Source organism: Cylas formicarius, unplaced genomic scaffold (genome assembly GCF_029955315.1).
Source record: "Cylas formicarius isolate icCylForm1 unplaced genomic scaffold, icCylForm1.1 PGA_scaffold_5__7_contigs__length_24384050, whole genome shotgun sequence".
NCBI lineage: Eukaryota > Metazoa > Arthropoda > Insecta > Coleoptera > Brentidae > Cylas > Cylas formicarius.
The window spans coordinates 483,707-544,654 of record NW_026844341.1 but is presented as its reverse complement, the minus strand read 5'-3'; the positions used below and the strand labels follow the sequence as shown (position 1 = coordinate 544,654).

At 34.6% G+C, this 60,948-nt stretch overlaps 1 protein-coding gene across 1 annotated transcript; it reads right to left on the bottom strand.

Moving 5' to 3' along the window:
- Window positions 1–2,027: 2,027 nt before the first annotated feature.
- On the bottom strand, window positions 2,028–21,478 carry LOC132701868 (cytochrome P450 6a2-like). The gene is made up of 5 exons (XM_060670120.1): window positions 21,405–21,478; window positions 13,741–14,435; window positions 6,413–6,849; window positions 4,383–4,634; window positions 2,028–2,313 (listed from the first exon to the last, which is right to left on the bottom strand). The coding sequence occupies exons 2-5, from the start codon at window positions 14,415–14,417 to the stop codon at window positions 2,150–2,152; spliced, it is 1,530 nt and encodes a 509-aa protein (XP_060526103.1). The 5' UTR covers window positions 14,418–14,435; window positions 21,405–21,478; the 3' UTR covers window positions 2,028–2,149.
- Between the last annotated feature and the right edge of the window lie 39,470 nt (window positions 21,479–60,948).

Here is a 60,948-nt window from a genome sequence, read left to right as displayed (position 1 = left end):
AGACGAAGAAGACAATACCGTACTACAAATACAATCCAGAAAGTGTAGTTGAAACGGAAAACTACAAAATGTACTGGAACAGAGAAATAATAACCGATCTACCTCTGCAACATAATAGACCAGACATGGTGTTTATCGAAAAAAAAAACAAACATACTTATCTGATTGACTTCTCCGTTCCACTCGCAACAAACCTACAAAAAAAGCAAGACGAGAAAATTAGTAAGTACTTACCTGTTGCCAATGAAATAAAAGATATGTGGAACCAAGAAAGAGTCATTGTAGTACCATTTATTACAGGTGCAACCGGAGAAATACCACATACATTGATCGATGTGCCACCAACTACAAAAAACTGAAACCAGCGGAATTCTCAGACGCGTACTTAACGACCCCCACAACTAAACATCTAAACATATTCATAATAACCTAAAACTTACCCACCTGTCTTCTTGCAGCCAATGCCGAAACAGGGAAGGAGCCACATCCAGCGATGACTGAGGAATCCATTAAATAATAATAATAAAAATAAAAATAATAATAATAATAATAATAATAATAATAATAATAATAAGTTGTCAGCACGAGTTTACACGCACACGCACACGCACACAATATAAAATTCAGAAGGCATGTAGTTATACTGGAATTCTTCTGTAAAAATGTGTTTAATAAGTTTTTTTAAATTCATTCGGGGAACAGTTGTTTTTGAGAGTTGCTGGTATTTTGTTACAAAATTTAATAGGAACTAAGTTAATGGACGAATTAGTTTTGTGCCCATGGCGATAAGGAACACGTCATTTTTATGTCTGGTATCATACATGTGAAATTCAGAATTCTTAATTTTTTTGTTTTCATGTACATATATTTTGCACTGATAGATGAAAATTGAAGGGAGAATTAATATTTTCATTTTTTTGGTGGCGTACAGTGATCCTAACTTTGTGCGCAGCACAATGTTTGAACAATCTTTTTTAATTTTTAAAAAATCTATCTGTCTCGGAAGAGTCTCGCCACAACCCTATGTTATGAGATATAACGTAAATGAAGTTACTAAAATAAAACGCTAAAGCCGTTTCGTGCCAGTTAAGTCTACTATTTATAAACACACCCAAAAGTTTAGCATTGTGAGAGCTAACGTCAGATGCACCTGAAAAAAGATACCCTCCGACATCAGTTCATTCAATTTTAGACGATTCGAACGAAACCACGCTTCTGCAATCGCCTGAATACTACGTCACTTGAGGTTCTACCCAAATTAAGTATTGTGTTGTTGTTAATAAATATTAGGAAAGAATTTAACCCAGTATCCAAGCGAAATAAATTGTGGTTCAGAAACAGCATCGTTAGGTAACTTAACGATTTATTTTCTGTTGTTAAAGCAAGATTTTAAAAAGTTCAAACTTGACCCCTTGTACCATAAAATTCAAGTTTGTTTACAAGAAAGTCATGGCTAACGCAAGCCTTCGAAAGATCTAACATGGTCATATAGGAAATAAACTTACCATCAATAGCTTCCAGAACCTTTTCCAGAATGGCTATAATTGCTTTCAATGTACCTAAGCGTACCCAGAATGACTCTCCACAAAAACTGTATTTTCATCAAAATACGATAAAATTCTTTCCTTTACGAAAGCCTCAAAGATTTTGGAAAATACGGGCAGTACAGCAATAGAACTAAATTTGTCTGTAGTCGCCATTACAAATTCCTGACTATGGCAATTTGTGGTATTATTATGTAGGTCTTAGGCCCAAATTTTGTTTTAATTGAAGTGTCCGAATTTAGAAGGTTTTTTTGTGTAGAATGTGAGTATGCTTTATCCCCATATAGGATAAGCCTGTCACAGTGATACAAATATATAACTAAAGAAACCGACTTCCCATAAATGTAAAAACAACTTTCTCCATTTTGGCTTTTTTCCATATTTCGTTTAAGACCATTTAGGTGTCTTTGTTTATATTTGTGGTATGGTTTTTGGGAGGAGTGCTTAAAGGTAAATACATAAAAATATCGATAGCTACACGTATTTGCTACAGATTTAATTACAATTAAGACAAGAGAAAATTGTAAAATAAAAAGCAATTCTTAAAATTAAAGACAATTATAAACATGTTTTCATAAATTTTATACACTTTACAGTTTAGAAGGCTACACTCTTTCGACATCCAACCAGACATCTCCCTTCACTGATGTAATAAACGAACCCGTTTCGTACCTCAGAGGATGCTCCGTCTTACTGTTCAAAGTGAGACGGAAATTCCTGATTATCGTGGCCACGCCCACCTTACTTTGAAGCATTCCGAATCGTAAACCTAAAACATCACAGGATAATTCTTGGTTTAGTTCCTTATTTACAGGGCCGTATCTTCTGAACGGGCATCTTTTAGACACACGGATTTTAGCCTAACTGAAGATGAAGATATTAGTAAAAGTTTGCATGAGTTAAATTTATAGCAGGAGAAAGAATCTATGCAAATTCAAGATCTTTTTAGATTCGGTTTTTCATGTATCTCTGATAGTAAAATTTTCTCTTGATGCATATGGCCCTAACCAATTGGAGTGAAATGAGAAGGAAGATAAGAAAAGAAAACAACTTGCAATTTGCTAGATTATGTGCTGTTGAATAGGAGAAAGTACTACATTGTCTTTTAACCAATATTAGTTCCATTTTATTCCGACGATTTGAAGCACCAAATTTTTCCACATTATCAGATATAAAAACGCAAATCTCTTGTACTAGATGCGATCTGAAGTCGAAATAGCGCACGAGCTTTGTTAAAATAGCAGATATCAGAAAATAATTAAATTTAAAGTCCCCCAATATCTCTATAAAAAATATGTTTCTAGTCAATGTCGAATTTACTTACCACACTGAAATATAAAAATTAGCAAATAAAAAAAAAGTTGTGCCCCTAATAACCAGATACAAAATATCTATAACTTCAACATATTTTTATGAAAAAGTCTTTACTCCCTGTGTAGGAAAAAAAGCTATGCAACGTGTAATTTGTGAAGAGTCTCCTTTCTCTTTTCTTCTTCTTTTATTTTATGTTGTCCTGTTCATCTTGTTTTAAAAATTGAAATTAGTTTTAGGTATAAGGGACTGGAGAAGTTTAATTCAGAAGTACCCAACCGCGACCCAACAACTATTCTATATAAAAAAAAGGATAAATGAGAAAATTAGAAAGGCAACTGCGCTTGGTCAATTGGAACTCAAAAGCCCTAAGAACGAAAACGATTAGTGGAACTCAGATATAGAGGCTAGTCACCGAGAAGAAAAGAGAATCAATGGTTCATGTCGTCGACATGAAATGTTGCATTGAATTAAGAAAAGCTGTAAATCAAGCCAAAAACTAAACTTGGAAGCGCAGATGTTAGCGAATTCACCAGTTTGTAGATCAGAGTAGCTGCAACTTGTGGTTCGCATAAACCAATGAAGAAAATACCACAAAGAGAAAAGTTTTTAGCAATAAACCAGTAAAAACAGGCGACCATCAGCATCCACATAGGACTGTTCAAAGAGTTATTTAATTGTTTTTCGAACGAAGAGAAACTTCCAGAAGAGTGGAGGACCGCATATATTTCCAATCTGTCTCTAGGCTCTACAGTAAAATTATCATATGGAGAGTAGAATGTCAAATTGAAGGCCTGCAAGAACACAGGGGTTTGATGAGAGGAAAATCTTGCGTGTGTGCCTAAAACAACGAAAAGCACAACGTTGTGAAAGAACTCAGGGGAATGTTATTTATTGATCTTTAAAAGGCATATGACAGTGTGCCCCTCGTAAAACTATGGCCGGCACTAAGCCAAAATGGAGTTGATTACAGCCAGAATAAAAGTTGGCAATGAGTTTTCTACTGACTTTCATGTATCCAAAGCTGTTCGACAGCATTACTTCAATCTGCTCGTAAATGTAGAAATATTGAATTCTCAGTAGGCAACGACAGGCTCACCCTAAAGCATTTGGCCGAAGAATTAGGCGTCATGAATAATGAACAAAAAATAGCACTGAGGAGGAAATTAAAAAGTCAAAGACGAGACATTATTAAACAACCAAATAGAGCTTTCTGGAGTCAACCGTGAAGTATATATAAATGAAACGCAATGGAAATGGGCTACTAGAGGCAATGGTGCAGAATAACTTTGCGAGAGCACCACTACGTCCATCACGAACACAGTTAAAGCTAAAGGCCTAAGATTTTGTGATCGCATTCATCGAATTAGAGATGAAAGGTGGTCTAAAGGATGCTAAACAGGGTGCCGCTTCGAAAGAGAAAAAGAGTACAATCGAGGAAGACCTGGAATTGCAACGCAACAAAGAAGCCTATAAGAGAGACAGGAGGAGAGTGTAAAAATTGTCTAAATCCTGGTTCCTATTTACCAATACAATTTCTCGGACCTCCTCCGAACGGTAAGTACGCGTAATGGGGCCTCGTCGCTTTAATTTCTTCTGTAAAACGATCCGGGTCGAACTTTTCTGAATCCGGAAAGTAGTCCGGGTCCCAGTGAAGCCCTGCTATGGGAATATTAACCATTTTGCCTTTTTCGATGACCACGTTTGAATTGGGTACCCTGTACGTTTTCGTACACGTCCTGGGAACTGCCGGAACTGGAGGGAATTTACGCATCGACTCTGAAATAAGAAATCTTAGCGGACATCCGCAGTACAAGGGTGATCCATTACAAATGTTACCCCCTCTAACTTTTACATACATACATATTAGGAAAAAAAATAATGCAAATGTTGTTGAATTGATGGGTAAATTTATTACTAGATACTTATTTTTGCACAGGGTGTTATAGAGTTTATTTGTCGTTGCCTGGATGGTCTGCCATAAATGCCCCTGGTATGGTCTGTTCATAGATATAAGAAAGTGACCAATTGCTTTTGAATGGGATTATCCAAGGGTGGTCATTAACATACAATGCAACAAGATTATTACCTAAAGTTTCGGAATTTCAATTCAGGTAAAATTGTGGACCGTAATAGAAAATAATTTTATACCTGTTTAATGTTCTTTGGTTTGGTATACTACTTAGTTTAAGTTTATTAGTTATCATTCTTCGTGTGTAATACAACGTGTGTTGAATCGTGTTCGAATTATGCAAAATATGTGCGAGTCTAGTGTATGTCAGGGGATGCTCCTGCCCAAATGTAGAAAACACTATTCTATTGAGACCAAGGAAGTTATAAACAATGTTTATTTGACTCTCATTGAACGTGGTGCCAGCAAGCAAGCATCTTTAGAAGAAACGGCCACATTGACGAAAATTCCAACATCAACTGTATGTGAATTGTGAATAATCCCATTTCAGAGAGGAAAAAAAAGAAGCGATGCTGACATTTTCTCGAGTGTAGATGAAAGTGATCGAGATATAATACAGCTTAAAATTTACCAGTTATACGATTACCAAAACGTGCCTCAATTAAATATCTTAAGGAGGCTTGAAAAAGATGAAGCCGGCGTTAAATGTGGCAGAACTACCGTATGGAAGTGTATTCAACAGATAGGTTTTAGATTTAAAAAAAATTGACGAAAGGCAAGTTTTAATCCTATTAGATCGTAGACATCATGTTAAATACGAGGGATTTAGCTCTTTAGTATTTCATCCCACGTAGGGGGTGGCACCATAAGGGTCAAATTCTTTTTGTCATCTTTATCGATGATCTAATTGGTAAGTTAAATTGTAATAAATTAGTATATGAATGAAGATTGGCTGTTGCCTCAGGATCACTTCAATGTTATCTCAGACTGGTGTCTGGTTAATCGATTAGATTATTTCACATTATTTCTTTAAAATTTCTGTATGGGCTTTTGCATAATACGGTGAACTCTGAGTGTCTATTGAGCAAATTAAAAATATACGATTCCTGAATTGAAGGTTTAATCCTACATTTTATCTCCCTACGCCTAGGACAAATGATTTAAATCAATTGCCAATTTCGTTTATGCGTGGTAACTGCATATTCCCATTATTTCTCTTCCCATCCCATTATTTCTCTTTTTATATATTTTCTGTAATTACTTGTAAATAAATTTGCTTATTAAAATTATAATATTTCCGGAAATAAATGTCGGTAACCCCTGGATTGCACCAGGCTTCATTAAAAAGGGATTTTTCAAGGCTATTAAACGTGTTATGAGTGAGACGATAGGAAGTAGTTTTTTTGTCGGTATATCAGAAAAAAGTCCTGAAAGCTTATTAAACCTGGAGCGTCCTCCACCATTTTCCTTTTGGAGATACCGTAAAAAGCACCTAATAAAAAAGATATTAATTTTTCTCAGTTTTGAAATAGAGTTCATTTATATAAGAAGACTTTTCCAAAAAATTGAACACATTAAAATCCTGCTACTTTTGTGGTAAACTTTTTCTTCTACAATGCAAAAGAAAACGCTAATATTTAGTTACCATAGATGACGTTTTCCAAGTACGTCATCTCTTGAACAGCCTCGTAAGTTATTTCTCCGTCGTGTTTTCGTAGAACCCTATTTATTTCCTGTCTGAGTTTGTCTTGGACGACTTGATTCCGGGAAAGCTCGTACAAAGCAAACGTCATCGCCGTAGAAGAGGTCTCGAAACCGGCAAGAAAGAACACGAAACATTGGGCAGCGATTTGATTGAGGGTAAGAGAACCATCGACGCCGGTTTGTTCGAACACTCCGTCGTCATTCTTCAGTTGTCCGTGGTTCTTGAGCTGCAGCAGCATGTCCAGGAAGTCCCTGCGTGCGATGTTGTTCTTTTCCCGGTACTCGATCGTGGACGTTATCATCCTGGTGAAAAATTGGGCCACCTCCTGGTTCGTTACGTAAATTCCCAAAGCATTTATGACCGATTTCGGGACGAATCTAAAACAAAATATGGACCAAAATTGTTTTCCTCTGACGTCTATACCTCGCGGGGCAAATAATTTAAATATATATACCCTGTGTCCAGGGTAAGGATGTCTAGGATGGGGTAAATGGCAATACAGCTTGTTGGAAGTATCAAATGCTTATCAGGTATGTCGCTTTTTATAATCCGTTTTCATTTATTTAGTAAATTAGGTACCACTAAAACCTCTTTGCTCTGATGTTAATTGTTTATTTTAGTTGAATTTCGCAAACATTTTTTACTGTACTGAATACATACGTTTTGCGGACCTAGTCTACCAGTCTAAAGTTCGGTAGTTTGGATTTTAGTTTTCGTGCCTGTACATAACGTCTAATTTTGGGTTGGTACTATCCTGTCAATGTAATCGTATTCTCGATATTGATAGCCTACTATGATTAGACACAGAGCGAGTTCGCCGGACGCAGCTGAAGAGAATATGGAGGAGTTAATGGATAAGGTATGTGCGATATGTACCAAGCAATTAGAATCTAGTTTTGCAGTAGCTTTGTATTTAGAAAAGAAACCGCTTCGCAGTTTCTTGACCTAGAGGGAGACATTGTTTTTCTATCGTGTTCCTGCGGACCACTATGAAACTTTCACAAAATTGATGTAATTGTATTGTGCATATACCCTGTATAAAGTGCTTTCAAGTCTGGTCGAAGTTCGAAGTTAAGACGCTTTGTTACAAATTTGTACAAATAATAGCGTTGTCTAATGATATTTTTTCAAATATCTCGCGCGCCCTGTATAATTGACCAAATCTGAAACTCTCTCTCAACACAGTTTACGATACCGTTCAAATCAAATTATCGCATCTTTAGCAGTTTTTCATTTATCCCCAATAATTTACACACAAAAACGGAAATTTTTAGGATGTTTTAGATTTTTTTGCCCATAAACGACACACCCTTTATTTAAATCAAACAATTTTCGAAATAGAGGTTATAGCCTTGGATCTCTCGTATTTCCTGGTATATAGAGTAAATGGTTTTCAAGAAAGTACTTGTTTTCTGAAACCATGCAGTACGTGGTAATGGCAAATGAACTTAACGCATCTAGATTGAGGACGAGAAATGGTGATTTTCATTTGGATTTTTTCAAATATCGCGAACAGCGTAAATGATAGATGGTAATTGTAAATACAAAAATTGTAGCATTCAATGTGGCCTATAACACTTCTTCAACCAATTGAGCATACTTTTTTTGAATATTTATTTACGGCTAATAATTTAATAGCGAAAAGAACGATTTTCAAGGTCTTTTAGATTTTTGTCTATAATTGAAAAACCCTGTATATAATGGCAAAAATGCCTGAAATAAAAGTTATAGTACCGGATCTTCCGCATTTCTCGGTTCACAAATTTTGCCGATCTGGTTAATAGTTTTCGAGATTTTTTTTTCTGTAAGTGAAAATATACCAAAAAAAATTAAAAAATATATATTTTGTGAAATTTTAGTTAGTCCTTTTTCAGCAGATGAAATGCGGGTGTGGACTTCTACCCTATTGCCAAATCTGAAGTCGATAGCTGGAAATTTAAGACAACTGTGAATTTTTGAATATTGCACTTAATATCTTGAACACACAACAAGGAAAAACTTTAATTACAGAAGTTTTAACTGTTTACGCGCTGTAAATCTAACTGACATCGGAAGTTATACCAATTTTAAATAATAGGGGGGGTTCATTTTTCAGTTTTTTGAATTTGCGGCGCACCCGGTACATTTTTGAAAAATTTTCAAGAATAAAATTTTATGGCGCCGAATCTTCTGCGTCCCCATGTTCAAGAATTTTTTCGACCACGTAAATCGTTTTCGAGAAATTAATTTTTTCTTAAACCCTTACAAACACAGTTTTTAATGTTTAAAAAATACTGCTCGACCCCCCAGCCCCCCCAATTTCAACAGTTTCCGGCACGGAACCAAGCTTAATATGTTTGCCAAATTTAAAGTCGATATCTTCAAATTTCGCACACTTATCGTGTTTCATAGCAAGTTCCAAAAAACGGTAGAAAAAAAAAGATGGCCGCCCATGTCCGATAGCCGCCGTCTTCAATATCTTATGTCTCTAGTGGACTGTCAAAAAGCAATAAAATTTGAAGCGTCTAGCTCAAACCGTTGGGAAATTATCGTCGACAAATCCTGGAACAGAGAACGGAGAAAAAATGAAAACTTTTTTTTTTGACGCTGTGTTTAGTTAGGAGTTTACTATCGAAAAGAATCCATTTCATCGATTTATCGAAAGTAACAAGCAGTTCAATAAGATTGATGCGAAACTAGGTCAAATTTCTGACTCGTGCAAACCACTTAAAAGTGAAGTTCCGAACAATTCTAAATCAATTGAGAAGTCAGAACTTGAGTGTGGCTTACTTGACCAGTCACTTCGGAGAAATGCTCTTCGCCTCATAGGTATTCCGGAATAACACAACGAAACTCTAACTCTTAAAACTGCTTCGTTCGTTAATGACAGTTTAAAAATACCTTGTCACTTTCAAGACAACCAGGCTTTTCGTGTTGGCGAGTCTAGTGAAAATGTATATCGCTCTATAATAGTGAATTTGTGTATAATGTCAAGCGTAATGAAGTATCATGAACTAATCATACGATACATGAAGATCTCAAGCAGGTCTTTCTGAAATTTAGTTAAGAGCGGAGGAGTATCGATAAATGGTTTTGATCTTGTTCGAAGAGATCGAACAGGTAGGGCGGGGGCGTTCCCTTTTATATTATGCCTTACAAGGTTTTGGATACGGACGATAGAGATAGTAATAATTCAGAACAGTTGTGGGTAAGTATAAATCACGCTGGTAAGAGAATTCGTCTTGGTTCCCTTTATAGATCGATAAATTTGTATCACAGTCTGGATGTACTTGGTGTGATGCTGCTATACTGCCCGGATTTAATTATGTTGTATTATTCGGTGACTTTAGTAGTTTCTTCTATGTCTAACATAGTGTCTGACTCCAAAGTTTTAGATAGGAAAACAAATCGAAAAAGACCATTTTACAAAACAGGGATTTCCCACATTTTGCCCATAGGGTTTTTCTATTCGACCTGCACTTTACAAACTGAGACTGTACCTGTTTTTTTCCTGCACCTGTTAGCAGAAAATTTCAAATTAAGATGAAGCTGAGAAATGAAGCTTTGATCAAGTTCAAAGTGCAAAGTAAGAAAAGAAAATCTGAAATATTTAAATGTATGCCGTGCATACATGCGTGCGCTTCAACTTAATAATAATTGTCATAATATATATATATATATATATATATATATATATATATATATATATATATATATATATATATATATATATATATATATATATATATATATATATATATATATATATATATATATATATATATATATATATATATATATATATATATATATATATATATATATATATATATATATGTGTTCGAAGTGTTTTCGGAGCGCGAGCATTGAAGATGCCAAGTGAGATTTTGGCGAAACGTCTGCAGGATTTGCAGGATTCCAGTCGGAGTTCAACGAGCGAACGGATTATATCCCGGAATATAGTGTCATCATATATATATATATATATATATATATATATATATATATATATATATATATATATATATATATATATATATATATATATATATATATATATTCCTAGATCATGTGAATTCCATTCACCCAAGGATTCAATTTACAATAGAACTTGAAGAGGATAACAGTCTGCCCTTTTTAGATGTGCACATCACAAGGACCGAAGATGGACACTTGGAACACACTGTCTATAGAAAACCAACACACTAATAGATATCTGAACGCTAAATCTCATATATATATATATATATATATATATATATATATATATATATATATATATATATATATATGTATGTATGTATATATATGTATATATATGTATATATATATATATATATATATATATATATATATATATATATATATATATATATATATATATATATATATATATATATATATATATATATATATATATATATATATATATATATATATATATATATATATATATATATAAACTATTTTGGCACTTAAAACGTAGACATAAAAAATAAATAAAATCATCCTCGCTGCGAAAGTGGTTGTACAAGCCCACGTCGGAACCGCAAAGTCTATTGCCTGACCGCCCTCGCAAGTCAATCTGACCCTTCCTCGCTGCTTCGCTGGCTTCCGTGATATTCACGACATGGTTTCACATTTTGCTAATTAAAAACAAAAACTATCCATCAGATTGGGGTTTTTAAAAAAATAACGGATTCGTGAGACCTTCAATGCATATCGTTTATAGGAAACACTTTTTTGACAAACCAATTAGTTTTCAAGTTACAGCGAGGTAAACGATAACATAAAAATGAGATTTCAGAGCAAGCTTTTATTCATTAGATACTCCCATATAAAAGTATTGTGCGGTGTTTTTAAAATGAAAAAATAAAGTATTTCAAATAAAAATATTGAAAAGCGGTTTTGTCAATTTAAGAGCAGTAGGGTGTAGATGACAAAAAAATAATAATTTCTTGACAATTTTTAGAAAATTCACCCCCACCACCCCCTGCACCGCACGATTTTTATACGACCAATTGATGATGCATTCTTAGTGTACAAGAAATGATAAAAAGTGATTAGTACATTTTAGCAAGAAAGTGCAAACGAAAATACAGAACTGCAAAACTATTGACTATAACTAACTGCGACCTTATTTTTCATAATTACAAAAAACTATATTCCAAAGTATTTCCAGCAAAGACTGCATTTTAGCATAGATGTACGTCAAACCGTTGTTTTCGGGCTATATTATAACACTATTTTAAACTATTCAAAAATAGTTCATAAATTTCCGGCTAAAATGCTACAATCAAAAAATGAATTAATTTAAAAATAAATTATTTAATTAAATAAAAAGAGCAGTAATATATTTAAACTCTAGTATAAATTAAGAACTGAAAATGAACCAACACAAATAAACAATGTCTGAAAATCACCTTTATCAGCATTTACCTATTTAATTGATCTCGCGAAATCTACGATATTTCAGGCTTCTTACTTTTTATTTTATATTTTCCTTTTAATTCATTTACTTTATTGAAGTTAATGTGCCTAAGCAGCTTTTGTGTATAAATAAACTTGTCAAGGCGAACAAGCGGAAGAAAATTTTTCCAAATTATATTTGTTTATTTTGTATAATAAAAGTCTTTTATTATTATTAAAGACAGAAAAATAATTAAACTGCCAATATTCAAATTGTGTTTATCATATCTTCATCATATCTTTTTGAACATTTTCTTGTTTTTATCCAAAACCAGAGAAGGCACTAATTTAGTACTCCATTCATTTTTAAGGGAAGACAGGTTGTAGATGAAGTCACATCGTTAATTGAGTATGTATTTTGGAAGTTGTAGAGTACGTTTATCAATATATATACATTATATATATATATATATATATATATATATATATATATATATATATATATATATATATATATATATATATATATATATATATATATATATATATATATATATATATATATATATATATATATATATATATTATTTTTGGATCGGATAGAGCTTGCCAATCTCGCTAATTTCAAAATAAAACCCAATGAGAATGATGTCAGTCCTATTAAAGTCGGTAAAAATTAAGGGTTCAGCATTAAGCTATTAAGCCATGTTTGTACATAAAGATGTGGTAGATTTGATTGAACTAGTTTGAGATTTGCATACAATTTACAGAAACATGATCATATAAGCAGATACAAAATGTTCCAAAATCTATGAGAGGTTTATTTATAACTCGTGCAAATATGCATGAAAGGCGACCTAGCCATTGCGAGCTACTCAGAATTCTTAAACTTCGCACTACTTGTTTCAACTTGGTCCCTAAACTTTTTTATAAGGTCCCAGTTGATGTGAGAGGTGCTTTAACCATTTCCGCTTTCATTAAAAGATTAACTAACTTTTATTTATCTCAGACTGCTTTTTTTGTTCAGTTGTTCATTTTTTTTTTCAAAACACCGCCACCATTGATAATTGTTCTTGTGACTGTTCTCTCAGCTAAATAAAAATAAAAAACCAGTTAAGTTAAGGGAGATTATTAAAAATTAACGAAATAGTAAAATTAAAAATAAAATAAAAATTAAAATTTCAATTCTGTGGGTATTATGTATATTTAGAAATTATATGTCTTTTATTCTTTTGCTCATTAAAAGAGAGAGATAGGTACTGCGAAAAGTGCCCAAGAATAAATTATGATGGACGTCTGGGAGAACTTTTCTTGAAATCCAGGTATTCACTATTCAAATAAACCAATAAAATATAAAAGAACTTTTCTTGAAATCCAGGTATTCACTATTCAAATAAACCAGTAAAATATAAAGGAACTATTCGTATTATTTTAAGTTTACCTACGCCCGTGGATAGCTGCAGAGAGATTGCTGCTACAGTATACATTTTGATGTGCAGATGATTCATCATATTCACTGAGCCTAAGCAATTTTGCATTGCTTCCTTTTGAATATAGTGGATAAATTTCCATTCCAGAGACAGAAAAATCTGTGGACTGCACAAATAACAATAACAATAATCACCATTCAATTTTTACGGAACTCGTCAATTAAAAATTTTTGCACAAACACTCGCCTTTTTTAATTAAATTGAATACGAAAAACAAGTTAACAACAACGGAGAAAAAATATAGTCATGCTGGCGACTTTCTCGAAGCGCTATCTAGAAAATGTGTACCCACAAGTTCCACAGCCTGCAGAAGTTTCTTTGAAGAAACAAATATGTCTCTCTAATATATTATACAATTTAGAGCCCAACTTTTTATATTGTGTCACTCACCTGGTCATCGTAATCTTCGCGTTCTGCCAGAAGTTTCTGTCGAACACTTTTTTCCCGTAGACCCTGAACTCCGAGCTGGGATCTTTCATGGAATTACATTCTATGCCAAATGCGCAATTTCCAATTATGTCGGTGGTGAATCTCGCCAGTACGTCCTTAATATCAACGCTCTCCTTATTCCTAGCGTATCCCTCGATCATCCCCTTAAGTCCGGATATGCAGTATACGAAGGTCTGGAACATCATCTTCATTTTTCCAGAGGTGAATGTTGGCGTCAACCTGTGCCGCATCGACTTCCACTTGGCCCCCTTGAGGTTGACCAAGTGAGCGGTGAGAGGCTCCCTTTCCTCGTTGATGTATCCAGCTCGATCTTCGAAGTGATCAAAGCTCGTCTGCATGATGTCCTTGATCAGTTCGGGATCTATGATAACAAGGGCGCGCGCTGTGAATGTGTAGATTCCGCCGTATCTGACTCGTTTGGCTTTAAATATGGAATAAATTCGCAAGAAGAACTCGTATATCGACTCATTGCAAAGGAAGGTCTCTCTAGCGTTGCCAAATATTGGATGGATTGGATATATTTCTGTCACACCATGGCGCCTCCAATAAGTGTGGGAACGTCTGACGTAATAAATTATGAGGCCTACCAGGAGGATTAGAAGAGCCGGAACAAACATGGCAGGTTATGACTAGATCTGAAAAATATAATGTTGTTAGCAAAAAACGTTTCGTTCTAGTCTTAAAATGCAAGAAACGGAGGCAATTTGACAAAACTGTGGTTGCCCATTTCTATTGCGGATATATGTGCTTCGTACGAGTAATGGGTAATACTATCAAAGCTTTCTTGTGATAAACACCTTAAAAGGCCATTTAGATAAATGAACTTTGTTAACCAATTAGTCTGGTATTGTTTGTTTCGTAATGTCTTCCGACATTGAATATACAATTCGCAATTTACTGGCTTCAAACTTGAACAATATTTTTGTAAAAAATAGAGATATCCTCTACCATCGAGTTAATCTCTAAATTCCAGCTTTTGCTTAACAAGTTTAATATTTGTTTATTTTGTTTGATTCAATTCAATTCAAGATGCTTGAAAAAACTGAAATAAAATAAAAACACGGGAGATATTAATAATAATAATAATAATAATAATAATAATAATAATAATACCAATAAAAATAATAATAATAATAATAATAATAATAATAATAACACAACAACAGAACGAATATAAATTATTAAACTAATTAAAGGTTAAAAGCAAAACCCAAGCCGCACTTTCTTCATGTAACAATATAAATTGTGCTTTTTGACGTGAAGGCAAAAGATAGACATTTCTTTTATTAAAAAAAATCCATGCTATAGGTAAATCGCCGCTCGTAAAGAGCAGTTCTGTGTTGTGACACACTAATATTTACATTCGCTAAACCATTTCTTTAACATGAGGAAGGATAGAAGTCTTTAAGGCCTTATACAGGATGTCCAAATAGTTTATCAAAGTAAAATATATCACCTTTATTATCAGTTTTAGAGAAAAATGTTAACTACAAAAGTTATAGACGAGACTAAAAGAAAAAATTTAAAATTATTTTTAAATAATCGGGGTTATTAATAAATATGTGGGAAACCAAATTTATACTTTTCAAACGGAATATATATTGTAGGGTTATTATAGTCTATACCGACTGTTTTCGCATTTATGGCTATGTTTTCGTCAAAAATGATTTGTGTTTAACATTCACCTATACTTTTAACCCCTTCCTACAGCTGCAATTTTATTATGCCAACAATTTTAAACAGCAGTGCAGACACTTGTGCTATACTTTTCTTGAAGTTAGTTAGTTAATATAATACAAATACAGCTGTCGGAAATGGCTTCAAAAGTATAGAGTATTAGGCGCATGGCATTTTTGACTAGAAAATAGCGATAGATCCGAAATAACTAAGCATAAACCGTAACAATCCTACATTGGGTTGGGGTCATACAAATAAAAATATGTAACTTCGGTGTTCCACATATTTATCAATCACACTGTATATTTGAAAATATTTTTAAATTGTTTGTCCTAGTCTTATCTTTTAGTGTTTGTATTTAACATTTTTTGCTAAATTTTGTCATACTATTTGGACACAATATATTAACCCTGAACTATGAACATTTGTTTAACAATTCTAGGCAATATGACAACGCGTATATAACAACAACTTGGCAAATCACATTTTCCTAGGTAAACGACTTTTAAATAGAAATTATTTTCATGAGGTCATTTCCTCAGATAACATTTGTCTAGGCAAAAGCCATTTGGACAAAACTATCATTTGCCTGCTACATGCGATATTTAAAGTGATGATAGTAAATATATTGCTTTATTTTGAAGACGCATATCAGTAATCTACTTTGAAAAACAGTGACGCTATCGTAATTTGTTTGCAAGAAAAATTAAAATATTTGAAAAATTATTATCTTTAGGTATGTGTAATTATTAATAAGAAATTTGAAAAATTTCAAAACGATTTTAACCAATACTTCAAAATAGGGCGATCCATTTAAAAAAATCTATGTTTTATTCGTCACCATTTAAGCCATCCTGTATACTTTAAAATAATTTTAAATTGTGCGTCCGAAAAATGAAACTAATAAGATAATGAACTTTATAATTGATTCAGCCTGTACAAGAACATTTTCCTGACAAAGACAAGACCATTGCGGCACACACACGTATTTGTAGTGTTTGCTTTTCGATTTCATAGCCTCCTTTAACAGCTCGCATGTTGTTTTGCACAACTCTGCGTTGATAAAAATTTTATGGTTTTAGGTTATAAACGCCACACATTGTTGTGTCCAAAGGACCCTTTGCTTTTCTGAGGAGCGGCATTTCTGTAGCCATTTCTTCTCTATATAGCTAATAGCAGTCTTAGGCCTGATAATTACATGTTTATAGAGACTATGATTCTCCTGTTTCATCCGGTCCATCATCTATCTTTATTCTTCCGTTTTTGGGACTCATGCATACAATTGGAGAAATCGAAAGGTTTTTTTATAGATAAAAATTCCTGTTTTAGGCTTGCTATTTCAGTCTTCAGAACAAGTATTAATAGATTCATCATTATCACCACTGGCGATACCAAAAAAGGTTACGAATTGCAATGAAATACAGGATAACTCGAAGTGTTGCTTTCATTTTTTTACCAGTTGTTTTAGAAATTTTGGAACTAATTGAACACAATGGCCTTTAAGAAATAAAACAAGAAACGAAATTTGATAAAAATCCATTAACAAGACGATAGAAATTGCATCACAACGTAAGATAGATAATTTCAATTCAAAATGTTATGAATAATTCGACGTTGCCAGTTGTTTGAGAAAGTTGTAGCGTCATCCATATTTTTCATCCAAATGATCAATTATCAATCAAGGTACCACCTACTAATAAAATACTAATAATTCACTAAGTTGAGGGCGTTTTATTTTTATAAAGGCACAATATGTGAGATTTTTCACGCGGAAGGAAAAACGGAAATACGGATGCAAAAATTAAAGATGAGGCAGATATATTTAAGGAGTTATTGATTTCAGTGACGTTACAGGGTTGAGGTGGGATAATTGATTTTTTTCTTTGTGCTGATGATATTTAGATTTTTTATACACTTTGCATATATTCGTAAAATTTCCGAGGCTTTTGTATTGTTTACAATTTTTATATTTATATATTTATACTTGATTTTATCGACGGTTTATTTGGTTTTTAAAAGGGCCAAAAGCATGAGAATTACATTCTTTAGATCTCTAAATGTACAGGGTCGCCGGTTTCACAGGGGCCTTATATCTTATCTAGAAATGTGAGTTTTATAAAAAAAGGTTTGAATATGAAAATAAAATGATTTTTAATTTTTGTTGAATTATTTCAATTGTCACTCAGTTACACACAGGAAGGTCAAATAAAGTTACATTTTCATAGTCGTGGAATGGTATCTGTGATCATAGTTGCTACCTTAGTGTTAAAAATTAAAATTCTGGTTTTGTATGACCGGCAGTTGTTGGCAAGGTTCGTTCTTGTTTATGGCTAGTAGTCCTAAATTTGTAGTAAAAAATTGACATCAGTAATTGGGTTACATTCAACGAGTTACTGAAGATTGTCAATTAAAAATCATGTATAAGGGTTTAACTAAAACTTGAGACAGGTGTCAGTGTACTGAGAAAGTTAACTATTGGAAAATTGTCTTTTGATAAACTCTCCTGAACAGAATGGGATTTTTATAGGCACGTGAATGAATATACTTCATTTTAAGTGACCTATTGCTTTAAATAAAAAGCAATTTCAGAGAGATATTCTGGAAAAAGAACATACGGGAGATTGTAAATTTGGATATGGATACGAACGGTAATAGGTATTTCATTAAATCCCAAGTAAAATGCTTTGTTGCAAGATATAATATGACTTTTGGCACCATGCATTTCCAAAACATCTTGCAAGAGGAAATAAAGACCATGATGTATGAAATATTAAGTAAGTGCGTTGAAAATGTGATTAAAATCAGAGAAAGAATGGGGGAAGCAGGGACCACAAAACAAAACTACTGTAGAGCCCTTTATAACTTCTCTGGACTCGAAAGACTATAGTTATACTGGGAACATAATGACTAGCATTTAAATATAAAGCGTATTTTCCTATTATTCTTACTGTTATGTAAGTTTTTATTTACTTGATGCAGAATCTAGAATATTTAATATCTCAATTATCGGTCCAAGTCTGTAATAAACATCCTGCATAATTACTATTATATTTATTATTTTAGTAAACTCCCTACAGTAGCACAGCTGCCACTTTAGTTTCGTTCATCTAAAACTCGCCTTTCTTCTGTATGTTAATTAGTGTAGCCCTTGTTGGCATTCCTGTTTAGCAGCGATCCCTGAGATTGCATTGATATTGCTCTTCTCCACCCCCCCCCCCTCTCACTCTCTTTCTCACGTTCTAATTTTTACATGAGCAGTATTGCCAAAAAATGAAAAAATGTTGGCTCTTACTTATAGGTTTTATTAAGTTTCTATAAAAAGAAGGAAAATGGCAAAGTTAATATGTTATTTAATTTATTCAGTCGGTTCAGTATGAACCCTATAACTTTAGTATTTTCGATTTCTTGATATAACCGAAAATAAATTCAACAAGTGGTTGTCAGAATATAATTTTTCTAATCCCGTCTCTAAAATACCTAATTACCCACCGATCTAGCGTACGGAAAGCCTCACTTTACTATGTCAGTTTCGTTTCCCACGAATCCGAGCCGCTTCGGACATTTCCGGAATTTTACCGCACGGGTTTGGCGGCAATCGGATGTTTTCGGAGATATTTCCCACGCTTTGAATTTTGACGTTTATCAATTCTGACAGTCATGTCAGTGAATGCATTCGTGTTTTGCGAAAATGTATGCAAAAACTAACGGTCGTAGAAAAAGTATAGTATGCAACAAGTTCCGTAAAGTTTTAACTCACTCAAATGCCGTTTACCGCACTTGTTATGCATATAGTTATGTAAATGTTAATTGTAGCACAGAAAAGACAAATGTTTAAGGATATGTTATTTTTAATGAAATGTCAATAATGTCATTAATTTTTTTAATATAAACCTTATTAAATTTTAAATCTGTTTGTCACATGGTATAGAAAAAAAGTAGTTAAGAGCGTTTTTTATTTTTTTTTTTATGATTTTAATTTTTATTGTAGTTGCATCTCATACGGCCGACTTTCGTGTTCTTATGGCTGTTATTTTTAAAGAAATACTATAATACTAATAATAATGGGGCAACTTTATTTTCTTCCAGTTTGTGTAAAAATCGCATAATATTGACAAATTTGCCTCAGTTTTGCGTTTTGGCTTTTCTTTTGTATGCTTATTCATATGTTAATAATTTAGGAATCATATAAGGTGTGGAACTTTAAAATAAGTAATTTATCGGAGACTATCATTGCAATTTATCACGATCGAGGTAGTGAAAAAAGAAAAAATGTATTCCCTTGCCCACAGGTTTTATTATAACTCCTATAAAATAATGGCAAATGCTAATAATAATAATACTAATAATGAGTATTATTATTATTATTATTATTATTATTATTAATATTATTATTATTATTATTATTATCAAATAAAAAACTTTACAATAACAAGTACAAGTAAAAGGTTATGTAAAAAAAACTGTTTATAGTGTATAAAGATTTTTGCAGTAGATACTGCTTTAATCTTATTTTAATAGTTTCTAAACAGTGACCTTTTATTTCATCAGGAACACCAATGAAGACTTGCAGGCCCAGTATACAGGGTGATCTAGACGAAATTTTATACTTGGAAAAAGATATATGAATTTTGTTTCGGTGTCTTGTGTTAAAAGAATGAATAGCTTCATTTTGAGTGAGGTGGCTTTTATTTTTGGATTCATATATACTGCACTCAAATGTAAACAAACTCGGTAAGGTCAGTGTATCGTATTTATTAAATAAACTTCTAAAAGAATGCGAGCAATACAACGAATCGCTCTTTTCTGTGCTAAAAACACTTCTGTCGATTGCGTAGACCAACCCCCTGGTATTATTTCAATTCAATGTGAGAATAATATATTTGGAATAATCGTGACTCCGTCAGTACATTCCTCAGAATGGAAATATTCCAGTTCAACCGAGAAATCAAGAACTCGCAGTGATTTTCGTAGTTAAGATTCTCATCGATCTTAATACCTAAAAATTTAACACTCTTAGACTGAGCTGCTGGACAATCATCTACTCTGGAAATGAAACTAGAACATATAACTCACGTTGGTGGAATTTTAAAAATCTTATCTAGATTTAAAAGCAAACTATTACTGTTAAACCAGTTATTTACATTGCTCAACATATCGTTGTATCTATTCTGCAATAAAATATGGGAATTTTCTGAAGCGACAATGAAAGTGTTATCAGCATATAGGGTGCATCATCATTGATGTGGAGTGTAAATAGGACAGGACTCAAAAACGATCCCTGTGGAACACCTATTTCAATACCAACTATAGAGGAGGAGCTTATCGGGTTAAGAACTATATCTGCAATCCTATACGAATGCAATTTCTCCAATAGAGTCAAACCGTTAGTAAAGTCCCGTTAATCTGTTATTTTATTCATTGAATTGGAACAGAAGATTGAGGAGGTTCAATATGAACTCTATAATTTTAGTATTTACAATTTTTGATCTAACCCACGATAAAGTTTGCAACTTTAAATGGGCAAAGAATTCAGTTTTTTAAGGTTTACTCAAAACCATGTGTGATGTTTCAATATTTGACAATTGTCAATAGATAATTAAAACGAAATTGAAAAATGCAAAAATTTCAGGAAATTTTATCCTTAATAGAACGACCAAAAAAGTTTTTTTTCGCACTTCAGTTTTTTTTTTGCAATGGAGACCTAATTAAGTGTTATCTTTATTAAATAGAGAATTTTATTACCTTTCTAATGATATAGCACGCGATAGAATTGGTTAGAAGCATAAAAAAATATAATTTTCTAATAATAATTTTATAACCATTAATTTTAAACAAATGGCGAGCGGTCTTACCAGCATTTGATAATGAGGTTTTAAATCGTAGATAGCTGATATTTCAATCACAATTATTCCTATAATAATACTTACCAGTAACAATATGACGAACTCTAATGGCGGCGCCTGATTTAAAATTAAGTTATATACACAACATTGCGCTGGGTCGGATCTTAATGATAGAGATGAGATAATGCACGTTTCTCAGTAGGACAAATAGATAAGTGAATCAGATATGGACTGGCCTCTTCATCGTACATGCGTAAATGTGTATTTCGTTCGAGTATTTTGTTGTAGCGCTATCAATATAATGAGACTTTGAATCAAATTTTTCACTCAAAATTTTTGTTGCTTAATGTTCATTACAAATCTTCTGCATTCAGCCGTGTGCTAAAGGTATTATGGAAGGGATTCCGGTGAACTGGTAAAAAACACTCTATCGTGTCATTAAATAGGACAAAATGTGTGATCTGGACTTTTTCAATCACTAGACGGTTGACACTTTAACTGTAATCAACATCATATTGCCCGTTTTCAAAATGGACTAGAAAATCAATCGGAATTACAGTAACCTGTGTAAGTTCCTTTGAAAAAACTTGACTGTACTAGTTTGACAGATTCTTAAAGAACACAAGGCGTCAGTCAAGGCCCATTGGAAGGATTTAAAAGGATTAAAAAGTCACCCAAAAATTTTAACATTCGAAACTAAAATGAACAACAGTTTATCAAAAACCCGATTACAAAATACTTGGAAATCCTTATTGACGGAAGAAGAAAGAAGAAGAAGAAGAAGAAGAAGAAATCACTTGACCATAACAATTACAACTTGTTGGGATTGTCTAAGTAACATTTACAATCATCCTTGGAATTGATTACTTCGGCTCTGGAAGTGAATCACCTGATAATGCTATAATTATTCACATTTGGCTGTTTCAATGAACGAATACCCTGCTCGTTGTCTCGTAGGTATCAGTTCCAAATCTCCGATTAATAATTTTTCGAAAATAACCTGGGTGTTTGAAATGATATCCTGTTTTAATGTGACAAGGTGTTTATAATTTTTTTGTTGCTATTTTTTGTTTGAATAACGACCTAAATAAATAATATTGCACGTCTTATGTTTTACATTTAACTTTTATTTTTATCGCGCCCCATAAATATTAAGAATTACTGGAGTAAACATAACATTGATGAAATCATACAGTTATTTTTAAGCTAATAACATTTTTATACAGGGTTATTTACGGTGAGTTTTCTGTTAGACGTCTATGGATAATGACTTACGGTAAATGCCTGAAATGTTGGTTACCTATGTAAGTAAATATGAGCTATCTATGTAAAATATTTTTGGCCATACGATGTTAGCAGATATATTGGTAACCTATATGAACTTTCTTTTTTAAACACCCTGTATATTATTACATTTTTAGACTCTTCGAAACATTTTGGAACTTTTTTATGTATCATTCCCATCTTGTACTCACATTTTATCTAGGTAGCAGGCTCTGGCCGGCCATGGTGGCGTTTTTTGTTATCAAATTTGTGTTCGACATAATCACATTTCATCTGGGTAGCAGACTCCAACTGGCAATGATAACGTTTCTTGTACAAAAATATTTGGATTTCTCATTTTATCGAATTTTCATAGTTAAAAGTTGCATTTAAGGTGGTGCAAGCAAGATGGTACATAATTCAAGAACGTGCAGAAGGTTTATTGAACAATATCCGCATTTGTCACCAGTGCATTAGAAAAAGTTTAAAAGAATTGAAGTAAATTTTCGAAATCTACGAAGAAAGGAACGTCCAAAACCTGTTACCAACTCAGAAGAAAATGAAACCAACGTTTTATCATATTTTCACGCTTTCCACATGCGTCCATTGCGAACGCTAAAGATGACTTTAGCATATTTTATTCGTCCATTCAAGAGATACTGAAGAAACATAATATGGCAATAGCGCCCTTAACGAAATCTGGTCCATTTAATGCTAGACTGTACCTACATAAAGTCAGTAGTTTTAAAGCAGGGTGTGGGATTCTTGTTCTTATAATATTGACTACCTATCAGTTTCCATTATTATACATTGGTCTATACAAAAAGCCGTATTTCTTATCTTGGAATATGGCTTAATCGCAAAAGCAAAAACCTTGCTCCAGGCAAGCTTGAAATAAGGAAGCAATGACAGATGCTATTCTTGTCGTTAAAGAGAACAGAATGGGGGGTATCTAAAAGCTGCCAGATCCTTTAGCGTTCTAAAAACGACACTCACATGTTTATCTAAAAAAATAGAATTACCTCTAGGGCTAATTACAAATATTAATTCAATATTAAATTTAGAAGCAGAGTTGGTAAATTATATCCTTACCCTGGAGCAAACTCGGTTTGGTTTGAGCAGACGCAACATTAAGTCAATTGCTTATCAAGTGACAGTACGTAACAATTAAAGTAACCTGTTTTCAAGACGAAGTAATTCTACAGGCAAAATGCGGTTGAAACTGTTTCTGACTTGCAATCGCCATCCAACAGGAATAAATAAATGGAAGAGTTTAAATATCCTGCCACAATTTAGATATCGGTTTTGTTTTATCTCTAAAGGGGAAAAGCAAATAGCTGCAATCACTTCAGTGGAACGAGTTTCAACAATAACGTGAATAATTTAAAGGAATGCAGCCGGAAAGCGAGATCATTCACTTCTAATGAATGGTGCTCCAGCTGGATCAATGCACGCTTGTCATCCCTCAGGTTGGATACAGACAGAGCTTTTCACTAAATGATTTAACCACTTGGAAAATGTCAAACCTTCCGCTGCTTTTCTCGTGCTTCTGATATTAGATGTGTATACAAGTCAGACAAGTAATATCGAAGTACCTTACGGAGAAGACGTTTATCAGACCAATCACTCATTATGAAATAGCAAGTATTTTTGATCTTGCCTATTAGGCAGTGTTCGGAACTGGCTATCCGTGACTTTTCAACAACCTAGATTTATCCGCTTAATCCATGTGTTTTTTATGATAGTGGTTTCATTGAAACAACCCTAAACGATAAGCCAGATAACGATCATTCCACACATGATAACGGAAATGCTACAGTAGTACCAACTAAAAATGAGACAAATCAAGAAGTTCAATCGTTCATTCTAAATCTGCTTCCAGATCATTAAGCTGCTCCCGCTCTTATTATTCCAGAAAATATTAGTCCAACGCGTCAACAAGGAAGCAAATTATAACATCTATCCATACACACTGGAATTAGGAAAATACTTTAAGGCGAAAAAAGAAATATATCCCAAGACAAGAGAGTAAAAGAAATTTTCATCTGACCAAAACTAGCTGGCAGAAAAATTATAAGTAAAGACTTGCAAATAAAGATTCTAGTGATTTTTTACTCAAAGATAGCTTACATGAAGATCCTTATCTTACATGACAAGAAAATGCAGCGTGTGTTTCATTTATTGTTATTACACTGACTTTTATTGAAACAGTATGTCGTAAGAAACATTTTTGGTTTTATTAAATACTAGGTTAGTATTATGATACTTTCTTTAAAATTTTAAATGTTTTAATGTTTTTCAGAAACTTAGCTTTTATATATTTCGGGATGTGTGCCTCACTAACCCTAGGACGTTTTTTCTTTAATTTTATTTTGAAAAATCCTTACAGTGGCCATGTTTAGAGGATCTGCTTCACTGACGTAATTGCAATACCCAAATTTTTGTGTGTTTTGTTGCAAATGCAGCGGCAGTTTAATTGTCAACTACTTGTCATTAACATCGAGTAACTAAATTTGTTGCATTACATTTGGTTTTTATTTATGCTATTTTAGAAGTTCTGCTATCATTTCGTAAGGTTTTTTGCTTGGTTTAATATGTTTTAGAACTGCTGTTGACAATACTTTCACCGTCAGTGTCATTGTGGTCTCAAGTGAAGTTTCGCCAAAATTTCATCTGGCATCTTCAGATGCTGTGCGGTTGCGTTTCAGTTCTCCCTTTTTTAAATTTTTCATCGGTGTTTTGTGTTGTTTTATGTCCATTTTAAATTTTCTAAAATGCCCCTACTGACTGCTAGCCAAGCTATTCATTTCTTACAAAATAATCTCTAACAAATCTAATATTAAATCCATTACTAATTAAAACACATAACTGTTACCTTCTTGGAATGCAATTGTTTTTCATGCTTTTCTTTGGGTTGTCGGGGCTCCAAAAGCGACAGTTTTGTTTGTTAACAATACCCCTCTAGATGGAAGTGAGCCTCATCACTGAATAAAATGTTGTCCAATCCTCCTTCGTTCCAAAACATATTCATCATTGCCTCACAATAATTTTTTCGTAATTCGTAGTCTGTGGGCTTTAGAAACTGCACCAATTGAATTTTGTAGGGATGGAACCGTAAGTCTTTGCTTAAAATCCGTTGCACACTTGAGCGATGAATATTCAGGGTCTGGCCATGTTTTCGAATTGAGCGCCTCGGATGTTCAGTCGCAGCACGTCGCACAATCTCAATATTCTCTGGCGTTCTGATGGACCTCTGTTGACCGGGACGCTTCTGATTTGCCACTGTACCACTTTGTCTAAATCTTTTAACCTACGATTTCAATAAATTGTTTGACGGAGCATCACGTAAACGCCGATTATTGTAACGGTTACAAAAACGTCGCCGTGCCGCAACATACGAATCGTTCGATTTAAAGAACGCTTCGACCATAAACGCTCGTTGCTCATTTGACCACTGCTCCATGTTGACTGATAACCAGCGCTAACCCCCCCCCCTCCCCCCAAATATTAAGTTGGATGTACAAGGCGCGTTTAAATAGTGAAATTTACTCTGAGTCACCCGTTTATATATATATATATATATATATATATATATATATATATATATATATATATATATATATATATATATATATATATATATATATAACGGGTGACTCAGAGTAAATTTCACTATTTAAACGCGCCTTGTACATCCAACTTAATATTTGGGATATCATCCGTTCGAGTGTTCGAAGTGTTTTCGGAGCGCGAGCATTGAAGATGCCAAGTGAGATTTTGGCGAAACGTCTGCAGGATTCCAGTCGGATGCAAGATTTGCAGGATTCCAGTCGGATGCAGGATTCCAGTCGGAGTTCAACGAGCGAACGGATGATATCCCGGAATATAGTGTCATCATATATATATATATATATATATATATATATATATATATATATATATATATATATATATATATATATATATATATATACACTTTGAACACTCGGAGAGCGAGCATTGAAGATGCCAAGTGAGATTTTGGCGAAACGTCTGCAGGATTCCAGTCGGATGCAGGATTTGCAGGATTCCAGTCGGAGTTCAATGAGCGAACGGATGATATCCCGGAATATAGTGTCATCACATTTTTCCATCCGTGAATCAATACGTGAGAATATATATATATATATATATATATATATATATATATATATATATATATATATATATATATATATATATATATATATATATATATATATATATATATATATATATATATATATATATATATATATATATATATATATATATTCTCACGTATTGATTCACGGATGGAAAAATATGATGACACTATATTCCGGGATATCATCCGTTCGCTCGTTGAACTCCGACTGGAATCCTGCATCCGACTGGAATCCTGCAAATCCTGCATCCGACTGGAATCCTGCAGACGTTTCGCCAAAATCTCACTTGGCATCTTCAATGCTCGCGCTCCGAAAACAGTGTTCGAAGTGTTTTCGGAGCGCGAGCATTGAAGATGCCAAGTGAGATTTTGGCGAAACGTCTGCAGGATTCCAGTCGGATGCAGGATTTGCAGGATTCCAGTCGGATGCAGGATTCCAGTCGGAGTTCAACGAGCGAACGGATGATATCCCGGAATATAGTGTCATCATATATATATATATATATATATATATAATATATCGTTGCAATTTATTATTTTCTTTGTAATATAAATTTTATTAGTAGCTGATAAGTATAACAGAAGTTTAGTTCGCTTGTTGTAGAGTCCATTGTATTAGTTATTTGTGTTATACTAGTTTCAAGAAGATTTAAGCTGGTGTAAACTTGTTTTTTACCTTAAATTTATACTAAAAGAAAACCTACAGAAAATACATTATTAGGTACCTAAGCAACAGTAGAGGTTTCAAGATTATACAATTTTCCATGATTTTTTTTATTTCAGGTTATTGCAAGGGGTTTGATTAACTTGGTATTGTCATTTTATTTGCAGAACAAAAATATTAAAAACAAATGGATATAAAGATCTTTTTCTTTTACTTCTATTGGGCAAATCGACCAGAGTCACTCGGCCGCTTACACAAATAGTTTGACACTTTCTTTATGATCCTGGAGGGTGCCTTAATTAAAAGGGACTGGATAGATCCATCTCCTTCGAGGAGAGCAGAAACAACAATTAAACTTTATTCAAAAATCTTCGACCGATCATGAAAAACGGCTTCCTTCGCTTCCCCCGTGGACCATTCGGACCTATCCGGCCACCATACGGGCGTGGACAGGAAAAAACAGCGGGACCGACAATGAATAAACACTTATAACGTTCACTAGACACTTAGAACACTTAATCCATACAATGGAACCAATTTCTAGTATGTTGTGTGGTTATTTTTCTTTGTTTTTATTTATTGTATTATTTTGCTTATAGTGATATTACTTATGGAGCTTGTTTGTTGTTAGACTTCGCTTTTCTAACAATTCTTTTGAAAATTTTATGTCGAAGGCGCCGATCAAAGGACCACAGGTGTGAGTGATATGAATGTGATTGGGTAAGGTTCATTAGCGAAAAATTAATTTGATTTGTTTTTTGGTGCACGTGAGGAAATAAATTAGTAGAAATTCATTTTTGTTAATGTTTGCTTATTTGTTATATGCTATGTTATATCAGATAAATTGACAGTTGTACTAACTACTTGTTGATTTCAAAACCTGACAAGTTCGATTAAGATAAGAGGCAATATATTATTTAATGTGTTGTTAATTTTAATTAAAAATTGTAAATAATTGTTAAGAAAAGTTAAGTTTTTTTTGGCATTTGCAATAAATTTTTAATTTCAGTGTTATTAAATTGTTTTTTTTTTACTTCATTTTATTAAGATTATTTCATAGATATAAAATAATTTTCTGAAATGTAATAAATTAATTATTACTTATTGTTTAATTATGCATTAATTTCTAATGATGTAAAAATGTAATATAAATAAAAAAGTCTTCCACCCCTTCCGGCTCTTCTTCCACCTCTTCCGGCTCTTGTTCCACCTCTTCCATTCCGGCCACCACTTCGTTGTCCTCTTTCCCCTCTCTTATACCAAATTCCTCCCTCTACTTTTTCGTTTTCTTTTTTTTTTAATTGTTCAATTTCTACTTGTTGGATATTTGGATATTTTTTTTTAAATCTTCAATTTTATCTAGACGTTAAATAAAAAACAGTATATATAGTAAATAGAATATTGTCATTATATCTGGGCTTATTTCGCATAAAAAATTGTTATGCAGAAGTAAAAAGTTTCTTGCCATATCTCTTATTTATCTCGAAAAGTAATGGGAAGAATTTTATTAGTAGTTATTTAAAGTAATTGTTATTGTATATATATTTTAGTAATAATAAACTCTTAATTTTTGCAATTTTTTGATTTTACTACTAATTAAATCTAAAAAATTAATTATTGGTTTCTTAATTAAACTTACCATTCATTTCCCTGTCTTTATTTTTTTCTTGTACATCAATAGGTGGAAGATCTGTAATATTATTTTTATGAATTTTTTATTATTTAGAAATTTTTGAAAAAATATGTGTGTCTATATTAATTGAATTTACATTTAAATGAAAATTTAGAAAAGTGCTATAGTAGGTTATTTAATTTTCAATTAATATGATATTTACTTATTGTTTAATCATGAGGTTATTATTTTTCAATATTTTTTAAATGAATTAAGTTGACGTTTTTTAAAACTATTTTGTTGAATTATTTTTTTGTTGATAAGATATTTTTATTAAAATTGTAATACTTTAGCAATTTTCTTTTGAGTAATTTATCCAAGTGTTTAAGAAAATAAATAAAAAATAATACGGTAAATACGGTATTTTTATAATAAAATAATATATACTTATCATTTAAATTATCTTCTATTTCAATGGTCGGAATTGTCATGTTTTTGGATTGTTTAAATCTGTAGATAGCGATATTAATATGTTAAGATTCAAAATTCTGTTGTCTCAATATTTTAATAACAAATTTTACGAATAACACATTACAAAAATTTGTATATTATAATATATATATATATATATATATATATATATATATATATATATATATATATATATATATATATATATATATATATATATATATATATATATATATATATATATATATATATATATATATTATAATATAACTTTTAGAATTTAAATCAAATAAGCTGCCGCCAGTGAAAGTTTTATTAACCATTTTCTCTTCTCTGTTTAATAAATTTATTCATGGACCATATGCAATTGGGTGGTATTTTTTTAGAAGACATGACCTTTTAGAAATAAGATTAAGGATTTTATACCAATTATATTTGCAGCAATTTATTTTGAATTAGGTGAAAAAGTATTCGGGAGGTTGCAAGAATAATTCTAAGAAAATGATTTTGTTTTTGGGGAGGTGCAATAAATCGGAAAACATTATGATTTTAATGTGTTATTTAAAGCAAATTAAAAGAAATGGAAAATAATTTCGAAAAGTTTTATTTCGAACAATTATGAAAAAGACATGTCTATCGTTTGTTATGTTTTCATGTATGTTATTAATAATCTATGAAATTGGACCGATCCGAATTGGAGGAAGAACATTAATTAGATCTATGGATTGACAATTTAGGTTGAAGGTTATATGAATCATGTTCGTATTCTTTTGGGTTTTATTTTAAAAGCTTTTAAATGAAACTTCCGGAATTGGAATGTGCTGTTATATTTGTTAAAATCACAACCGTACTTTAGAAATCGGATACTTAGTAGTCCTTAAGTTACCTTTTAGTTTTCAGTATTGTATTAGGTCAAGGTGAAATTCAAACCTTATTGGCAACTTTTGCGGAGGTAATTTGCATGTTTTAGTTTCGTTTTATGGAAAAATTTTACAATATTTATATTTTAGAGTCAGTACTTAATTTATGGTACATTCATCCCTTTTAAGTATAGATTGTGTTTAGCTCTTTGGTAAGATAGTGTTTTAATGGATTTTATTGTGTGTTAATTTATTTTTGTTTTTTATTGTTTAGGTTATAGTATTATCACTTGTGGAGCGTGTTTGTTGTTAGACTTCGCTTTTCTAACAATTCTTTCGAAAAATTATATGTGGAAGGCGAGGATAAAAGAAAGACAAATGTAAGGGAAATTCGGGATATCAGGATAAGGCTATTTAGTTTAAGGGATATGAATGTGGTAGGGAGGAAAGATTCATTAGCGAATATTTAATTTGATTTTTTTTGGTGCACGTAAATTAGTAGAAATTCATTGTTGTTAATGTTTGTTTATTTATTATATTCTTTTTGTTGAGGCTAAAATTCAATTTATTGTATGAGATTAGTTGACAGTTATATTGCTTGTTGATTTCAAAACCAGACAAGATCAATTAAGATAAAAGCCAATGTCTTGTTATTTAATAAAATAATTTGTTTATTATGAAGATTGTGAATTAATAAAAATTTATTGGTAAATTTGTTTTAAGTGTTTCTGATAATGTACCGTCAATTTTAATTAAAAGTTGTAAAGTATAATTAAAATAAGTCAATTGTTTTTGGTATTTGGAATATCTTTTTAATTTCCGTTTTATTAAATTGATTTTTTTTTACTTTATTAGTTTGTTAAAATTATTTCATAGATATGAAATAATTTTCTGAAAAGGAATGAATTAATTATTGCTTATTGATTAATTTAATATAAATAAAAGATATTTACTGTTATTTAATTAATGTTCTAATTAATGTTCTTCCTCCAATTCGGATCGGTCCAATTTCATAGATTATTAATAACATACATGAAAACATAACAAACGTTAGACATGTCTTTTTCATTATTGTTCGAAATAAAACTTTTCGAAATTATTTTCCATTTCTTTTAATTTGCTTTAAATAACACATTAAAATCATAATGTTTTCCGATTTATTGCACCTCCCCAAAAACAAAATCATTTTCTTAGAATTATTCTTGCAACCTCCCGAATACTTTTTCACCTAATTCAAAATAAATTGCTGCAAATATAATTGGTATAAAATCCTTAATCTTATTTCTAAAAGGTCATGTCTTCTAAAAAAATACCACCCAATTGCATATGGTCCATGAATAAATTTATTAAACAGAGAAGAGAAAATGGTTAATAAAACTTTCACTGGCGGCAGCTTATTTGATTTAAATTCTAAAAGTTGGTCATGATATCAAAGCACTCTTCGAAACCGAAATTGGCTACATTTATAAAAATCGTGTCAAAGAGGTAAGAATTTTTTTATTGTTTATGAAACATTTCCTTAGAAATTATTACAAATTTGTGAAATTGAATATACCTAATAACATCGAGCATTTACGACTACTTATGCCATCATAATTTACTTCGGTATTTTAAAATGTTTTTTATAAATAGCTAGTTTTCACGTTTAATAATCAATAATCGACAAATTCTGCCTGAACAAATCTAATATACAAATTTTTGTAATGTGTTATTCGTAAAATTTGTTATTAAAATATTGAGACAACAGAATTTTGAATCTTAACATATTAATATCGCTATCTACAGATTTAAACAATCCAAAAACATGACAATTCCGACCATTGAAATAGAAGATAATTTAAATGATAAGTATATATTATTTTATTATAAAAATACCGTATTTACCGTATTATTTTTTATTTATTTTCTTAAACACTTGGATAAATTACTCAAAAGAAAATTGCTAAAGTATTACAATTTTAATAAAAATATCTTATCAACAAAAAAATAATTCAACAAAATAGTTTTAAAAAACGTCAACTTAATTCATTTAAAAAATATTGAAAAATAATAACCTCATGATTAAACAATAAGTAAATATCATATTAATTGAAAATTAAATAACCTACTATAGCACTTTTCTAAATTTTCATTTAAATGTAAATTCAATTAATATAGACACACATATTTTTTCAAAAATTTCTAAATAATAAAAAATTCATAAAAATAATATTACAGATCTTCCACCTATTGATGTACAAGAAAAAAATAAAGACAGGGAAATGAATGGTAAGTTTAATTAAGAAACCAATAATTAATTTTTTAGATTTAATTAGTAGTAAAATCAAAAAATTGCAAAAATTAAGAGTTTATTATTACTAAAATATATATACAATAACAATTACTTTAAATAACTACTAATAAAATTCTTCCCATTACTTTTCGAGATAAATAAGAGATATGGCAAGAAACTTTTTACTTCTGCATAACAATTTTTTATGCGAAATAAGCCCAGATATAATGACAATATTCTATTTACTATATATACTGTTTTTTATTTAACGTCTAGATAAAATTGAAGATTTAAAAAAAAATATCCAAATATCCAACAAGTAGAAATTGAACAATTAAAAAAAAAAGAAAACGAAAAAGTAGAGGGAGGAATTTGGTATAAGAGAGGGGAAAGAGGACAACGAAGTGGTGGCCGGAATGGAAGAGGTGGAACAAGAGCCGGAAGAGGTGGAAGAAGAGCCGGAAGGGGTGGAAGACTTTTTTATTTATATTACATTTTTACATCATTAGAAATTAATGCATAATTAAACAATAAGTAATAATTAATTTATTACATTTCAGAAAATTATTTTATATCTATGAAATAATCTTAATAAAATGAAGTAAAAAAAAAACAATTTAATAACACTGAAATTAAAAATTTATTGCAAATGCCAAAAAAAACTTAACTTTTCTTAACAATTATTTACAATTTTTAATTAAAATTAACAACACATTAAATAATATATTGCCTCTTATCTTAATCGAACTTGTCAGGTTTTGAAATCAACAAGTAGTTAGTACAACTGTCAATTTATCTGATATAACATAGCATATAACAAATAAGCAAACATTAACAAAAATGAATTTCTACTAATTTATTTCCTCACGTGCACCAAAAAACAAATCAAATTAATTTTTCGCTAATGAACCTTACCCAATCACATTCATATCACTCACACCTGTGGTCCTTTGATCGGCGCCTTCGACATAAAATTTTCAAAAGAATTGTTAGAAAAGCGAAGTCTAACAACAAACAAGCTCCATAAGTAATATCACTATAAGCAAAATAATACAATAAATAAAAACAAAGAAAAATAACCACACAACATACTAGAAATTGGTTCCATTGTATGGATTAAGTGTTCTAAGTGTCTAGTGAACGTTATAAGTGTTTATTCATTGTCGGTCCCGCTGTTTTTTCCTGTCCACGCCCGTATGGTGGCCGGATAGGTCCGAATGGTCCACGGGGGAAGCGAGGGAAGCCGTTTTTGATGATCGGTCGAAGATTTTTGAATAAAGTTTAATTGTTGTTTCTGCTCTCCTCGAAGGAGATGGATCTATCCAGTCCCTTTTAATTAAGGCACCCTCCAGGATCATAAAGAAAGTGTCAAACTATTTGTGTAAGTGGCCGAGTGACTCTGGTCGATTTGCCCAATAGAAGTAAAAGAAAAAGATCTTTATATCCATTTGTTTTTAATATTTTTGTTCTGCAAATAAAATGACAATACCAAGTTAATCAAACCCCTTGCAATAACCTGAAATAAAAAAAATCATGGAAAATAGTATAATCTTGAAACCTCTACTGTTGCTTAGGTACCTAATAATGTATTTTCTGTAGGTTTTCTTTTAGTATAAATTTAAGGTAAAAAACAAGTTTACACCAGCTTAAATGTTCTTGAAACTAGTATAACACAAATAACTAATACAATGGACTCTACAACAAGCGAACTAAACTTATTATTAACAAAATTTATATTACAAAGAAAATAATAAATTGCAACGATATATTTATATATATATATATATATATATATATATATATATATATATATATATATATATATATATATATATATATATATATATATATATATATATATATATATATATATATATATGTATATATATATATATATATATATATATATATATATATATATATATATATATATATATATATATATATATATATATATATATATATATATATATATATATATATATATATATATATATATATATATATATATATATATATATATATATATATATATATATATATATATATATATATATATATATATATATTCTCACGTATTGATTCACGGATGGAAAAATGTGATGACACTATATTCCGGGATATCATCCGTTCGCTCGTTGAACTCCGACTGGAATCCTGCAAATCCTGCATCCGACTGGAATCCTGCAGACGTTTCGCCAAAATCTCACTTGGCATCTTCAATGCTCGCTCTCCGAGTGTTCGAAGTGTATATATATATATATATATATATATATATATATATATATATATATATATATATATATATATATATAACGGGTGACTCAGAGTAAATTTCACTATTTAAACGCGCCTTGTACATCCAACTTAATATTTGGGGGGGGGGGGGGGTTAGCGCTGGTTATCAGTCAACATGGAGCAGTGGTCAAATGAGCAACGAGCGTTTATGGTCGAAGCGTTCTTTAAATCGAACGATTCGTATGTTGCGGCACGGCGACGTTTTTGTAACCGTTACAATAATCGGCGTTTACGTGATGCTCCGTCAAACAATTTATTGAAATCGTAGGTTCAAAGATTTAGACAAAGTGGTACAGTGGCAAATCAGAAGCGTCCCGGTCAACAGAGGTCCATCAGAACGCCAGAGAATATTGAGATTGTGCGACGTGCTGCGACTGAACATCCGAGGCGCTCAATTCGAAAACATGGCCAGGCCCTGAATATTCATCGCTCAAGTGTGCAACGGATTTTAAGCAAAGACTTACGGTTCCATCCCTACAAAATTCAATTGGTGCAGTTTCTAAAGCCCACAGACTACGAATTACGAAAAAATTATTGTGAGGCAATGATGAATATGTTTTGGAACGAAGGAGGATTGGACAACATTTTATTCAGTGATGAGGCTCACTTCCATCTAGAGGGGTATTGTTAATAAAACAAAACTGTCGCTTTTGGAGCCCCGACAACCCAAAGAAAAGCATGAAAAACAATTGCATTCCAAGAAGGTAACAGTTTGGTGTGCCATGTCAGCTACTGGAATAATTGGGCCCCCTAAATAAAAAGGATCAGTATATTTAAAACACTCTTTTTTATTAATCGAGGTATTAGTTACAAGATGTCAAAATCAATGTAAACTTTTACTGTTTTCTTGACTTCAGCAAATGTTGTATTTTGGATTTTATGACGGATACACTTCTCTTAGAGTTAAAGGTTGTAATAAATTCTCTTATTTTAGCTGACGGTGGGTAAGTGTTTGTTTGGAGGTATTGTGCAAACTCCTTCTGGATGCAATTCACTTCATTCTCGCTCCATACTAAAATAAAAAATATTTTTCATAAAACGTGTTCGAAAAATTAGTTAAGGTGTGTTTGTCGTTATTTTATAAATTAGTATTTGTCACTTACATCGTTTATTTACAACTTTGGAGACTTTTGGCTTATCTGAAAGAAACAGTGTTTTGTCAAAAACACACAACTGTTTTACTTACATTCGCACTAGTATTATTAGTTTTTTAACACCACAGTAACAAAATAAATTTATTAAAAACAAATCTGACCTAAATTTTCGTTAACTCGCATCGGTTTATTTTTACCTCTTATTCTAATGAACCATGCCTATGGCAGTATAACTGAGTAAAAGTAATAAAAACATAGAGAATTACCTATATCAGCAGTTTCTTGATCTTCGTTCTTCTTAATGTTTTCAGGAATTGGTTGGTCAAAAATATTATTATATTTATTCGCTTCAATATTTTCTTTTTTCCACACAAACAATATTTCATTGTCTTGTGTGGGCGCATTTGGTGACGAGGACTCTGAAACCATTTAGATTTAAAATGGCAAACTAGTAGTAAACAGAAAACTTTTTGCATGACTACCTTTAGGTTCATTTTCTTCGGGATAGTCAATATCAATGTCCATTTCGTTTATCGATTTGCCTTTATATTCGACAGGAAGGGTTCCTTTTTCCATCATCAATGTTATTTTTGAAACCTTTGCGGTCTGGTAAATATCTACAGGCAGCCTGGAATAACAAGTATGAAATTCATACACAAATAAGACTACCTAATTAGCAAACAAAAAAAGAAGACAAGAGAAGAAAAGTGCCTCAACTATGCAAGTTCACACAAGTTATTTTTCTTCAATGGCCTTGTTTTTGTGCAATATTAACATGCGAAAGACAATACCTTTTGGACAGATCGCACGTCTGTCCTTGTATATATATATATATATATATAATTTTTTTTATTATTTTATTTTTTGGTAATTTGCAAAGAGAGAAAGTTTTCTTATGTTTAGTCGGGTTTTTGGGACAAATAATTTTGTGCGTACTCAAATAAAAATTTAAGTTGCTGGAACATTTTTTACCGCGGTATTGCCGTTAAAGTTTTTTTTTGGCCGATCGGGAGTTCATTAACATTCCGTGTGCGGCAGCACCGAGATCTGTTGCGCGTTTTTCGCGAAGGGATGGAAAATTCGCTTATTTTTCGCCTCCGACGCACCCTTACCGAGATACGGCCCTTTTTCGAAATTTTTTTTTCGATTTTAAAATGGCTATATCTCGAAAACGGTTCGTTTTTTGAGAAAACCGAGCAATTTTTTGCCCCATCGGGGACGCTTTACCACCCCATTTCACGGGAATCCGGTATCGGTTTCCCCATTTTCTTGATTTTGGTACCCCCGCCGGCATCGTATAGAGTATTGCGAGCCTACCTCGATTTAAAATTTAAAACTTGAATGGATAGGAGGAACGTCGGAAACCTACCAGGCTATAGTGGTTACGAATCCGCACCACTCTACGCGCGTTATAATGAGCTCGGTACGAAAATTCGCTTATTTTTCGCCTCCGACGCACCCTTACCGAGATACGGCCCTTTTTCGTATTTTTTTTTTCGATTTTAAAATGGCCATAACTCGAAAACGGTTTGTCCAATCAAAAAAAGGACAAAATTTTCACCCCAAAGGGGTCGCTTCTCACCCCCCTTTACCCTTAGAAGACATTTTCTCCGATTTTTTTTTCAAAAATTACAAAATTCGAGGGGGTAAAATTTGGAGGGGGGGGGTTGAGACTTTGTCAGTCGATTCCCCACGCCGAGTCCGCCGGTCCGCCTAATTAAAAAAGCCGAGGCCGGTACGAAAATTCGCTTATTTTTCGCCTCCGACGCACCGTTTTCGAGATACGACGATTTGAAAATTTTGAAAATTTTTCCAAAAAACCGCCGTATCTCGGAAACGGTTCGTCATATCGAGAAACGGAGCGAATTTCCGTCCTAAAGGGGACGGTTTCCGACCCCGTTTTACCCGGATCCGACATCGTTTCCGCCATTTTCCGGAAAAAAGTTCTTTCGGGGGCGGTAACTCCGCCCCCCGAGGTCGGGGGCGGTTCCGCTCGCGGCACCGAAATCGCGGCCGCCCCCTCCGCCGACCCGCCAAGTTTCAACCCGATCGGACCTGCCGTTTCCGAGATACATCGCGAGCCGGCAACGTTTAGAGTCAGGTCCCGCATAACAAGCGGCGCGAGAAGCGCGGTCGCTTATTATGCGGGGACTAGGGCGATATCTGATCGCCTTCGAACCTCTAACTTTCGTTCTTGATCAATGAAAACGTTTTTGGCAAATGCTTTCGCTTCTGTCCGTCTTGCGACGATCCAAGAATTTCACCTCTAACGTCGCAATACGAATGCCCCCATCCGTTCCTATTAATCATTACCTCGGCGTTCCGAAAACCAACAAAATAGAACCGAGGTCCTATTCCATTATTCCATGCACACAGTATTCAGGCGAAGTTTTAGCCTGCTTTAAGCACTCTAATTTGTTCAAAGTAAACGTGCCGGCCCACCTCGACACTCAATGAAGAGCACCGCGGCAGGATTGAGTTGGACCGCCCGCGTGAACGGGCTAAGTCCACCGGCAGGACGTCTCGCGGCATGCCAGTTAACACCGCGGACGATGAACCGGCGGCGCGAGACACAAATTCGACTACTAGCTTTTTAACCGCAACAACTTTAATATACGCTATTTTAGCTGGAATTACCGCGGCTGCTGGCACCAGACTTGCCCCCCAATTGATCCTTGCGTTAAAGGGTTTAGAGTGTACTCATTCCGATTACGGGGCCTCGGATGAGTCCCGTATCGTTATTTTTCGTCACTACCTCCCCGTGCCGGGAGTGGGTAATTTGCGCGCCTGCTGCCCTCCTTGGATATGGTAGCCGTTTCTCAGGCTCCCTCTCCGGAATCGAACCCTGATTCCCCGTTACCCGTTACGACCATGGTAGGCGCAGAACCTACCATCGACAGTTGATAAGGCAGACATTTGAAAGATGCGTCGCCGGTGCGAGACCGTGCGATCAGCGTAAAGTTATTCAGAGTCACCAAGTTGAACGATGTCGGGCGCGAACCCGCCACCGATTGGTTTTGATCTAATAAAAGCACTCCTTCCGTCTCCGGTCGGACCTCTGTTTGCATGTATTATCTCTAGAATTACCACAGTTATCCAAGTAATTGTGGGTACGATCTAAGGAACCATAACTGATTTAATGAGCCTTTCGCGGTTTCAATTCGAATTCGCGTATACGGATCGCCTTTGTATGCGGACCGGCTCCATATATAGACCACCTTCGTATATGGATCGCCTTGCTATACGCTTCCATATAGGGATCGCCTCCATATACAGAACGCCTTTATATACGGACCGCCATTATATACGAACCGTCTCTAAATACAGACCGCCTTCGTATACGGACCGCCTCCATATACGGACCGCCTCCATATACAGACCGTCTCTATATGTAAACCGCTTCTATATGCGGACCGGCTCCATATATAGACCGCCTGTATATATAGACCGCCTCAATTTATAGACCGCCTCCATATACAGATCGCCTCTATATACAGACCGCCCCCATATATAGGTCGTCTCTATATATAGACCGCTTCCATAACCGAAACTAACCAAAATGGATCAAAGTGGAGTATATAGACCGCCTAGATGGTAGACCGCCTCCGTGGTGGTTGGCATCACTAAAGCGATAACCAAAACTAACCAAAATGGACCAAAGTTGAGTATATAGATTGCCTAGACCGTGAACTTCTTCGGTGGCGGTTTGTTAGGAACGTCACCACGTCAACCACGCTATGGTGTTTACGAAACCGCACCACTCTACGCGCATTTTAAGAAACTCGGTACGAAAATTCGCTTATTTTTCGCCTCCGACGCACCGTTTCCGAGATACGGTCCTTTTTCGATTTTTTTTTTCAATTTTAAAATGGCCATAACTCGAAAACGGTTCGTTTTTTGAGAAAACCGAGCAATTTTTTGCCCTATTGGGGACGCTTTATCACCCCATTTTACGGGAATCCGGTATCGGTTTCCCCATTTTCTTGATGATCGCCTCCATATACAGAACGCCTTTATATACGGACCGCCATTATATACGGACCGTCTCTAAATACAGACCGCCTTCGTATACGGACCGCCTCCATATACGGACCGCCTCCATATACAGACCGTCTCTATATGTAAACCGCTTCTATATGCGGACCGGCTCCATATATAGACCGCCTGTATATATAGACCGCCTCCATTTATAGACCGCCTCCATATACAGATCGCCTCTATATACAGACCGCCCCCATATATAGGTCGTCTCTATATATAGACCGCTTCCATAACCGAAACTAACCAAAATGGATCAAAGTGGAGTATATAGACCGCCTAGATGGTAGACCGCCTCCGTGGTGGTTGGCATCACTAAAGCGATAACCAAAACTAACCAAAATGGACCAAAGTTGAGTATATAGATTGCCTAGACAGTGAACTTCTTCGGTGGCGGTTTGTTAGGAACGTCGGAAACGTACCACGCTATGGTGTTTACGAAACCGCACCACTCTACGCGCATTTTAAGAAACTCGGTACGAAAATTCGCTTATTTTTCGCCTCCGACGCACCGTTTCCGAGATACGGCCCTTTTTCGATTTTTTTTTTCAATTTTAAAATGGCCATAACTCGAAAACGGTTCGTTTTTTGAGAAAACCGAGCAATTTTTTGCCCCATTTGGGACGCTTTATCACCCCATTTTACGGGAATCCGGTATCGGTTTCCCCATTTTCTTGATTTTGGTACCCCCGCCGGCATCGTATAGAGTATTGCGAGCCTACCTCGATTTAAAATTTCAAACTTGAATGGATAGGAGGACCGTCGGAAACCTACCAGGCGATAGTGTTTACGAAACCGCACCACTCCTACGCACGTTATATTAAACTCGGTACGAAAATTCGCTTATTTTTCGCCTCCGGCGCACCCTTACCGAGATACGGCCCTTTTTCGAATTTTTTTTTTTCGATTTTAAAATGGCCATAACTCGAAAACGATTCGTTTTTTGGGAAAACGGAGCAATTTTTTGCCCCTATGGGGACGGTTTACGACCCCATTTTACGGGAATCCGGTGTCAGTTTTCCCATTTTCTTGATTTTGGTACCCCCGCCGGCATCGTATAGAGTATTGCGAGCCTACCTCCATTCATAATTTAAAACTTGAATGGATAGGAGGAACGTCGGAAACCTACCAGGCTATAGTGGTTACGAATCCGCACCACTCTACGCGCATTTTAAGAAACTCGGTACGAAAATTCGCTTATTTTTCGCCTCCGACGCACCCTTACCGAGATACGGCCGTTTTTCGAAAATTTTTCGAAAATGTCGAAATCTCGAAAACGGCTCGTCGGATCGAAAAACGCACGAAATTTTCACCCCAAAGGGGTCGCTTCTTACCCCCCTTCACCCTCAGAAGGCATTTTCTCTGATTTTTTTTTTTCAAAAATTACAAAATCCGAGGGGATAAAATTTGGAGGAGGGGGGGTTGAGACTTTGTCAGTCGATTCCCCACGCCGAGTCGGCCGGTCCGCTTAGTTCATAATGCCGAGGCCGGTACGAAAATTCGCTTATTTTTCGCCTCCGACGCACCGTTTTCGAGATACGACGATTTGAAAATTTTGAAAATTTTTCCAAAAAACCGCCGTATCTCGGAAACGGTTCGTCATATCGAGAAACGGAGCGAATTTCCGTCCCAAAAGGGACGGTTTCCGACCCAGTTTTACCCGGATCCGACATCGTTTCCGCCATTTTCCGGAAAAAAGTTCTTTCGGGGGCGGTAACTCCGCCTCCCGAGGTCGGGGGCGGTTCCGCTCGCGGCGCCGAAATCGCGGCCACCCCCTCCGCTGACTCGCCAAGTTTCATCCCGATCGGACAGGCCGTTCCCGAGATACATCGCGAGCCGGGAACGTTTAGAGTTAGGTCCATAACAAGCGGCGCGCGACGATCCAAGAATTTCACCTCTAACGTCCCAATACGAATGCCCCCATCCGTTCCTATTAATCATTACCTCGGGGTTCCGAAAACCAACAAAATAGAACCGAGGTCCTATTCCATTATTCCATGCACACAGTATTCAGGCGAAGTTTTAGCCTGCTTTAAGCACTCTAATTTGTTCAAAGTAAACGTGCCGGCCCACCTCGACACTCAATGAAGAGCACCGCGGCAGGATTGAGTTGGACCGCCCGCGTGAACGGGCTAAGTCCACCGGCAGGACGTCTCGCGGCACGCCAGTTAACACCGCGGACGATGAACCGGCGGCGCGAGACACAAATTCGACTACGAGCTTTTTAACCGCAACAACTTTAATATACGCTATTGGAGCTGGAATTACCGCGGCTGCTGGCACCAGACTTGCCCTCCAATTGATCCTCGCGTTAAAGGGTTTAGAGTGTACTCATTCCGATTACGGAGCCTCGGATGAGTCCCGTATCGTTATTTTTCGTCACTACCTCCCCGTGCCGGGAGTGGGTAATTTGCGCGCCCACTGCCCTCCTTGGATATGGTAGCCGTTTCTCAGGCTCCCTCTCCGGAATCGAACCCTGATTCCCCGTTACCCGTTACGACCATGGTAGGCGCAGAACCCACCATCGACAGTTGATAAGGCAGACATTTGAAAGATGCGTCGCCGGTGCGAGACCGTGCGATCAGCGTAAAGTTATTCAGAGTCACCAAGTTGAACGATGTCGGGCGCGAACCCGCCACCGATTGGTTTTGATCTAATAAAAGCACTCCTTCCGTCTCCGGTCGGACCTCTGTTTGCATGTATTAGCTCTAGAATTACTACAGTTATCCAAGTAATTGTGGGTACGATCTAAGGAACCATAACTGATTTAATGAGCCTTTCGCGGTTTCACCTTGAATTTGGTATACGTATATGGATCGCCTTTGTATGCGGACCGGCTCCATATATAGACCGCCTTCGTATATGGATCGCCTCCGTATACCGACCGCCTCCCTATACGAACCGCTTCCATATAGGGTTCGCCTCCATATATGGAACGCCTTTATATATGGACCGCCTCCAAATACAGACCGCCTTCGTATACGGACCGCCTTGATATACAGAACGCCTCCATATACTGATCGCCTCCATATACGGATCACCTCCATATACGGACCGCCATTATATACGGACCGTCTCTAAATACAGACCGCCTTCGTATACGGACCGCCTCCATATACGGACCGCCTCCATATACAGACCGCCTCTATATATAAACCGCTTCCATATGCGGACCGGCTCCATATATAGACCGCCTATATATATATAGACCGCCTCCATTTATAGACCGCCTCCATTTATATACCGCCTCCATATACAGATCGCCTCTATATACAGACCGCCCCCATATATAGGTCGTCTCTATATATAGACCGCTTCCATAACCGAAACTAACCAAAATGGACCAAATTGAAGTATATAGACCGCCTAGATGGTAGACCGCCTCCGTGGTGGTTGGCATCACCAAAGCGATAACCAAAACTAACCAAAATGGACCAAAGTTGAGTATATAGATTGCCTAGACCGTGAACCTCTTCGGTGGCGGTTTGATAGGAACGTCGGAAACCTACCACGCTATGGTGTTTACGAAACCGCACCACTCTACGCGGCCGTTTGCAGTAGGTAGGTTTCGAACCTACGCTGATATGGAGAATCTGATTTCTAGTCAGACGCTTTTACCGACAGACCAAATCTAAATTTGCTTGAAAGTGGTACTACTTCTGGAGATGTGCCATGCGTTGAAATATAAGTCCATTATATTTTTATAAATTTATGTACTCAATCCCCATATCTGAGAAAAATTTCTGGGCTGAGCTGTTAATTAAAAAATATATATTTCAAGCAAAACAATTTCCGTTTGCAGTAGGTAGGTTTCGAATCTACGCTGCCATGGAGAATCTGATTTCTAGTCAGACGCCTTAACCGACAGACCAGGGCTAAATCTGTTTGAAAGAAGAGCCTATTTGACTCAGAATGGTTGCCTTACGTCGAAATCTAATAGTTTATTAAGGTTTTCGTTACTAAAATGCCCAAAGACGCCGATTTTGACTAGAATTTGAAAGATATTGACATAAATATATAACTGTTTGTATCAAAAAATGATAGTTTAAACTGATATTTGCAGTTTTGATGCGGTTTTAGGTACGATATGAGTCGAAGAAGCCGATTTTGATAAACTATTAGATTTCGACGTAAGGCAACCTTTCTGAGTCAAATAGTTGCCGATTTCGATAAAATCTTAGTCAGAATCTGCTTTTTCGCCTCTTATTGTACCCAAATCTACCTTAGAAATGCAGATATATACTTAAAACACCTTATTTTGGGACAAATAATTGGTTTTCGCCCTTGATTTACGGAAGATTATACCCAAAACATGCATTTTCATAACTTAGCGAACTGAAATCTACATTAAAACTGCAGATAACTACTTAAAAATTCACTTCCTTGAATTGATAATACAATAAGAGGCGAAAAAGGAGATTCTGACTAAGATTTTATCGAAATCGGCAACTATTTGACTCAGAAAGGTTGCCTTACGTCGAAATCTAATAGTTTATTAAGGTTTTCGTTACTAAAATGCCCAAAGACGCCGATTTTGACTAGAATTTGAAAGATATTGACATGAATATATAACTGTTTGTATCAAAAAATGATAGTTTAAACTGATATTTGCAGTTTTGATGCGGTTTTAGATAGGATATGAATCGAAGAAGCTGATTTTGACTGGAATCTGTTTAAAATGACAAAGAAAAACCTATTATCAATTCAAGGAAGTGAATTTTTAAGTAGTTATCTGCAGTTTTAATGTAGATTTCAGTCCGCTAAGTTATGAAAATGCATGTTTTGGCTATAATCTTCCGTAAATCAAGGGCGAAAACGAATTATTTGTCCCAAAAGAAGGTGTTTATCTGCATTTCTAAGGTAGATTTGGGTGCAATAAGAGGCGAAAAAGCAGATTCTGACTAAGATTTTATCGAAATCGGCAACTATTTAACTCAGAAAGGTTGCCTTACGTCGAAATCTAATAGTTTATTAAGGTTTTCGTTACTAAAATGCCCAAAGACGCCGATTTTGACTAGAATTTGAAAGATATTGACATGAATATATAACTGTTTGTATCAAAAAAGATAGTTTAAACTGATATTTGCAGTTTTGATGCGGTTTTAGGTACGATATGAGTCGAAGAAGCCGATTTTGACTGGAATCTGTTTAAAATGATAAGGAAAAACCTACTATCAATCCAAGAAAGTGAATTTTGTGTGAAGTTGGTGAAGTTACCTGTAGTTTTCATGTAAATTTCATTCCGCTAAGTTATGGCCACGTGGAGACGTCGGGCCAGTTCGTACCTATATCCGCAGCAGGTCTCCAAGGTGAAGAGCCTCTAGTCGATAGAATAATGTCGGTAAGCGAAGTCGGCAGGGGAAATCCCCTGGGAAGCAATACGACGCGCACGAAGTTGTTTGGCGCTTAACCCCTGTGCTGTTGCGACATTCTACTGCAATAGTGAAGGGCTGGGGCGCATATTAGGTTTAGAAATGCTCCAAGATAGTGTAGAAGAGGGGGTTGTCACTGTCTCCACAATCTGTCCCGAAATGCCCGAAACGCCCATCGGGAAAGCCACAGAACGCACACAACACGTTAAGACGACACACGCGACTATCCCGGATTCGATGGCGCAAGGGCGATGGCGAAAAGCCCCGATTTACGAGCAGCCTCGAAACGCATGTCCACACTCGACGACCTCTCTCAAGAGAGGCATAGTTAAGTTACTCCCGCCGTTTACCCGCGCTGGATTGAATTTTTTCACTTTGACATTCAGAGCACTGGGCACAAACCACATTGCGTCAACATCACGTTAAGACCATCGCAATGCTTTGTTTTAATTAGACAGTCGGATTCCCCCGGTTCGTGCCAGTTCTGAGCTGACTCTTAAATAGCGGGCGAAGAGAACACCGGAAAACCGGAGTTTTCCAGGTCTCGTAGCGAGGCGGTTCCGCGGGAGGCCAAAGCTCGGGACCGGGTTCGGATCGGCTCGTTAACCGGAACTCGCTTCCTCGCCAAGCCCGATATGCCCCGATCCTTAGAGCCAATCCTTATCCCGAAGTTACAGATCCAATTTGCCGACTTCAATTACCGACATTATTCTATCGACTAGAGGCTCTTCACCTTGGAGACCTGCTGCGGATATAGGTACGAACTGGCCCGACGTCTCCACGTGGCCATAACTTAGCGGAATGAAATTTACATTAAAACTACAGGTAACTTCACCAACTTCACACAAAATTCACTTTCTTGGATTGATAGTAGGTTTTTCCTTATCATTTTAAACAGATTCCAGTCAAAATCGGCTTCTTCGACTCATATCGTACCTAAAACCGCATCAAAACTGCAAATATCAGTTTAAACTATCATTTTTTGATACAAACAGTTATATATTCATGTCAATATCTTTCAAATTCTAGTCAAAATCGGCGTCTTTGGGCATTTTAGTAACGAAAACCTTAATAAACTATTAGATTTCGATGTAAGGCAACCTTTCTGAGTCAAATAGTTGCCGATTTCGATAAAATCTTAGTCAGAATCTGCTTTTTCGCCTCTTATTGTACCCAAATCTACCTTAGAAATGCAGATATATACTTAAAACACCTTCTTTTGGGACAAATAATTGGTTTTCGCGCTTTATTTACTGAAGATTATAGCCAAAACATGCATTTTCATAACTTAGCAAACTGAAATCTACATTAAAACTGCAGATAACTACTTAAAAATTCACTTCCTTGAATTGGTAATAGGTTTTTCTTTGTCATTTTAAACAGATTCCAGTCAAAATCGGCTTCTTCGATTCATATCGTATCTAAAACCGCATCAAAACTGCAAATATCAGTTTAAACTATCATTTTTTGATACAAACAGTTATATATCCATGTCAATATCTTTCAAATTCTAGTCAAAATCGGCGTCTTTGGGCATTTTAGTAACGAAAACCTTAATAGACTATTAGATTTCGACGTAAGGCAACCTTTCTGAGTCAAATAGTTGCCGATTTCGATAAAATCTTAGTCAGAATCTGCTTTTTCGCCTCTTATTGTACCCAAATCTACCTTAGAAATGCAGATATATACTTAAAACACCTTCTTTTGGGAAAAATAATTGGTTTTCGCCCTTGATTTACGGAAGATTATTGCCAAAACATGCATTTTCATAACTTAGCGAACTGAAATCTACATTAAAACTGCAGATAACTACTTAAAAATTCACTTCCTTGAATTGATAATAGGTTTTTCTTTGTCATTTTAAACAGATTCCAGTCAAAATCGGCTTCTTCGATTCATATCGTATCTAAAACCGCATCAAAACTGCAAATATCAGCTTAGACTATCATGGGTATTAAACCCCTTTCTAAATCAAATAGTTGCCGATTTCAATAAAATCCCTGTCAGAATCTGCTTCTTCGCCTCTTAATGCACCCAAATCCTCATTAGAAGAGCAGATATGATCTTAAAACCCCTCTTTTTGGGACAAATTTGGGTTTTTTTCGCTCTTGATTTCGAGTAGATTATAGTCAAAACCTGCATTTCCATAACTTGGCAGACTGAAATATATATTGAAACTGCAGATGACTTCTACGGATTTTCAAGGTCCCAGGGGAAGATGCGGTCACCGCTGCAACTGCGGTGCTCTTCGCGTTGCAAACCATATCTCCCTGATGGAAGTTTCCACGGAACATTAAGTGTGTTTATGGACTTTCGACACCACACCCCGTTCCATGAAATGGTCGCTGCGGTGGTGGAGGTTTTCTCTTCCGAGACGTGTAGGTTTTTGGGACACACCTGTGATGAGTGCACTGTTGCCAGCGTATTTCGCAACCGTTGCTTGATGCTCCTGCGGCGGTGAGACCACCTGGCCGTCTACTATGACAGCGAGGCTAGCCTTGCTAGCGATGATGTTGGGCTTTCAAAAGATCCGCTCCCGCTCGACGTGGCAGCCGTTATTCCGTAGTCCACCCGCCAAGGCAGGGCAAACTGCATCATGACGGATCTGTCCTTAAACAGTAGCGGTGACAATGGATCGCCTTGACGGACTTCCACCGAACCGCCACTTCTCAGAAACTTGACCGGCCACTGATATTACCGTGGAAGCCTTGCTGTACGCCGTCATCACATACTCCATGAATGGACCACATCTAGAATTGCCGTGTTTTCGCAGAACACACTTAATGTTCCGTGGAAACTTCCATCAGGGAGATATGGTTTGCAACGCGAAGAGCACCGCAGTTGCAGCGGTGACCGCATCTTCCCCTGGGACCTTGAAAATCCGTAGAAGTCATCTGCAGTTTCAATGTATATTTCAGTCTGCCAAGTTATGGAAATGCAGGTTTTGACTATAATCTACTCGAAATCAAGAGCGAAAAAAACCCAAATTTGTCCCAAAAAGAGGGGTTTTAAGATCATATCTGCTCTTCTAATGTAGATTTGGGTGCATTAAGAGGCGAAGAAGCAGATTCTGACAGGGATTTTATCGAAATCGGCAACTATTTGATTTAGAAAGGGGTTTTACACCCATGATAGTCTAAGCTGATATTTGCAGTTTTGATGCGGTTTTAGATACGATATGAATCGAAGAAGCCGATTTTGACTGGAATCTGTTTAAAATGACAAAGAAAAACCTATTATCAATTCAAGGAAGTGAATTTTTAAGTAGTTATCTGCAGTTTTAATGTAGATTTCAGTTCGCTAATTTATGAAAATGCATGTTTTGGCTATAATCTTCCGTAAATCAAGGGCGAAAACCAATTATTTGTCCCAAAAGAAGGTGTTTTAAGTATATATCTGCATTTCTAAGGTAGATTTGGGTACAATAAGTGGCGAAAAAGCAGATTCTGACTAAGATTTTATCGAAATCGGCAACTATTTGACTCACAAAGGTTGCCTTACGTCGAAATCTAATAGTTTATTAAGGTTTTCGTTACTAAAATGCCCAAAGACGCCGATTTTGACTAGAATTTGAAAGATATTGACATGAATATATAACTCTTTGTATCAAAAAATGATAATTTAAACTGATATTTGCAGTTTTGATGCGGTTTTAGATACGATATGAATCGAAGAAGCCGATTTTGACTGGAATCTGTTTAAAATGACAAAGAAAAACCTATTATCAATTCAAGGAAGTGAATTTTTAAGTAGTTATCTGCAGTTTTAATGTAGATTTCAGTTCGCTAATTTATGAAAATGCATGTTTTGGCTATATTCTTCCGTAAATCAAGGGCGAAAACCAATTATTTGTCCCAAAAGAAGGTGTTTTAAGTATATATCTCCATTTCTAAGGTAGATTTGGGTACAATAAGAGGCGAAAAAGCAGATTCTGACTAAGATTTTATCGAAATCGGCAACTATTTGACTCAGAAAGGTTGCCTTACGTCGAAATCTAATAGTTTATTAAGGATTTAGTTACTAAAATGCCCAAAGACGCCGATTTTGACTAGAATTTGAAAGATATTGACATGAATATATAACTGTTTGTATCAAAAAATGATAGTTTAAACTGACATTTGCAGTTTTGATGCGGTTTTAGGTACGATATGAGTCGAAGAAGCCGATTTTGACTGGAATCTGTTTAAAATGATAAGGAAAAACCTACTATCAATCCAAGAAAGTGAATTTTGTGTGAAGTTGGTGAAGTTACCTGTAGTTTTAATGTAAATTTCATTCCGCTAAGTTATGGCCACGTGGAGACGTCGGGCCAGTTCGTACCTATATCCGCAGCAGGTCTCCAAGGTGAAGAGCCTCTAGTCGATAGAATAATGTCGGTAAGGGAAGTCGGCAAATTGGATCCGTAACTTCGGGATAAGGATTGGCTCTAAGGATCGGGGCATGTCGGGCTTGGCGAGGAAGCGAGTTCCGGTTAACGAGCCGATCCGAACCCGGTCCCGAGCTTTGGCCTCCCGCGGAACCGCCTCGCTACGAGACCTGGAAAACTCCGGTTTTCCGGTGTTCTCTTCGCCCGCTATTTAACAGTCAGCTCAGAACTTGCACGAACCGGGGGAATCCGACTGTCTAATTAAAACAAAGCATTGCGATGGTCTTAACGTGATGTTGACGCAATGTGATTTGTGCCCAGTGCTCTGAATGTCAAAGTGAAAAAAATCAATCCAGCGCGGGTAAACGGCGGGAGTAACTTAACTATGCCTCTCTTGAGAGAGGTCGTCGAGTGTGGACGTGCGTTTCGCGGCTGCTCGTAAATCGGGGCTTTTCGCCATCGCCCTTGCGCCATCGAATCCGGGATAGTCGCGTGTGTCGTCTTAACGTGTTGTGTGCGTTCTGTGGCTTTCCCGATGGGCGTTTCGGGCATTTCGGGACAGATTGTGGAGACAGTGACAACCCCCTCATCTACACTATCTTGGAGCATTTCTAAACCTAATATGCGCCCCAGCCCTTCACTATTGCAGTAGAAAGTCGCAACAGCACAGGGGTTAACCGCCAAACAACTTCGTGCGCGTCGTATTGCTTCCCAGGGGATTTCCCCTGCCGACTTCCCTTACCGACATTATTCTATCGACTAGAGGCTCTTCACATTGGAGACCTGCTGCGGATATAGGTACGAACTGGCCCGACGTCTCCACGTGGCCATAACTTAGCGGAATGAAATTTACATTAAAACTACAGGTAACTTCACCAACTTCACACAAAATTCACTTTCTTGAATTGATAATAGGTTTTTCTTTGTCATTTTAAACATATTCCATTCAAAATCGGCTTCTTCGACTCATATCGTACCTAAAACCGCATCAAAACTGCAAATATCAGTTTAAACTATCATTTTTTGATACAAACAGTTATATATTCATGTCAATATCTTTCAAATTCTAGTCAAAATCGGCGTCTTTGGGCATTTTAGTAACGAAAACCTTAATAAACTATTAGATTTCGACGTAAGGCAACCATTCTGAGTCAAATAGTTGCCGATTTCGATAAAATCTTAGTCAGAATCTGCTTTTTCGCCTCTTATTGTACCCAAATCTACCTTAGAAATGCAGATATATACTTAAAACTCCTTCTTTTGGGACAAATAATTGGTTTTCGCCCTTGATTTACGGAAGATTATAACCAAAACATGCATTTTCATAACTTAGCGAACTGAAATCTACATTAAAACTGCAGATAGCTACTTAAAAATTCACTTCCTTGAATTGATAATAGGTTTTTCTTTGTCATTTTAAACAGATTCCAGTCAAAATCGGCTTCTTCGATTCATATCGTATCTAAAACCGCATCAAAACTGCAAATATCAGTTTAAACTATCATTTTTTGATACAAACAGTTATATATTCATGTCAATATCTTTCAAATTCTAGTCAAAATCGGCGTCTTTGGGCATTTTAGTAACGAAAACCTTAATAAACTATTAGATTTCGATGTAAGGCAACCTTTCTGAGTCAAATGGTTGCCGATTTCGATAAAATCTTAGTCAGAATCTGCTTTTGCGCCTCTTATTGTACCCAAATCTACCTTAGAAATGCAGATATATACTTAAAACACCTTCTTTCGGGACAAATAATTGGTTTTCGCCCTTGATTTACGGAAGATTATAGCCAAAACATGCATTTTCATAACTTAGCGAACTGAAATCTACATTAAAACTGCAGATAACTACATAAAAATTCACTTGCTTGAATTGATAGTAAGTTTTTCTTTGTCATTTTAAACAGATTCCAGTCAAAATCGGCTTCTTCGATTCATATCGTATCTAAAACCGCATCAAAACTGCAAATATCAGTTTAAACTATCATTTTTTGATACAAACAGTTATATATTCATGTCAATATCTTTCAAATTCTAGTCAAAATCGGCGTCTTTGGGCATTTTAGTAACGAAGACCTTAATAAACTATTAGATTTCGACGTAAGGCAACCATTCTGAGTCAAATAGTTGCCGATTTCGATAAAATCTTAGTCAGAATCTGCTTTTTCGCCTCTTATTGTACCCAAATCTACCTTAGAAATGCAGATATATACTTAAAACACCTTCTTTTGGGACAAATAATTGGTTTTCGCCCTTGATTTACGGAAGATTATAGCCAAAACATGCATTTTCATAACTTAGCGAACTGAAATCTACATTAAAACTGCAGATAACTACTTAAAAATTCACTTCCTTGAATTGATAATAGGTTTTTCTTTGTCATTTTAAACAGATTCCAGTCAAAATCGGCTTCTTCGACTCATATCGTACCTAAAACCGCATCAAAACTGCAAATATCAGTTTAAACTATCATTTTTTGATACAAGCAGTTATATATTCATGTCAATATCTTTCAAATTCTAGTCAAAATCGGCGTCTTTGCTCATTTTAGAAACGAAAATCTTAATAAATTATTAGATTTCGACGTAAGGCAAACATTCTGAGTCAAATAGTTGCCGATTTCAATAAAATCTTAGTCAGAATCTGCTTTTTCGCCTCTTATTGTACCCAAATCTACCTTAGAAATGCAGATATATACTTAAAACACCTTCTTTTGGGACAAATAATTGGTTTTCGCCCTTGATTTACGGAAGATTATAGCCAAAACATGCATTTTCATAACTTAGCGAACTGAAATCTACATTAAAACTGCAGATAACTACTTAAAAATTCACTTCCTTGAATTGATAATAGGTTTTTCTTTGTCATTTTAAACAGATTCCAGTCAAAATCGGCTTCTTCGACTCATATCGTACCTAAAACCGCATCAAAACTGCAAATATCAGTTTAAACTATCATTTTTTGATACAAACAGTTATATATTCATGTCAATATCTTTCAAATTCTAGTCAAAATCGGCGTCTTTGGGCATTTTAGTAACGAAAACCTTAATAAACTATTAGATTTCGACGTAAGGCAACCTTTCTGAGTCAAATAGTTGCCGATTTCAATAAAATCTTAGTCAGAATCTGCTTTTTCGCCTCTTATTGTACCCAAATCTACCTTAGAAATGCAGATATATACTTAAAACACCTTCTTTTGGGACAAATAATTGGTTTTCGCCCTTGATTTACGGAAGATTATAGCCAAAACATGCATTTTCATAACTTAGCGAACTGAAATCTACATTAAAACTGCAGATAACTACTTAAAAATTCACTTCCTTGAATTGATAATAGGTTTTTCTTTGTCATTTTAAACAGATTCCAGTCAAAATCGGCTTCTTTGATTCATATCGTATCTAAAACCGCATCAAGACTGCAAATATCAGTTTAAACTATCATTTTTTGATACAAACAGTTATATATTCATGTCAATATCTTTCAAATTCTAGTCAAAATCGGCGTCTTTGGGCATTTTAGTAACGAAAACCTTAATAAACTATTAGATTTCGACGTAAGGCAACCTTTCTGAGTCAAATAGTTGTCGATTTCAATAAAATCTTAGTCAGAATCTGCTTTTTCGCCTCTTATTGTACCCAAATCTACCTTAGAAATGCAGATATATACTTAAAACACCTTCTTTTGGGACAAATAATTGGTTTTCGTCCTTGATTTACGGAAGATTATAGCCAAAACATGCATTTTCATAACTTAGCGAACTGAAATCAACATTAAAACTGCAGATAACTGCTTAAAAATTCACTTCCTTGAATTGATAATAGGTTTTTCTTTGTCATTTTAAACAGATTCCAGTCAAATTCGGCTTCTTAGATTCATATCGTATCTAAAACCGCATCAAAACTGCAAATATCAGTTTAAACTATCATTTTTTGATACAAACAGTTATATATTTATGTCAATATCTTTCAAATTCTAGTCAAAATCGGCTTCTTTGGGCATTTTAGTAACGAAAACCTTAATAAACTATTAGATTTCGACGTAAGGCAACCATTCTGAGTCAAATAGTTGCCGATTTCGATAAAATCTTAGTCAGAATCTGCTTTTTCGCCTCTTATTGTACCCAAATCTACCTTAGAAATGCAGATATATACTTAAAACACCTTCTTTTGGGACAAATAATTGGTTTTCGCCCTTGATTTACGGAAGATTATAACCAAAACATGCATTTTCATAACTTAGCGAACTGAAATCAACATTAAAACTGCAGATAACTGCTTAAAAATTCACTTCCTTGAATTGATAATAGGTTTTTCTTTGTCATTTTAAACAGATTCCAGTCAAAATCGGCTTCTTCGACTCATATCGTACCTAAAACCGCATCAAAACTGCAAATATCAGTTTAAACTATCATTTTTTGATACAAACCGTTATATATTCATATCAATATCTTTCAAATTCTAGTCAAAATCGGCGTCTCTGGGCATCTTAGTAACGAAAACCTTAATAAACTATTAGATTTCGACGTAAGGCAACCATTCTGAGTCAAATAGTTGCCGATTTCGATAAAATCTTAGTCAGAATCTGCTTTTTCGCCTCTTATTGTACCCAAATCTACCTTAGAAATGCAGATATATACTTAAAACACCTTCTTGAATTGATAATAGGTTTTTCTTTGTTATTCTAAACAGATTCCAGTCAAAATCGGCTTCTTCGACCCATATCGTACCTAAAACCACATCAAAACTGCAAATATCAGTTTAAACTATCATTTTTTGATACAAACAGTTATATATTCATGTCAATATCATTCAAATTCTAGTCAAAATCGGCGTCTTTGGGCATTTTAGTAACGAAAACCTTAATAAACTATTAGATTTCGACGTAAGGCAACCATTCTGAGTCAAATAGTTGCCGATTTCGATAAAATCTTAGTCAGAATCTGCTTTTTCGCCTCTTATTGTACCCAAATCTACCTTAGAAATGCAGATATATACTTAAAACACCTTCTTTTGGGACAAATAATTGGTTTTCGCCCTTGATTTACGGAAGATTATAGCCAAAACATGCATTTTCATAACTTAGCGAACTGAAATCTACATTAAAACTGCAGATAACTACTTAAAAATTCACTTCCTTGAATTGATAATAGGTTTTTCTTTGTCATTTTAAACAGATTCCAGTCAAAATCGGCTTCTTCGATTCATATCGTATCTAAAACCGCATCAAAACTGCAAATATCAGTTTAAACTATCATTTTTTGATACAAACAGTTATATATTCATGTCAATATCTTTCAAATTCTAGTCAAAATCGGCGTCTTTGGGCATTTTAGTAACGAAAACCTTAATAAACTATTAGATTTCGACGTAAGGCAACCTTTCTGAGTCAAATAGTTGCCGATTTCGATAAAATCTTAGTCAGAATCTGCTTTTTCGCCTCTTATTGTACCCAAATCTACCTTAGAAATGCAGATATATATTTAAAACACCTTCTTTTGGGACAAGTAATTGGTTTTCGCCCTTGATTTACGGAAGATTATAGCCAAAACATGCATTTTCATAACTTAGCGAACTGAAATCTACATTAAAACTGCAGATAACTACTTAAAAATTCACTTCCTTGAATTGATAATAGGTTTTTCTTTTTCATTTTAAACAGATTCCAGTCAAAATCGGCTTCTTCGACTCATATCGTACCTAAAACCGCATCAAAACTGCAAATATCTGTTTAAACTATCATTTTTTGTTACAAAAAGTTATATATTCATGTCAATATCCTTCAAATTCTAGTCAAAATCGGCGTCTTTGGGCATTTTAGTAACGAAAACCTTAATAAACTATTAGATTTCGACGTAAGGCAACCATTCTGAGTCAAATAGTTGCCGATTTCGATAAAATCTTAGTCAGAATCTGCTTTTTCGCCTCTTATTGTACCCAAATCTACCTTAGAAATGCAGATATATACTTAAAACACCTTTTTTGGGTCAAATAATTGGTTTTCGCCCTTGATTTACGGAAGATTATAGCCAAAACATGCATTTTCATAACTTAGCGAACTGAAATCTACATTAAAACTGCAGATAACTACTTAAAAATTCACTTCCTTGAATTGATAATAGGTTTTTCTTTGTCATTTTAAACAGATTCCAGTCAAAATCGGCTTCTTCGATTCATATCGTATCTAAAACCGCATCAAAACTGCAAATATCAGTTTAAACTATCATTTTTTGATGCAAACAGTTATATATTCATGTCAATATCTTTCAAATTCTAGTCAAAATCGGCGTCTTTGGGCATTTTAGTAACGAAAACCTTAATAAACTATTAGATTTCGACGTAAGGCAACCTTTCTGAGTCAAATAGTTGCCGATTTCGATAAAATCTTAGTCAGAATCTGCTTTTTCGCCTCTTATTGTACCCAAATCTACCTTAGAAATGCAGATATATACTTAAAACACCTTCTTTTGGGACAAATAATTGGTTTTCGCCCTTGATTTACGGAAGATTATAGCCAAAACATGCATTTTCATAACTTAGCGAACTGAAATCTACATTAAAACTGCAGATAACTACTTAAAAATTCACTTCCTTGAATTGATAATAGGTTTTTCTTTTTCATTTAAAACAGATTCCAGTCAAAATCGGCTTCTTCGACTCATATCGTACCTAAAACCGCATCAAAACTGCAAATATCTGTTTAAACTATCATTTTTTGTTACAAACAGTTATATATTCATGTCAATATCTTTCAAATTCTAGTCAAAATCGGCGTCTTTGGGCATTTTAGTAACGAAAACCTTAATAAACTATTAGATTTCGACGTAAGGCAACCATTCTGAGTCAAATAGTTGCCGATTTCGATAAAATCTTAGTCAGAATCTGCTTTTTCGCCTCTTATTGTACCCAAATCTACCTTAGAAATGCAGATATATACTTAAAACACCTTTTTTGGGTCAAATAATTGGTTTTCGCCCTTGATTTACGGAAGATTATAGCCAAAACATGCATTTTCATAACTTAGCGAACTGAAATCTACATTAAAACTGCAGATAACTACTTAAAAATTCACTTCCTTGAATTGATAATAGGTTTTTCTTTGTCATTTTAAACAGATTCCAGTCAAAATCGGCTTCTTGGACTCATATCGTACCTAAAACCGCATCAAAACTGCAAATATCAGTTTAAACTATCATTTTTTGATTCAAACAGTTATATATTCATGTCAATATCTTTCAAATTCTAGTCAAAATCGGCGTCTTTGGGCATTTTAGTAACGAAAACCTTAATAAACTATTAGATTTCGACGTAAGGCAACCTTTCTGAGTCAAATAGTTGCCGATTTCGATAAAATCTTAGTCAGAATCTGCTTTTTCGCCTCTTATTGCACCCAAATCTACCTTAGAAATGCAGATATATACTTAAAACACTTTCTTTTGGGACAAATAATTGGTTTTCGCCCTTGATTTACGGAAGATTATAGCCAAAACATGCATATTCATAACTTAGCGAACTGAAATCTACATTAAAACTGCAGATAACTACTTAAAAATTCACTTCCTTGAATTGATAATAGGTTTTTCTTTGTCATTTTAAACAGATTCCAGTCAAAATCGGCTTCTTCGATTCATATCGTATCTAAAACCGCATCAAAACTGCAAATATCAGTTTAAACTATCATTTTTTGATACAAACAGTTATATATTCATGTCAATATCTTTCAAATTCTAGTCAAAATCGGCGTCTTTGGGCATTTTAGTAACGAAAACCTTAATGAACTATTAGATTTCGACGTAAGGCAACCTTTCTGAGTCAAATAGTTGCCGATTTCGATAAAATCTTAGTCAGAATTTGCTTTTTCGCCTCTTATTGTACCCAAATCTTTCTTAGAAATGCAGATATATACTTAAAACACCTTCTTTTGGGACAAATAATTGGTTTTCGCCCTTGATTTACGGAAGATTATAGCCAAAACATGCATTTTCATAACTTAGCGAACTGAAATCTACATTAAAACTGCAGATAACTACTTAAAAATTCACTTCCTTGAATTGATAATAGGTTTTTCTTTGTCATTTTAAACAGATTCCAGTCAAAATCGGCTTCTTCGATTCATATCGTATCTAAAACCGCATCAAAACTGCAAATATCAGTTTAAACTATCATTTTTTGATACAATCAGTTATATATTCATGTCAATATCTTTCAAATTCTAGTCAAAATCGGCGTCTTTGGGCATTTTAGTAACGAAAACCTTAATAAACTATTAGATTTCGACGTAAGGCAACCATTCTGAGTCAAATAGTTGCCGATTTCGATAAAATCTTAGTCAGAATCTGCTTTTTCGCCTCTTATTGTACCCAAATCTACCTTAGAAATGCAGATATATACTTAAAACACCTTCTTTTGGGACAAATAATTGGTTTTCGCCCTTGATTTACGGAAGATTATAGCCAAAACATGCATTTTCATAACTTAGCGAACTGAAATCTACATTAAAACTGCAGATAACTACTTAAAAATTCTCTTCCTTGAATTGATAATAGGTTTTTCTTTGTCATTTTAAACAGATTCCAGTCAAAATCGGCTTCTTAGATTCATATCGTATCTAAAACCGCATCAAAACTGCAAATATCAGTTTAAACTATCATTTTTTGATACAAACAGTTATATATTCATGTCAATATCTTTCAAATTCTAGTCAAAATCGGCGTCTTTGGGCATTTTAGTAACGAAAACCTTAATAAACTATTAGATTTCGACGTAAGGCAACCATTCTGAGTCAAATAGTTGCCGATTTCGATAAAATCTTAGTCAGAATCTGCTTTTTCGCCTCTTATTGTACCCAAATCTACCTTAGAAATGCAGATATATACTTAAAACACCTTCTTTTGGGACAAATAATATTACAAATAAGATTATAGCCAAAACATGCATTTTCATAACTTAGCGAACTGAAATCTACATTAAAACTGCAGATAACTACTTAAAAATTCACTTCCTTGAATTGATAATAGGTTTTTCTTTGTCATTTTAAACAGATTCCAGTCAAAATAGGCTTCTTCGACTCATATCGTACCTAAAACTGCATCAAAACTGCAAATATCAGTTTAAACTATCATTTTTTGATACAAACAGTTATATATTCATGTCAATATCTTTCAAATTCTAGTCAAAATCGGCGTCTTTGGGCATTTTAGTAACGAAAACCTTAATAAACTATTAGATTTCGACGTAAGGCAACCATTCTGAGTCAAATAGTTGCCGATTTCGATAAAATCTTAGTCAGAATCTGCTTTTTCGCCTCTTATTGTACCCAAATCTACCTTAGAAATGCAGATATATACTTAAAACACCTTCTTTTGGGACAAATAATTGGTTTTTGGCCCTTGATTTACGGAAGATTATAGCCAAAAAATGCATTTTCATAACTTAGCGAACTGAAATCTACATTAAAACTGCAGATAACTACTTAAAAATTCACTTCCTTGAATTGATAATAGGTTTTTCTTTGTCATTTTAAACAGATTCCAGTCAAAATCGGCTTCTTCGACTCATATCGTATCTAAAACCGCATCAAAACTGCAAATATCAGTTTAAACTATCATTTTTTGATACAAAGAGTTATATATTCATGTCAATATCTTTCAAATTCTAGTCAAAATCGGCGTCTTTGGGCATTTTAGTAACGAAAACCTTAATAAACTATTAGATTTCGACGTAAGGCAACCTTTCTGAGTCAAATAGTTGCCGATTTCGATAAAATCTTAGTCAGAATCTGCTTTTTCGCCTCTTATTGTACCCAAATCTACCTTAGAAATGCAGATATATACTTAAAACACCTTCTTTTGGGACAAATAATTGGTTTTCGCCCTTGATTTACGGAAGATTATAGCCAAAACATGCATTTTCATAACTTAGCGAACTGAAATCTACATTAAAACTGCAGATAACTACTTAAAAATTCACTTCCTTGAATTGATAATAGGTTTTTCTTTGTCATTTTAAACAGATTCCAGTCAAAATCGGCTTCTTCGACTCATATCGTACCTAAAACCGCATCAAAACTGCAAATATCAGTTTAAACTATCATTTTTTGATACAGTTATATATTCATGTCAATATCTTTCAAATTCTAGTCAAAATCGGCGTCTTTGGGCACTTTAGTAACGAAAACCTTAATAAACTATTAGATTTCGACGTAAGGCAACCTTTCTGAGTCAAATAGTTGCCGATTTCGATAAAATCTTAGTCAGAATCTGCTTTTTCGCCTCTTATTGTACCCAAATCTACCTTAGAAATGCAGATATATACTTAAAACACCTTCTTTTGGGACAAATAATTGGTTTTCGCCCTTGATTTACGGAAGATTATAGCCAAAACATGCATTTTCATAACTTAGCGAACTGAAATCTACATTAAAACTGCAGATAACTACTTAAAAATTCACTTCCTTGAATTGATAATAGGTTTTTCTTTGTCATTTTAAACAGATTCCAGTCAAAATCGGCTTCTTCGACTCATATCGTACCTAAAACCGCATCAAAACTGCAAATATCAGTTTAAACTATCATTTTTTGATACAAACAGTTATATATTCATGTCAATATCTTTCAAATTCTAGTCAAAATCGGCGTCTTTGGGCACTTTAGTAACGAAAACCTTAATAAACTATTAGATTTCGACGTAAGGCAAACATTCTGAGTCAAATAGTTGCCGATTTCGATAAAATCTTAGTCAGAATCTGCTTTTTCGCCTCTTATTGTACCCAAATCTACCTTAGAAAGGCAGATATATACTTAAAACACCTTCTTTTGGGACAAATAATTGGTTTTCGCCCTTGGTTTACGGAAGATTATAGCCAAAACATGCATTTTCATAACTTAGCGAACTGAAATCTACATTAAAACTGCAGATAACTACTTAAAAATTCACTTCCTTGAATTGATAATAGGTTTTTCTTTGTCATTTTAAACAGATACCAGTCAAAATCTTCTTCTTCGATTCATATCGTATCTACAACCGCATCAAAACTGCAAATATCAGTTTAAACTATCATTTTTTTGATACAAACAGTTATATATTCATGTCAATATCTTTCAAATTCTAGTCAAAATCGGCGTCTTTGGGCATTTTAGTAACGAAAACCTTAA

Excerpts from the sequence above, each read along its gene's own strand:
- LOC132701868 (XM_060670120.1), bottom strand. The coding sequence starts at position 14,417 with ATGTTTGTTCCGGCTCTTCTAATCCTCCTGGTAGGCCTCATAATTTAT. Across the intron at positions 6,850-13,740 it reads GCGAAGATTACGATGACCAG|ATTCGTCCCGAAATCGGTCA; the intron begins GTGAGTGACACA and ends ATTTTGTTTTAG. Across the intron at positions 4,635-6,412 it reads CTTGGAAAACGTCATCTATG|AGTCGATGCGTAAATTCCCT; the intron begins GTAACTAAATAT and ends TTCTTATTTCAG.